General features: G+C 38.2%; 4 protein-coding genes and 1 long non-coding RNA gene across 12 annotated transcripts; 3 read left to right on the plus strand and 2 right to left on the minus strand.

Moving 5' to 3' along the window:
- Window positions 1–13,914: 13,914 nt before the first annotated feature.
- On the plus strand, window positions 13,915–15,751 carry LOC133731742 (lysM domain receptor-like kinase 3). The gene has a single exon (XM_062159153.1). It carries the CDS (start codon window positions 14,078–14,080, stop codon window positions 15,476–15,478), a length of 1,401 nt encoding a protein of 466 aa, XP_062015137.1. The 5' UTR covers window positions 13,915–14,077; the 3' UTR covers window positions 15,479–15,751.
- A 579-nt stretch (window positions 15,752–16,330) lies between these two features.
- On the minus strand, window positions 16,331–20,731 carry LOC133732085 (uncharacterized). Its single transcript, XM_062159549.1, has 10 exons — window positions 20,347–20,731; window positions 20,199–20,249; window positions 19,620–19,745; window positions 18,758–19,174; window positions 18,020–18,465; window positions 17,829–17,928; window positions 17,581–17,640; window positions 17,253–17,345; window positions 17,057–17,173; window positions 16,331–16,945 (listed from the first exon to the last, which is right to left on the minus strand). Exons 1-10 carry the CDS (start codon window positions 20,446–20,448, stop codon window positions 16,637–16,639), a joined length of 1,821 nt encoding a protein of 606 aa, XP_062015533.1. The 5' UTR covers window positions 20,449–20,731; the 3' UTR covers window positions 16,331–16,636.
- A 5,391-nt stretch (window positions 20,732–26,122) lies between these two features.
- LOC133733744 (ABC transporter G family member 28) lies at window positions 26,123–37,842 on the minus strand. Of its 2 annotated transcripts, none has more exons than XM_062161382.1 (14): window positions 37,304–37,842; window positions 37,132–37,208; window positions 36,214–36,489; window positions 35,281–35,331; window positions 35,008–35,170; window positions 34,700–34,734; window positions 32,272–32,345; window positions 31,141–32,060; window positions 29,424–29,720; window positions 28,338–28,796; window positions 27,767–27,915; window positions 26,847–27,136; window positions 26,608–26,741; window positions 26,123–26,513 (listed from the first exon to the last, which is right to left on the minus strand). In XM_062161382.1, exons 1-14 carry the CDS (start codon window positions 37,618–37,620, stop codon window positions 26,360–26,362), a joined length of 3,396 nt encoding a protein of 1,131 aa, XP_062017366.1. In that variant the 5' UTR covers window positions 37,621–37,842; the 3' UTR covers window positions 26,123–26,359. The 2 variants fall into 2 exon arrangements, with proteins under 2 accessions (XP_062017366.1, XP_062017367.1); XM_062161383.1 differs by having other exon boundaries at window positions 35,008–35,154; window positions 35,268–35,331.
- A 9,247-nt stretch (window positions 37,843–47,089) lies between these two features.
- Window positions 47,090–49,252, plus strand: LOC133733077 (uncharacterized). Of its 6 annotated transcripts, none has more exons than XR_009857479.1 (5): window positions 47,090–47,404; window positions 47,475–47,627; window positions 47,736–47,799; window positions 47,885–47,998; window positions 48,682–49,252. It is a non-coding gene; the product is annotated as an uncharacterized LOC133733077 (long non-coding RNA). The 6 variants fall into 6 exon arrangements; XR_009857480.1 differs by having other exon boundaries at window positions 47,090–47,387; XR_009857478.1 differs by having other exon boundaries at window positions 47,092–47,395.
- Window positions 49,253–52,012: 2,760 nt separating this feature from the next.
- LOC133733742 (OVARIAN TUMOR DOMAIN-containing deubiquitinating enzyme 12-like) lies at window positions 52,013–59,595 on the plus strand. Of its 2 annotated transcripts, XM_062161381.1 has the most exons (12): window positions 52,014–52,215; window positions 52,534–52,922; window positions 53,027–53,190; window positions 53,717–53,790; window positions 54,335–54,389; window positions 54,776–54,850; window positions 54,979–55,052; window positions 55,138–55,186; window positions 55,927–56,011; window positions 57,837–57,893; window positions 59,053–59,145; window positions 59,226–59,595. In XM_062161381.1, exons 2-11 carry the CDS (start codon window positions 52,592–52,594, stop codon window positions 59,136–59,138), a joined length of 1,050 nt encoding a protein of 349 aa, XP_062017365.1. In that variant the 5' UTR covers window positions 52,014–52,215; window positions 52,534–52,591; the 3' UTR covers window positions 59,139–59,145; window positions 59,226–59,595. The 2 variants fall into 2 exon arrangements, 1 of the variants encoding a protein (XP_062017365.1); XR_009857864.1 differs by lacking the exons at window positions 55,927–56,011; window positions 59,226–59,595 and having other exon boundaries at window positions 52,013–52,215; window positions 59,053–59,118.
- Window positions 59,596–71,455: the final 11,860 nt, after the last annotated feature.

The following is a 71,455-nucleotide window of genomic DNA, read 5'->3' on the forward strand; positions in this document are numbered from 1 at the left end:
TCTTCATAATTTCATTTCCTTTTCAGGAAAGCATTTCTTCTCTCTCGGCTGCACCTTCAGTATCGAAGATATCGGTCTAACCCGACCCGGACCCGGCCGCCCCGACCCGACTTTTCCGGCGAACTCCGGCGGTGAAACTCTCCAGATTAGATCGCGTCCTTGTTCTGGTCGCCCCTCTGGCATCCTCTAGCGGCGATTCTCGATGGTGGCGGCGCTAGAAGGCGGCAAAGTTTGAGGAAATCGGACCCGATCGGTTCTCCAATCTCCGAAGTCGGCGAAGCTTCAAACCAGGCTTGGGAAGCTCGCAGCAGCCTCCTGGATCGATCTGTGGTGGTTGTTTGGATCAATTCACGTGAAACTTGGTTCAACTCGGATTGAACAGTAATCCATGGCTTGCGAGGTAGTTTTCGACCCTTTACGCTTCAATTTTGACTTCGTGCTAGTTATGAAAATGGATAAGCATGCTAAGATGAACATCTTTGATGTTGGAAGTTTTGTGAAATATTGAGTTTTGGCCGGCGGCGGTGCGCCACCGCCTGTGGCGGCGTTCCGGCCATGTAAAGGCCTGTCACTGGTATTATATATCTTCTACTTGTCGATACGAGCGTTTCGGTATATAATAGGCAATTTTTGGAGTTCGTATGAATTTGTTAGGATTTTTACGGTTTCATACCGGTTGATTTATTCGATCCGTGAGGATTTGAGCGTTCGATCGACTTGTGGTTTTGACATATCGATCGTAGAAGTATTCCGGAGACATTAGGTGGTCTCGAATGTGGTTTCGCCTCAATTGGCGTCACTTTGGGAATTTTGGTTCGATTTAGGGTTTCGAACGTTATTCCTTGTGTTCCATTGACTGAATCAAGGCTGTAATTTCCTTAGGTGCTTGACAGAGTGCGTTCTGTGAGTAGTCTAGTGGTGTGAAGAGCAGCTGGAATTTCGAGGTGAGTAATCTCACAAGGTTCATTTACGAATGGAATTACCTTTATCATTTTGAGAGTTATTGATTTAACTGCAAACTATAGTTGGTATTAGTAGGCATTCCTGAGCGGATGAATATATATATATTTATATATATATATATATATATATATATATATATATATATATATACGTGAAATATATATGTTTTGGTGGGTTTGTGGATTTTTAAAAACAATATGCATGAATGATGCTTTTTATTGTTTTGGGTTGTGGCTTTTCATAAAACAAATGGTTGTGGAATTGTTGATTCGATTTGTTTTGAAAGGCATTGAGATTTGTGTATGAAAAGAATATGCATGAATGATGCTTTTTATTGTTTTGTGTTGTGGTTTTTTGGAAAACAAATTATTATGGAAATGTTGATTTCGATTGTTTTGAAAAGCGTTGAGGTGTAACATTTTGGGTCCAGTGCGACTCCTTTAATGTTTTATTCCAAGGGACTGAAAAGTTAGAGGAATGAAGGTCTATGACCTTGGACAGAATATCAGGTAATCACGTCTTTGGCCAAACGAGTGGTTACTTTCAATTAGAGCTCTAGTCTGTCTGCCACAATTGTGATTCATAGGGTAACGGGAATTGGTTATATCTAACTCATGAGATTACGTGTTTTTAGGGAACAAGGTGTGAGTTGCTTCCTTATTAACGGTTTTCAATGGGACAAGGTGCAAGTTGTTTTCCTTATTAACGATTTGATAGAATTCAAGGAATGAATTGTTTTCTATGTTATATTTGATAGAAATCAAGGTGTGAGCTACTTTCTATGGTACAATTGATAGAAATCAAGGTGTGAGTTGCTTTCTATGGTACGTTTGATAGAATTCAAGGTGTAAGTTGTTTTCTATGTTATATTTGATAGAAATCAAGGTGTGAGTTGCTTTCTATGGTACGTTTGATAGAATCCAAGGTGTGAGTTGTTTTCTATGTTATATTTGATAGAAACCAAGGAGTGTGTTGTTTTCTATGTTTCGTTTTAAAAGAAACCAAGGCATAGGTTGCTTTCTTTTATTTCGATTTGGAAGGAAATTAAGGGTGAGTTATTCTCCTTTATTTCGTGTTTTAAGAGATCAAAGCGTGAGTTGTTTTCCTTATTTCTGGTGTGAGTTGCGTTGACTGTTTTGAGTTACTCATACGGGCTTGCAAAAGCTTACCGAGTTTGTTGTGTGACAACCCGGTGCACCATTCAAACAGTGTAGGGGTTAATCCTGCAGGGTAGGATAATCGGTGCTGAAGCTGAGGTAGTGCCTTTGCAGCTTTACGGTAGGAAGCCATTTTTGTGACTTTACCGTTGATAAGGACTTCCGTTGTGTAGTAAACTCTGAGGAGCATTTACGTTTTATTTTGTTGTTGACAATTTAATTCGTAAACTTATGTAATATATGACTCTGTGAGTGGGTCAATATTGACATAATGGGTTCAAGGCATCAATATGTATGTGGTTTAAGGGGAAAAAGTTTCCAGGTACTTGGTATTGATGGTTGAACGATCACACGTGTATAATTATGGGATTATATATCGATTTTTATTTGTGTTAAAAATCAGGGGCGTTACAGTTTGGTATCAGAGCGTAAGGTGCATATTTGGTGACAATCAGTACTTCTTGAGTGATGGCCTGTCTGCACCGAATCCCCATCGTATACTCTTCGGTATTGATGTAGTCATTGGCTATGCAATGACCATTGGAATGTGAGTCTTCAGGGTAGTGTTGGCTCAGTGAACAAAGTGTAGGAGCTTAAAGTAGCTTCTAGGAGTTATAATCTTTTGAGGAGTGGGGGCCTTTTAGATTTAACGTACTCTTATTTACATAGGGGATAGAATTGTATCTTCTGATGTAGTGTTGTGGTTGATTTAGTCATAACATTGACTTATACTTGTGGTTGGGAGTTGTTCAAGTATTAATCATAGGTAGTTATGCTCCTTAGGTGATGGATTCACAGGGAGGCCAAGCTAAGGGTCGAGGTAGACCCAGAGGCAGAGGTAGAGCCTGAGGTAGGGGCAGGATTCCTCCTCCTGTTGAGGAGATGTTTGAGAATGATGTCGAGGCCTCGAATGTTGAGCTGCATGTTCCACCTGTTGTGGAGGTTGTGGATGTTGTAGATCCCACTCGTTTGTCTAAGTTGGCAAAGGAGATTTTGAGGCTGGGAGGAGTCCCATTTTAGGGAGGTACGGATCACATGTTGGCAGATCAATGGATCGAGAACATGAGGACCTACTTCGAGATGCTCGTTTGCGACGACATTGAGAAGAGAAAGATTGCGGCCTTTATGCTCCAAGGCGATGCACGGGAATGGTGGAGCGGCACACAGAGAGTTATGGATGTGTCCACCATGACCTGGGATGGTTTTGTGGAATTGTTCAGGAAGAAGTACTTTCCGCCTTCAGTGAGGGAGCAGTTGGAAAGGGAATTCATCTCGTTAGTCCAAGGGACTAAGAGTGTGAGGGATTATGAGGCTGAGTTCTCAAGGTTGTATCGGTTTGTAAGACAAATGGATGCTGAGAGTTTAGCTATAAAGTTTCAGTGGGGACTGAATGCTTCGATCTGGCACGAGGTCGCTATTTCGGAATTGAAGACGATGGAGCTCATTTTCGCTAAGGCTATGGCCATTGAGCAGGAGAACCAGACTTTCCAGGAGCAGGAGTCGGCTTAGAGGGACTCCCGAAGGAAGGGAAAGGCAACTGCTGAGAGCAGTGAAAGGACATATGATCTGGGTGGGTTCTGGAAGAGGAGCTGGACTCATCAGCAGGCACCAGCTAGGGAAGCGGCTGCACCTGCTAGGGCTGCACCTGTTGGGCAGGGAGCACCTTTAAGATGTTACAATTGCAAGGAGATTGGTCATACTGCTAGGGTTTGCACAAAACCGAAGAACTTGGCATGCTTCACATGTGGCCAGACAGGGCATTTCTCAAGGGATTGTACGCAGCAGCAGGGTAGGGGACAAGGGAATCAACGGGGGCAACAGCCTTTGGGGCATGTCTGAGTGGATGCTAATTTCAGCAAGGGGTAAGGAATGGAGGTGTCTTATCAGCCTTAAGATTTTTCTTACTAAGGCGAAGTGTGATAGTGGAGAACCTAATTCCTTTGTGTGTTGTGACAGGCTTTGCCTGATGTTTATAGTTAGACTTTTGCGTGTGGCTTCCTTTTGTAAAATACTGTTTTATGTGGTATGTTGCATGATGCATTTTTCATTGTTGTAACAGAGGAGTCTTTTACAACTTTGTTTGTATGTGCAATACCATGTGACAATTGATGAGTAGTTCGGTCGAGGCTGAATCTCATCTTATTGTGTTCGGAGATAGTTGGAATGCTTGTTGTGATTTTGCAAATAGTTGACTGTGGCAAGACCTTGAGTTTATCGATTGGTTTGAAATGAAATGTCATTTTAAATTTTGCATAAGAGTGTTGCAATAGTTGGTATATCGATCAGATACTGTGAGGACAGGACTCTGGACTCTTTGGTAGTTGGGCATAGTGCTGTAGTTTTGCAGAATTGTTGTTGCATTGGTACGTGATTGAAACAGGTGAGATGTTTATATATCGATTTTTATTTGTGTTAAAAATCATGGACGTGACACCAGCATCCAAGCAACGCAGCTTCTCAGCCCACCAAATCAGCAGGCCCAGCAGAAGCCCAAAAAAACATCGCTACGCACTCCTGCATCAACACGTGCGTGCGCTAGGATCGTTTTGTTTTCTCGAAACCAAGTATGTTCTCTTTTATTTATTTAATTTCATACTCCGGTAAATTTAATTATTTACAGTTAGAACTTTTGAACATGTACGGTTAGATAATATTGATCCTTTTAGCATACCTTGATATTTTATCTATGTTTTATTATTCGTAGAAATTTGAGCATGCTATATTATTGCTGTTATTATGTGTAGCATATATTTTGTTATATGTTATTTGTGAAATTTTGAGCATGTCTTGTAATTTATATTACTACCTTCTATAATTGTTTTTAATGTGGAATTCTAAACCATGTTTTTTTAATAATTGTTTTATTCAACATGTTATATATAAATTGAGTTTTGCCTTGATAATGAAAATTCATGCACAATATAAATACATAATAATGAAAATTCATGCACAATATAAATACATAATTACCATGATAAAATATTTTTCACATAGCATCGAAAAAATGTGACCATTACGAATCTTGGTCTTGAAATCTAATTCATATCATTGGAAAATAATTCACGTGGATGTCTTTATGACTGCGTAATTTATATATCTTCTCTCTTGTTTATGTAGATGGATGATCCAACTCGACCTGAATTTGACATTTTGGACTCAGAAGGACTTGAGTACCATCGTTGGGTTTCTGATGTGGAAACCGCCTTTGTGGCAAAAAACTATACTGCCACCATCCAAACTCTCACTGACCCCAAAGACGATGGATCGTCTAACAGGGTGAAAGCAAGTGCCTTAATGTTTCCAAGGCGACATATTGATCCTAGCCTACGTTGGGAGTACCTTCAGTTGAAGAAACCCAAAGAACTGTGGGATGCCCTTAAGGGACGTTTTGGGAAAATTCATGACACTTTGCTCCCAGAACTGACCGCTCAGTGGAATGAAATCCGCTTGCTTGACTACAAAAGGGTCAATGACTTCAACAAGGACATGTTGCGCCTAAAGGCAGGTCTCAATTTCTGTGGAAAGGAACTCACAGAAGATGATATGATCCAGAAGACTCTTTGTACTTTTCCTACTTCAACACTTATACTAGCGAACCAGTATAGGCTGGAGTATGACAAGAAAAGAATCACAACCTTCAATGAGCTGATCAACCTACTGCAAGTGGCTGAGAGGCATAATGAGGTTCTTTTGTACAACAATGTCAAGCCCGTTGGGACAAAGAAAATTCCCAAGGTTAATTATGACAAAGTGCAAGGTGGAAAGAACCCCAATGCAAAGGGGGTTGGACGTGTTGATCCCTACCCACATGGAAACAATGCACCACGTGGAAAGGGACATGGGCATCGTGGTATGGGCCGTGGAGGCCCTCCCAACGTATGGCGCAGAGATGGTGGTGCTGGCCCTAGTGGTCATGGAAACAAGGTGCAAAAGGCATTTAAGAACCCTTCAGTCAAAAAGGAAAAAGTTGGCAATGAACCATGCTATAGGTGTGGAGTTATTGGGCATTGGTACAAGAACTACCAAGCAAGCAACAGAGTAGCAGCCACTTACAAGAGGTATAGGGAGTCTAAAGAACAAGAGGCTCACTATATGGAAGAAGGAGGCCGTGACCCATACGTCAACCTCACAATTGCAGACTTCAATGACAATAAGGAACTTGCTCAGTCAATGGATGCTCCAGATTATGACTGATCTGCTTTATTTATTTACTTTATTTTCCAAAGACAGTTGTGAATGCATAATGCCTCTTTTTTTTTTTTAATTAGACCATTGCTTGGTCATAAAGTTTATTTAAATAATGGTTTGATGAATTAGATTTCTGAACAAGACCTTGATTTGATTATCGTTGGCTTATTAATAAATTTCAGATTTTATTATGAAGCATTGAATTTATTCGATTTTATTTACTACACACATATACATGGTTCGAAATAGCACTATAAAGATGTACATCAATACATCTAAAAAAAATCAAGAAAAATTATTAGAATGAAAAGATTATCCTTCTACTTAAATCAAAATACTCTAAAAAATATGAGATATATTTTTTAAATTATTTAATAATACCTTCCATTTACTTGTAGGAATGAATCGAGGAGAACTTGAGTGCTTAGTTGATAGTGGGACTACCCACACCATATTAAGGAATAGGCAAATATTCATTGAATTAATAGCCTATAATTCCTCTATGACTATGATGATTGGATCATCACAAGTAATAAAAGGGCGAGGAATTGCCAAATTTTTGCTGCCTAACGGCACAATATTTAAAGTCACAGACGCTCTATATGCACCAAGAGCTAATCGAACCTTGTTAAGTTTCAAAGATATTCGTGCCAACGGTTATCATATAGAAATCCACTGTGAGAATGGAACCAAATACCTTTATATTACCTCTAATGAATGTGGAAGGAAACGCATTTTAGAGAAACTAATGAGTCAATCTAGTGGACTATACCTCACTACTATTAGGATCATTGAATCATATGCTGTCACCAACAATGAAATGTGGGACACTGACTCATACAGGCTTTGGCATGACTGCCTAGGGCACCCTGGTCGTGACATGATGATCCGTATTTTAAAGAACTCAAATGGACATCCCTTCTTTAAAGTGAAAAATATAATGGGACAAAAATCAGCCACATTGTGAGGTGTCGGTCCTAGTACTGCTCAAATGCAACCATTGCCTTCTGAAGTACCAGAAGCACTACCTCCCTCCCATTATGCCTCATTGACTATTTCAAAAAGCACATCACTCGTTTTGCAAAGCCTGCTCTTTAGCAAAAACAGAATCGAGACCTTCCTATGTTAAAGATACAAAACAAAACATTTCATTCTTACAAAAGATGCAAGGAGATATCTGTGGACCTATCCATCTAGAATGCGGACCATTCAAGTACTTTATGGTTTTGGTGGATGCTTCGACATGCTGGTCACATGTCGCATTATTGTCCACAAGAAATGCTGCATTTGCAAAACTTCTAGCACATTATACGTTTAAGAGCTCACCACCCTGATCACCCTATCAAGTCTATAAGGTTTGATAACGCTGGAGAGTTTGCATCAAACGCATTTGATGATTATTACATGTCTATTGGGATCGATGTAGAGCATCATGTACCCCATGTGCATACACAAAATGGTCTCGCAGAAGCAACCATTAAAAGGCTACAGATGGTGGCTAGGGCACTGGTTCTGCGCACCAACCTGCCTATATCTGCCTGGGGTTATGCAATATTGCATGTAGCTTTACTTATTCGTTTCAGACCCACTGCTAGCCAACCATTTTCTGCGTACCAGTTGGTAATTGGATATGAGCTTGATATTTCACACTTACGCATATTTGGTTGCACAGTATATGTGCCTATTGCGCCTCCACAGCGCACCAAAATTTGTCCTCAGAGACGATTAAGTATTTATGTTGGATATGAATCTCCAACAATTATCCTCTATTTGGAACCCTTGACAGGCGATCTCTTTACTGCTAGATTTGCGGATTGTCACTTTGATGAGACAGTCTTCCCATCATTAGGGGGAGATAGGAAAAAGGATTTTCCAAGGGAACGACAGGAATTGTCGTGGTTTGTCCCCACTCTGTCTCATTTTGATCCCTGCACTTCACAATATGAAAGTGAAGTGAAAAGAATAATTGATCTTTAGAACGTAGTAGATTCGATGCCTGATGCATTTACTAATATCGCAAAAGTGACGAGATCACATATACCAATTGCAAATGTGTCTGCAAGGTTAGAAGTCCCCAACAAGGGGCACGGCGCCGCAAATAAAGGCGCTGCAATCACACTTAGTGGAGGTTTGGTTGAGGCTGTGGCTCCCCAAAGGAAGAGAGGGAGGCCACTCGGTTTGACTGACACTCACCCAAGGAAGAAGAGGGCGAGTAAGGCATAAACCGATCCATTAATCATCAATATAGAGAATCCCTCTCATGAGATTGTCTCTGATTATAGTTATGTCCATGAATCAATACTGGAGGACGCTCCGATGTTTGAAATGATTCCAGAGAACAAAGAAATCTCAATGGATTATGAGAGTGTGTATGAGTTGATGGAAAGATCTTCCATACACATTGATGATGTATTTGCAAACACTGTTGCTCAAGAAATCATATAGCACAATGATATCGAACCACGCTCTGTTGCAGAATGTTAACAAAGAGCAGATTAGTCTAAATGGAAAGAAGCAATCCAGGCAGAAGTAGATTCTCTGGCAAAGAGACATGTATTTGGTCCGTAGTGTTAACCCTACCAAGTGTAAAGCCTATAGTACATAAATGGGTATTTGTCAGAAAGTGTAATGAGAAGAATGAAGTTCTGAGGTACAAGGCTCACCTTGTGGCGCAAGGTTTCTCACAACGCCCTGGAATTGACTATGAGGAGACATACTCTCTGTTAATGTTGATGACCGAGGGGGTCTAATTAACATAAAAGAAAGAGAGAGTAAGAGAGAGAAGACAAGATGTATAGTGGTACATTTCCCGCCTTAGCGGGAAACTACGTCCACTTCAATATTGCACTATATGTGTTTGGGCCTTACGGCCCAACATGATTACAGGATGTTGTAATGGGATGTTGAGTAAGTGGGAAAGAGTCTCCTTATATAGAGGAGGGAAGCTCCTTCCTTTACATGTTTTCCAATATGGGATGCCAAAACCACTATTCTAGTGTAGAAAGGCCTATTATGGAGGCAACTTGGCAAGGCCGGGAAGGTGGCTTCCCGGCTAGGTATTGACCGCTTCCGACTACCGTGGCGTAGCTTGAACATCGGGCTACGGGATGCATGTCGCGGTTAGGTCCCACCACGGCTTGTGGGCCCCCCTAAGAGGGTGTTGCTTATGCTTAGTGACATAGAAAATAGCCTTGCTAGTAGAGGTATCTACAAGTCCCCGAAGTCCCCAAGTAAGAGGAGTTTCTTGGTTGGGGAGTTATAATCATGAAGTCATCAAGCATAAGCAACCGAGCGGCACAGAGCCCCTACAAGTCCCCGAACTCTGTAAGTAAGAAGGGACTCGTTAACCTACACAACAAATACAAAAACACGCATATGGAGAATGCTTGTTGTATTGAGCAACGTATGTGAGTTGCATTGATATGCATTGGCATATATGAATGTACGAGGTGCATGATACATATTGATGTATACATGTGAATGGCGCCCTACACGATCGATTATGGCGTATAAATTAGAGAACGCATATGGTTGTGTGAACATATCACGAATAAGCATATGAATTGCATACGATGCGCGTGGTGCTTGCAAGAGAACGAAAGAGGTCGAGTTGACGAGGTTACATTCGGTGTAAGTTGCATGAGTGCCATGAAGGCAAGCGTTTGTAATTCGTGAACGATGAATACGCGAAGGCTTTTGTTTGTTTGGTTGTCGCTCGTATTAATGGAACGTGAAAAGAATTCGATTTGTTGCAAGCGACAAATGGTAGAAGAATTCAATGTTCCGTTAATGTGTATTATGTCAAGGGGATGTGAGTGTAAAGCTTGGGAATGCCGGAAGGCAAGAGCGTGAAAGCTCGGGGGTGCCGGAAAGGCGTGAGCGAGAAGCTCGGGTGTGCCGGGAAGGCGTGAGCGGAATGCTTGGGGGTGCCGGGAAGGCGTGAGCGGAAAGCTCGGGGGTGCCGGGAAGGCATGAGCGGGAAGCTCGGGGGTGCCGGGAAGGTGTGAGCGGGAAGCTCGAGGGTTGCCGGGAAGGCATGAGCGGGAAGCTCGGGAGTTGTCGGGAAGGCATGAGCGGAAAACTCTAGAGTTGCCGGGAAGGCATGAGCGGGAAGCTCGGGGTTGCCGCGAAGGCGTGAGCATCTGGGGTTTTTTTAGGGAGTTTTTGCCAATCTCTAAGTTGCAATTCATCTTTTTATGCTGAACTTTATGCGGTTATTGTGGCTATTGAAGTTGCTTTCACTAGAGGTTGGCTTGCTCTGTGGTTGGAAAGCGATTCTATTAGTGTGATAGCGTCTATTTCCTCCAAGTCTTTCTCTCCTCCATGGGACTTGAGAGTGAGATGTCAAAACTGCTTGAAGAAAATTCAACACATGCAATTTTGTAGCACTCATATTTTCAGAGAAGGGAATGCAGCAGTGGACAAAATGACAAATTTAGGTGTTTCAAGTGACTCGTTTACTTGGTATGCTAGCCCTCTTGCTGAGCTTCACAGGCACTTGCAAGCTGATTTTTTGGGACTCCCAAATTATCGTTTTTCATTTGATAAATGGTTGCTTATTTAATGCCTGCAAGTGGCATGATGAAGGAAGTTATTATGGTTGCCGAGATGATCCTGTTGGTTTGTTATTATTGCTCACGCCTTGTCAGAGGCTTATATTTCTAGGAAGTTGTGCGCAAAGTTAGCTACATGATCAACTGCATGAAGTTGCAAGGGAAAATTTGGCATATTTTGGGTGCTAGCCTTTTAATTTCATGGCTCTCTTTCTTTTAGAATTGTACATGAGGGGGAAGTTCCCCTTCTCTCCTCTTTCGTTGACTTTTTTCTTCTTTATTTGGACTTTGTATTTTTTCTCTTTATTATTAATAAATTGAATAGGGGGACGAGCGGTGGGTTCCTAGAGTGGGACAGACCCTTCGCCTTCGGGTTTGAGGGTGGGACAAGTTCCCTCCCTACATCGTCTGCCTCTAAGGAGCTAATATCGCCTAATCCCTTATTCTTTAAAAAAAAAAAAAAATCACGATCAAAGGGAACTTAAAGACCAAAATTAAGGAGTCATGCAACAATTTTGGGTCAAAATAGTATTGTCCAACGATAATGAAAATAAAATGGAGCGGCGAACTGTCAAGATACAAATCCAGCAGGTTTGGCTGGGTTGGCTAACTGGGTTAGTGATCGAGTCCATATCCAAAGACCAAAGCTTTGGACAATTTGTTGACAAGTGATAGCCGACAGACTTGAGCTAGTTTTGGATGGGAAAGATATATACATTATGGGTCTCTTTCGGTGCTGCCAAAGTACCAAGGGAACTATTTGCCTCTTTCAACAACCTCTTCTTAAACAAAACCCCAACGACCTTAGTGGAGCTATTGAAAAACCTCTTTCAGAAAAATCGCTAGAAAGTCAGCGAATATGTTGTTTTCAATATCATCTTCTCATGATCTACAGCCACAAAATGGGTTGACTTCCGTCACCGACGAAATCTCAACTCGATTGTGTTAGGCGTAGCTGTATGCATGCCCACTGAGACTTTCTCTGCTTCTTTTCAAAGCAGCAAATCTTGTGTGGTTGAAACACAAGGCTGGGGACTTGGGTATATTAGATATGACACCTTCTAATACAATTGTGATGTCATTATGTAGTTGACTAATCTGAAACAAGGTGCAACAAGCATGCTATGACGCATTTCCGTTGAAATATAAACACAGGTCAGCTTGAACACACAGGTTACAAACCTTGCCCCCGACAAAGATGTTGTATTTCTGGATTTAAAAATAAATATAAATATTTTTTTTATAGGAGTGAAGTCTACACGTACTCCTTATTTTACAATTCATACTTCATGTTTTATTTTTTTGTAACTTAAATTTTATCTTTTTATAAGAATTTTGACCAAAGAATAAAAGCAAGGCCGGCCTTGCTGCTGGGCAGCATTGGCGACTGCACAGGGCACAACAAAGAGAAGGGCACCAGATTTTTAAAATAAGATTTAATATATATATATATATATATATATATATATAAATAAGTAAGGAACGTTAAAAAAAAAAATTACAGATTTCTAGACGCAATTATTCCAACATCTTTTCTTCTTTCTTTTTCCAATTGTACGCACGACGCCATTATTCCAGCGTCTCTTACTCTCTCCCAAACCTTGAAATCAAGCAAATTTTTTTTAAATTGGTTTCAATGGTTGTTCAATCATTCAATTTCTTCTCATCATTTATCATCACCACTCTTTCTCCTCTCTATGCTTATGTTCTTCTACGGTGTTCATACGAATTATTCAGGTTTCCATCAATGTAGGCTGAGGTACAAATCAAAATACGTATTAGGTGTTTTTCAGTTTTGATTTTGGGTTACTTGATTTCTGGGTTCTATTGATTGCTAATTTGTTTTCAATTTTCAATATTAGGTGCAATTGGAAGTTGGAGTTCCAAGTCGATCTCGAGCAGAAAAGGAAAAACAAGGAGCAAAGTTGATTCCACGTTTTATTGTTCTATGCTCAAGTATTTACATTTAAAGTTTAGTAGACTAATGTTTGGCTTCTCTTTAGAGATCTCAATTATTGAAGACTTCTTTTTTTCATTTCATTTTATTGATGTATATATATATTTTTCGCCCAGGGCCTTGAAAAACTTAAGACCGGCCTTGAATAAAAGATGGAGTGTGGATTACAAATTATAAAGCATGAATTTGATTATCCTTTGTCGAACTGAACTTAAGACATCCACAAAAAAAAAAAAAAAAAAAAAAAACAGATATGCACAAGAATACAACGATTATGCAAGAGAATTTCAGGTTGTCAGAAAGAATCTGCCAGTTGGTTTAGATGTGATTGCTCCTGCCTTTACATACCCAGAAGGCCAGCTTCACCGACACCAAAGCCAAGAATAACAAAGTTTTGATTATGGGACCACAGCCAACGACCCAGGGTTAAAGTGTTCCATTGTTTTGTAAAACTAAATCGGAAGCAAAAATAATTAAGAGTGTAAATGAAATTTAGTCTTACGAAATAAATATTGAAATGGTGAACCAAAACAGAAGCAAAGAAAACAACAAGCTTCATGTGTCATTGTCTTCCATTAATGATATTTAAAAATGACCAGATCCTTAAACGTATATGGACTTGGTGTTATTGAATAGTCTTCTCTCTGTGCCTTTGAACCCAAAACATTCAAAACACGTGTCTATTGTTTGTGTATATTTCATGTTGATGAATATAATGATGCACCGAATTTTCCGTTACATTCTAACAGAAATCAATACAAACGTAATTGTCCGTCTTAATTTTCACCACGCAAAGAAATACTGAAACTTTAGTCAAGCTCATCTATCACTTAATGAGAAAAACAGACATTGTATAACGTTATGAGATTATTTTACGCAAAACGTACGCACCCTCATTTATTATCCTAGTTACATATTGAAAAGTCAAACAACATAGGTGACCCAACTCTCTCCCTTTCACCCCACCAGCAATGTCGATGATGCAAAACAATGAGCAGTCAAATAAAATTCACTACCCAAATTGGAAATACAGGTAAAAAGGAAGAAAGAAAGATTCTTTTGCTTTACCATGTCAGAGGCGACGGGGAAGCCGTGAAGCCCTAGAAGTCCAAAAAAAACAAAACACTTGATCACCACTTCAGTGCAACTCCGATTCCCATTGCAGCTTACTAAAATACGCCGCCGCCGCCGCCGCCGCCGCCGGCCTAAGTCAGAGACCCGCCGCAGCAGCAACAAGAAAACATCTTTGAAAACATTAAATGCCTCTTCAGCAATCTCCCCACAATAAAAACCACCCAAGCCATATATTGTCGGTGCCACCAGCCACCCATATGTGCAAAACCAAAATGGCCGTCGACGCCGCCCAGCCCACCTCCTCCCCTCGACCCACAACCCAATTGTCCGAATCCGCCCGGACCCAGACCCGAACCCGAACCCAAACCCGACCCACCTTCCCCACCACCTCCTCCTCCTCCTCCGAGCCCTCCACCTCCAGCTCAAACACAAGCTACAAGCTCTCCTCCACCACCTCCACCTCCAGCCAAACCTCCCTCACCGGCTTCCGCCTCTCCCTCCCCGAAAACCCTAACCTCTACGACCTCTCCGAAATCCACGCCGCCACCAACAACTTCCTCGCCAAGCGCTTCAGCTCCACCTCCTCCACCCCCTCCTGGCGCTGCACCCTCCGCGGCAGAGACGCCGTCGTTTTCCAGCGCAAGTTCCGCCGCAGGCTCGAAACCCAAGAACTCAAGAACCGGCTCTCCATGCTCTGCCGCAGCCACCACACCTCCATCGTCAAGCTCCTCGGCGCCTCCGTCTCCGGCGACAACATCTTCTTGGTCTACGAATTCGTAAGCAACTGCGCCAGCCTCGCCGCGTGTCTGAGAAACAAGATCAACCCCAATTTCACCGTGCTGTCGACGTGGGCGTCAAGAATGCAGGTCGCCGCCGACCTCGCTCAGGGCCTCGATTACGTTCACAACAATACAGGCCTCAATGTCACCATAGTCCACAACCGCATCAAGAGCAGCAGCTTTTTGGTGACGGAGCCTAATTGCAATGGCAGGATATGCCATTTCGGGACTGCCCAGTTGTGCGGCGAGACCGATTTCCATACCCAGATGGATTCCAAGCCCAAATCCGCAGTTTCGGGTGAGATCATTGAGGTGGGTGAAGAAATGGGTCGGAGCCCGAAGTCGAAACTGGGACGATCCGACAGCGGAAAAGCCCAATTCGAAGGAGAGAGAGGGTACATGTCGCCGGAGTTTCAGACCACCGGCGTCGCCACCCAAAAGTCCGACGTGTACGCATTCGGGGTCGTAATTCTGGAGCTGTTGTCGAGCCAGGAGCCGTTCAAGTACAAGTTCGATAAAACCCGCGGTGATTTTATCAGAACCTCCGTCGTCGACTCCGCTCAAGCCGCCGTCGACAGCGGCGGTTTGAGGACGTGGGTGGATAGCAGGCTGAAGGACTCGTTTCCCGTCGATGTGGCCGAGAAGCTGACACGTCTGGCGCTGGAGTGCGTACACGTGGAGCCAGATAAGCGACCCAGCATGGGACGCGTGGCGGGGAAGATCTCCAAGTTTTACTTGGATTCCCGGACTTGGGCGGAGAATTTGAGAATGCCCACCGGAATTTCGATCTCGCTGGGTCCGAGATGATCGAAGGGGAATTTTAATTTAAATTTTTTTTTTTTTTGTATTTTTGTAATTATTTGATTATTAAGGTTCCAAAAAAATGAGAGTGACATAACTCATTATTGAACATAAACAATGATACTCTGATTTGACAATGACAGCAGTTGGGAATTATGGATATTGTTTATAGGGATCAAGGCTGCTACTAATAAAAAATAGTGATGAGAATCGGAAGGACGAAGATTTTGTTTTCAGACAAATGTATATAATTATGTAGATGAGTCATTTTGTTTTGTATGGTGAAGGTGCACATGACTATGAGGGAGCTTTGCAAAATCTACTCCTACCATTATTAGATTCAAATAATCACATGGTTGATAAATTTTTTTGCATATTACAACTCGACTTATAAAAAAGAACAAGCATTGTATGGTGAAAAGGATCTGGGCAGCTAAGGTTTCAAGTAAAATAAAAGTTTATATTTGGAAGGTTCCATCCTACCCGCTGTAACGCAGCTTAGAGAACGCAGGGCTAATTTGGAGGGGGGCTGCTACTTTTGTAACGATGCAGAGGAATCCATAATTCATATCAGTATGGATTGTGGGTTCGTAAGGGATTTGTTCGAATTGTTCCCTTCTTTGCTGGCCGCAGTAGCAGCTCCCCCGAGTTCATTGCTTGATTGGTTGTGTCATTGTAAGTCTTGTATCTCAGAGGAGGATTTTGATTTGTTGTTTGATGCTCATTTGGGGAGTTTGGAAAGACAGAAATCAACGAGTTTTGGTCTAGTACAGAGCCGCCCCAAGGGTCTCAACCTGAAGCAGGCCTCATTTTTCTTAAAAGTCCATTATACAAAAGTGGAAAAATAGAAATGACATGAGAAAGAGGAAAATGTCAAACATCAATTAAAATTACTCTTAACAAGGATTTTTTTGTGTATGAGTATGACAATCAAACCAAAGATCTATAGGGTAAATAATAAAACCTCTTAGTAAAATTAGAGATTCTCATCTTGCAGGTTACAATTGTCATGAACAACTTGACATTTTCTACTCCAACAAGGTTCCCTTGGTTTTTTGTCTAATCCAATAAACAACTTGTATTATCATATATAATCCAATTCCTCTTTATTCATATGCACACTTTCATCCTTTATGGTTAAGACCACATCAAGAATAGACTTCATCACATGGCCAATAGATAATGAAACTCAAAATCATATGGCATTTTCTCAACGGTTGTAGAAATCTTCCCGCCATTATGGCCCCTGAAGCAATCCACCATTGATTTTCTCAAAGACCCAGACGTAGGTAACTGGTGGCACGCCCACTGAACTAGTGAGTCCACATCTACAGCAAAATCAAGCATGTTTCCGAGCAACAGTTCCGGGAATCCAATTTTCTTTGTGCTGGTCACTACAATTGATGCTTGCAAGTACTCCAACTTTGATTTCTCCAACTCTGCTACAACACTATCAGCTGTGTATATCTTCACCTGAATATTAGATGAGGAACATTTCATCAAAAAAAAGAAAAGAAAAAAAGGAGCATTGAAACATGGCATGCTATGTAACAGAACATCTATAATGCTATATCGGTTACTTACTGCTGGAGAAGAACGAGTTCCACAACACAGAGCAAATGTGACATTAGGATCCATGGACTCAAGACCATAGAGTTGGCGAACAGTGGCCTCATCATCATTCTCACCCTTCTGGAAAGCCTATAAAAAAAATGGCATAATAGGAAATCAGACTGCTGATCCTTATATATGAGTCATAAGACCAGTCATATGTACTTACCTCTTTCATCGAAATTGAAGGTGCTGGTTTCCTCAGTATATGATGCTCAATAGATTGAGCATTTAAAATCTTACCTCCTATGTTCAGTGTTGCCTGAATCAAACCATTAATAATTTGTTAGAAGGATAGAAGTTCTCATACTCCTACTTATTCCCTTCTTGGTAGTAAGCGCACAGATTATGGCACTTAAATAATATCAGCAAGTTAAAGAAACATTTTCAGTATATAAATTATATTGGACCCAATATGTAAAATCTTTTCCAAGCAAAGGCTTGTGTCATGTATAGGAACTTGATTGGATCGGATTTCAGTAAACGTTTGGACTTACCTTGTTCAGTAATGTAAGTAATTTGTCTGCGGAAGGATGCGCACCAAATTCGAGAAAGCCCTGAAGAAATGGTTAAGTATATACACTATTAGAGCTTCAGCAGTATTCATGGATTAATAAACTGCATTACCATCCTGATGCATGTGTGCCAAACTTTGTTTGAGAGTGACAACCACTCCAAAATTTGGTTAGGCACACTTTAGGCTAGCCAAAATCTCTAAATGAAAGTTAAAAAGAAGTATATATACATTCATGATACAAGCATTGTACATGTTGATCCAGAATGCTAACTTCTGCTGGTATGCCAAGGACCCCAAATTCACAACCAGGAGATTGTTCAGCAATACCCTGCACAGAAAGAAGTCAGGACGATCAAAACAAAATATGATCGAATTGCGAAATAGACCACACGCTCTATTCAAGATATAATTTCACATACCTCAACTTTTTTAGTAAAGGAATAGAGTTCGATGCTGAAATAGATCTTGGGTCCATAGAATTTGAGGTAAAAACAACCAAGTTCTTGTAAGGGCCAATATCCCTAGGAATAGAGTCTTCCACATTGAAGATACCATAAGGGTCTTGTTGCCTTGATTCCTTCTGTAACAGAAGGCTTGACTTGGAGGTTAGGCTGGTATCATCCCTGAAGCTCCTTGAGGTTACAACAGAAGAGTGCAAAGACCTGGAAATGGGGCCTGATTTCTCCAATTCCATTGTTCTGGTTGTTCTAAGCAGCCTAACATAAATGAGGTTGAGACACTTCAAAATTTCCTCTGAGAGCTTGTTTGGTTGCCAAATCTGGTTGTTCTCTTCTAATTGTGTTGGAATTGGTACAGGTTTTGGTGGGAGATGATCTGAAGAAATGCCTGGTTTAACTTCTCTCAGCTGAGAAAGAAACAGGAGGGAAAAACACCATTAATTGGTCATATTCACCAGATCCAAATTAGTAAGTTTCATTATCTATATGGTGTTATGCACTACATATAAATTAGTAATCTGAAGAATCAATCTGGCTAATCAAAGACTTGAGAACTAAGGCATTGCAATTATTAAATCCTACTCACTATGATATAGTTATTTTGTTCATTGTTTCATCTTTAACAAATAATTGAAACTGTTGCGAAATTTTTCCAAATGATAAAACTCAACTGCATCAACTAAAGTACTTGGGTCAAACCTTTGGTGCTGATGGATGTCTCAGAGTTCGCAAGGGTGAGGGTGTTCTTAACAATCCGCCTTTCCTTGGAACCTTAGACTGAAGTCTAACCTCCTCATAGAAGTAATTTTCTTTCTGATCAGAAAAACTTCTCAAGTTTTCCATTTTCTCATTTAAATTGAGTTCATTATTAAGTTCATAATCACCCTTTATAGCTTTACTTATGAAATGCAATGCCTTGGTTTCATATCCTTTTCTCTCATGATGAACACCTCTGTTCATATGGCTTAGGTTTTCATCATGTTGCCATTGTCGAGCCTTTGATTCCTTAGTAGCTTGTTCTTCCTGTTGCAGTCCTAGTTTAAGTTGTCTGATTTGGTCTTCAAGTCGAGAAATTTCTCCTTCAACGATAGCCAACTCTGCTAAAAGTTCCTTCGTCTGCATAAAAGATGAAACACATAAATGTAAACTCCTTCATAACTATAGTCTCTAATAACTGAGAAACATACTTAATAAGGTCCTCAATAAGTTCTTTAACTAAATAATTCAAGATTTATATGGTTGAATACATATATTGTATATGTATCATCTTGGTGTGGGAGAGAAATAGCTATCATTTGTCCAAAAGCTACTTTGTACATCCCAAAAGTTGAATTTTTAACCCCATTTCAGTTAAGGACTAATGCATATGAAGTAATTTTATCTGTCAATCTAATTACAGAGTCTTACTCTTACATGGTATGTTTCTCGCTTGTCACAAGACTCTAGATATGTGGAATCATATAGTAACTCGAATTAAAGGGCATGATTTCATCGTACAGTACTCTAAATAAATGTACATGTATTATGGATGCCTTCATATTACCAAATTTAAGAAGAATACCTTCTGGGGAAGGAATCTTGGAATTCGAATAGCAGAAGCAGACTCGGAAGTTTTCCGACTGTAGGCATAGTCCAAAACCTCATGTACTTTCTCTTCTTGATTTAACAATCTTTGAAGCAAAGAGACCTACGAAATAGAAACCAGCTTGTCAATGCAACTCTCACTCTCATTTACAGGCCGAGTATATTAATTTGTTCATATTTCCATTTCAGTTTTCTTTTCTGGATGCTCTACTATCCTAGCCCCATTAACCAAAAAAAAAATTGTACTATAAAACAAGAAATCAATGAGAACATGAAGCAGCACTGAGATTGCCTAGTTTTAGGAACAAACTAGAGTGATTTTTTTATTTTTTATTTTATTTTACTTTCTTATCAAAGAGTCTTGAGGGTTCATTTTAGAAGGCCTAAAACAGAGGTGATGTTGCCCAGATAGCTAGCTCAGTACTGTATATTACCTATCAACTTAAGCCAATTTCTTAGCCTTACACAAAATGCTCCCTTTTCTGGATTTTAGTTTTCCCTAGTAAGAGAAAAGTTGTGGTTTTTTATACTAATCAGTTTTGGGAAACTGTCATACCTCTCTTTCAAGCTCCTCTTGGTTTCTCTGCCCACCGACCTTCTTCTTTCTCTGCATTACAAATCAAAGAAACTCATATAAGTGCATAACAAATCGATGAGATGGACTATATAACATCAAGGTATCTATTAGTTTTCAAACAACTCACAATCTCAGATGGTGTGCGAACAGACAAGCTTCTTGGGCTAGACATTATCAAAACCTCACTGCAGCTTAGCGCGCTCGAGCCCTCTCGACCGCCTCGAAGCATAAAACCAAGATGGGTGGTGGTACAATTTTTAATAACGAGGCTTTGAACTCATTCAAACGAGTCTTGGTGGGAGAAGGACCTAATTAGCTTGGTGGAAAAGGAAAGGCGGCAACTACTGCTCTGCTTCTAGCTAGTGCTGGTGACTGTTTATGTCGTTGACGTTTGATTTTTGTTAATAATATTTTGATGACATGTTTGGATTGTATTGGAAACCATGTTTTGGGGACGAAGAAGATGGGAGGGATCTTTCAGGATGATGAGGACGTTGGCTTTGGTGAGACATCATAGTGCCGTAGCTTGCAATTCTGGCTTCGAGGGTAATAGTTTGGCGGTTATACCTTACAAACAAGACTCCTAACGCTTGTAGTTTAGTTTGGTAAGCACAATCATGTATCAATCATTTGATTAATCTCATCCCTATCTTAAGGTGAAACTTTATTTTCTACAAGCGTACTATATAAGATTTGAATTTCCCATCATAGGATGGAACCCAAGAGGTATGGTAAATGTCGATTTTATCCTATCTTATATTATACGAGTTAAATTTGACCAAAATTGATGGTGGACTAGCAATATAACATGTCAAATATGTGATAGGAGAAAACTATTTTGAGATCGCACACACACAAAAGGAGAAGATAAAGTTTAACAGAAATATTAACATCTCATAAAGCTACAGTATTTTATTAAAAATGATTTTCTTTCGTTATTCTCTTTATGGGATTACAGATATTGTTTGAGCCCAAAAGTAATTTTGGCAAGATCCTTTAGTGGATTTAGCACAACGGGCCGATACCTGCGGCTCAAAAATAAGCCTACTCGGGTTTGGGTTACAGCTTCACCCATTCCGTGATCCATAAGGAAAACGAAACCTTATTGGAGTCGGGTAGCGGAGATTGAATAGGAAACTTCAATCAATAATCCTTTTATGGCAAGGAGCAGTCGAAACCCTAGGTATATATACCAGGTTTCAAGGACGAATACAGGATCTCTCTCAAATCAATCAATCCCAGCGATTACAAAGCCTCCCCGGAGCAAACCTTCAACCTCGTTGAAACCCGGTGACCGCGCGCTAGTCCTAGTCTCTTCAAGAGCCGACTGTCAGCATCACCAGATTAACCCAACGACCGTACTTTCAGTCCTAGTCTCCCCAGGAGCCGACTGCTAGCACAACTGCCACCGTTACTACCAGCGAAGCGAGGGTAACGCCCTCGCAACCCAGCGAAGCTAAAGTCACGCTTTAGCACAACCCGTGTTTTCTCCAAACTTCCCAGTGATTGCTCTACTTAGTCTACAATACTAAGTATCGATTCGGTGACGCAAAGAGATCACACTCAAAGTCCTTATCCGTAAGGCAAGAAGTCCTTTCTCGGAAGGCATAGAAAAGAACCTTGTGGCGAGGTTGGTGTTCTCCTCGTCCACAACGCTTGAAGAAGAAGTCAGGTCAAGGGACTCCCCCGACGACTGCACCCCACGGTGCTGGCACGCCCGCGCAATCACAGCAGCAAAAGAGATAGTTTGCAGGCCAACTGGTTTCCGCGTCAAACAGATATACACATATGATCGAGTTACTAAATGTTCATCCATATGTATTTTGAAAGATTTCATTTCCGAAATGACTATATATGAATGAAATCAATCTCTCTCAAGAATGTACATTACAATTATATCAATTTCTTAGGTCGAAAAGGGTAAAAGTACCGAGTGAATAACTAAAGGACATGAACTCAAACATATAATAGAGGACAAATTTTTGCCATTAATTTCAATTAAAAAGTGAAATGACTAGCCCAAGTATCATTTGGTCTAATGGCTTAAGTTTTCTCTTCATAAATGGGAGGTCGAGAGTTAGACTCACAAAAGACGAGTTATTGTAATTCTCAAAAAACTAAAAATAAAAAATAAAAAATGTTAAGAAATTGAAATGCTAAGAATATGACTGTGGGACTGTGGCAGTATCTAAATATTCTTTTCCACATCCTTTTAATTTAAAGAGAAATTTTAAATACACACCCCTAACTACTTAATACACATCCCTAATATTTTATATTTCAAATTAGATTTTATAAGTAAATTAAATGACCAAAATAAACATCTATGTATTAGAAGAAGAAAAAAATTGAATCGCGCATTTCTATATCTCTTTTTCTAAATATACGTCTTTCTTCTCCGCACTTCATCACCTGAATTTCGACTATGGACATGAATTTGAAGACCTCGTTCAACAATCTTCAGTTGAGATATGTATTCTTCATCTTGTATTGAATACAATTCAACGTGATCTCAAGAGTTATCTCATTGAGATCCACCGTTGTTTTGGAGGTGGGTAGCCAGTAAGTTGTGAGAGTGAGTAGAGTAAGAAAGCAAAGCATTTGGTTTTTTTTTTTTTTTCTTATCAGTTTTTAGTTTTCATCTTGCATAAACATACTGAACATGTAGTGCATGAAAGTGTAAATTTTGCAGACAATATTGAAAGTTTAAATTTTGAAGAACTTGCAAATGTTCGAAATCTTATATTTTTAAATAATCAGCTTATATTAGTATTTTCTTCTATGTTTGATACTCATATGCAAACATTCTAATTAAATCCCAGGATTCTCATATGCAAACATTCTAATTATATTGAGATTTAATATGAGTATTTCCAGCAAAAAATAGAAGAAAATATGTAAAAGAAAATTATGAAATCTCAATATACTAATATATAATACTCATTTTAAATAATAATCTTAATATAATCAAATAATAGGATATTTCATGGTTTTAGAGATTAAGGGTATTTTAGGTCATTTGGGTTGTGTATTTAGTCTAATATTAGAATGAAAAATTAAATATGTGGTGTATTGAGTATGGGGTGTGTATTAAGAAATAGGGGTGTGTATTTAAAACTCCTCTAATTTAAATCTAGTGGTATAGAAACTTAATTGCTTCATTATTTTTCACTATTAACACCATTATGACAGAATGGATACTTCCCTCCAAATGTGCTTTTGTGATGAAAATTGTTAACTTCAAAACGTTGTTATATTCAATAAAGGGAAAATATTCATTTATCCTAATTTAACCTACACTAACCTCACTTACCTAAACATCTTATAAGATTGCTCACTTACCTAGCAAATTACATCTGTTTTGCCCTAATACCTAATCAAGTATTTTTTTTTATTGATTTTTGTTTATTTTTGAGACAATTTTGCCCTCCTTCCCTCAATTTGTCATTTAGAGAGAGAGGTCGCCGGACGCCGAACTCCGGTCAACGGTGGCCGGAAACCTCACCGGATGTCTCCAAAGAGGTCGTCAGAGATCTCATAGGTCACAGGAGAATATTATTATCCCCCAATAAAACGCAATAAAAAGTTTATTGCCCCCTAATAAAAAATGTATTGCCCCCCAATAATAAGAAGTTTATTGCCTCCTAATAAGAAGTTTATTGCCTCCTAATAAGAAATTTATTGCCCCCCAATAAAAGTTTTATTGCTTCCTAGTAAAGGTTTTATTGCCCCCAATAAAAATTATTTTTCCACCTAAAAAAAAATGAAGAATAAGAGTTACCAAAATAAGAGTTGCAAATAGTAACCCTTCCCTTGTTTCACTAACACATTATTGTACTGTCAAGAAAATGTTTATACAATATGAACCTTTCCCTAAATCAATTAAGACTTTGATTACCTGCACATAATTAAGCATTATGCTTAAGATGAACTTTCTTTTCATTTTCACATGAGAGAAAGCTATATGAAACCGAAAGTTGACTGAATATATTATTAATTGCAATAAAAAGTAAACATTAAGATACAGGGGGAATTAGTAAGATTTTGGTCTACAAGTGTGTAGCTGTAGCACTCTCATTTGAGCATGGGGCTGTAAGAGCAACTCCAACAGCTTCCCCATATTTTGATTTTTCTCTACTTTAGGGAAAAATGAGCCTCTTTTGCTCCAATAGATTCCCTATAACTATCCCTATTTTAGAGAAAGTGAGGAAAGAGAAAATCAAATTCCCTATATTTACAGCAATCTCTAAAATTTTAAGGAAGAATATGGAGATTTTAGAGATTACTGTAAAATATGGAATCTGTTGGAGTTGGAGAAGAAAAAGATACTAAAGCTTTGACTTTTGCTTCCCTATTATACAGAAATTATAGGGAAGCTGTTGGAGTTGCTCTAACAAGTGTCAATTCCTAACCTGTTCCATTTGCTTGAGGTTAAGCCGTAGGTTTTTTTTTTATGAGTATAAAAATCCCAGAAAGTTTCCAGATCCCCACGTTTCTGCAGCATGAACATGAAAAAATAACCAAAAACAAAAGAATTGATGAGTAGTAATGAAGCTAATGGCAAGGACCTTTTTTGCTAGGTCCAGACCTAAACATCAAGCTCCTCATCGAAGGCCGATAAGTATTATTATCCATATCTCGTCGATGCATCAGACCAGATCGTGAACCATCTTCAGACGCCGACATCAATGACCCAAATTCTTCAGACGCCGCCGACGTTCGACCCAAACTCCATTCCAGCAAGAGATCGGACTTGAACCAAAACCAAGTCGAACTAGACCCGGTGACTTCCAATCGTCAACCACCTCAACTTCTTCCATATTGACGAGCCGGAATAGAACCTGACAAGGCCGCCGTCGACTCCGAATCGACCCGCTCCCAAATCGGATTCCGAGGCTCCGACGATGACTTCTAGCAGCGATGTCGTCTCTGCCGTCGATGAAAGAGAGAGAGAGAGAGAGAGAGAGAGAGAGAGTGTTAATGGCCTGTTCTGTAATTTTTGAATTCTCGGAGTTCATAAGTGTCATTTTACCTTTAAATTGGGTAGGTTGGCACACAAATGGTTTCTGTTTGGGTTAAATTTGAGTATTTAATCAAGACCCCAAAGCTAGGCCTTTATTAATGGTTTTGGCTATACTAATGATTGTAAATGAATAACATGTACTGCATCATCATACCACAAAAAGATGTACCGAAATATTTCTCAAAAATATGTAACAAAAAAAAAATCTCAAAAATAAGAAAATAAAATAATGTGCCGAAATTACTAGAGGGTACTTCCTCTTCCATAAAATGGCTATTTTTGTTTACCTTCTCCAAATTGCAGAATAATAAGGTCGAACTGCCGCCCTTCTCTTATTTGCCTTGGGAGGGACTTTATTTTTTGCATGAAGAGGGCACGAGTTTTTATTCTTTATTTTGAAAGGTATAATAAGCAACTTATAATTTGAAGCATGTGACACCAAAACTCTTCCTTATTTTATTGTCTTGCTAAAAAGTATTTTGGGCAATCCACATTTTGGTGAAGCACTATGGCACCAAATGAGTGCTTGGCTTTATGGTATAGAAAGATAGACAGATAAATAGATAGATATAGGAAAACTGTTGGAGCAAAAAATATACACATTTTCTCCCTAAATTATAGAAAAAACTACAAAAGCAATTCTCTTTTAAGCATAAAAATAATAAAATAAAATAAAAATAAATAAAAAGGTGGGCACACTTCATAATATCTAATCCACTAGATTTGGAAGGCTAAAATCTGAATGCAAACTGTGCGCTAGGTTTCTGAATTTTAACCAACTTCAATCTGAGAAATATTGAATGTCTTTTTGTCTCATAAAAGAAAGATCGTACAACAGGTGCATGACAACAAAGCATTAGTAAGAACCAAGAAGAGGTAATAAATAAAAGCCAGTGTTATCTAGGCCTACAGATTCGATTATTCGAAGAGCTACCTAAAGGAAATACCATATGTACCACCTACAGATTTGTCACTTCAAAGAGTTCCCTCAGTATGCACAGTTGTTTATCTTTTCATTATCTTTAGAGGCTACAAGAGTAACTAGTGAGCCAAGTATCTTGGTAGATCATTTTCATCTATGTACAGAAAGAATGGTAAAAAGGATCACAGACTGATTCTACTTCTTTTTGAAGACCAAAATAATGTATGCAATGACTCTTGTTAATACACCCAGAGCAATGAGCATGCCTAAATTAGGGTACCAATTCTTGAGGTCATAGTGACTCTTCTGAAGTGTAGCACATCTTGTTATTATCCACACCCCAGAGTACCTGAAAATACAGGAAAGCAAGAACCATTATAATATCCATATGGCGAAAAATGGCAGGCAGTGATTGCATATAAATAAGGATGGGGATCACAAACTTTTGAGCATTTGCTACGAGAAAAGATTCCAAAGCCCACTTAGTATAGCAGAAGTTAGATATTTTTTCCACAATATGGCTTTCAATAGTATTGTTTCCTACTAGAGTCAAAACGACTGGGAGAAGCACGGACCACTGCATATCAGAAAAGTGGCTTAAAATTGGAAGGAAGCACCATACACACAAAAACGTATTACATTTCTGAAGCAAATAATTTCTCTCTGTGGAAAATCATCTTACCAGTTGAGCTGGACCGGGAGCCAGGTATATGGACAAGGCATAAGCTATGCCAGTTACGCAGTAAACCAAACATAACAAAACGACATAATTATCTGTGACAGATGATCTTGGATTGTTGAAGAAATAGAACATGGAGAGGTAAACGAGAGGCTTGATGACCGTATTAAAATGGTCAACTGTATCTTTTGAAAGAAAGTAAGCCAAGCTACTCATGCCAGCAGAGCTCTCTCTCCAGTAGTGCAACTTATCCAGTCCAAACGTTCTCAAAGCTGCAATCTTGCCAAGGAGAGCTGAAATTGAAACAAAGTGGGATATGTGAGAAACAAACATATCCTGGAAAAGCTATCATTCGAGGACAACAACATACTCTAGTGTTTTCATACAAACACACTGATGTTCAACATATAAATAAGGATGCAACAGCCTGGTCCAATATGGGGATGCTGGTGGATCACAACCAATCAGCAGCCTTTCTTTTCAATATTTTCATCTCTAACTGTTTATCAGTAAATGGTATAGTAGGTCTTAGAAACTGTCCTAGTATGTTTAGCGACCTTTAAGGGTTTAGAATTCGGGATTTAGGCATCAGCCCTATCTCCTAGACGCTAAGCTCAAATGGGAGCAATTCAAATCTATTTCAAATAAAAATTTGTATTCATGCATGAAACTTTTGGTACTTAACTGCCCAAGTGTTTGTAGTTCTCAACCTCTTGCCTTTTTTTAATTTTAACCGGTTCCCACATCCCTTAGCAATTCACTGGCAGTAATTTATTATTATTATTTTTTTTTTTTTTTTTTTTTTTCATGTGCCTCTTTGAAGGCTAAAAATAATGAAACATCCAAGACCATAAAGTGATTTTACCACAGCTTAATTCCAAAGGAAGTATTGCATGATTAAAAAATAAGAATATTTTACTTACAAACTGCTATGACGGTGTACATATAACCATGATAACCGAAGGTCTCCTCGCTTACTTTAGCAAGAACTCCTAAGCATGATCCAGCAAGCAATAAAATAAGAAAATCTATTGCTTGTGTCCTCGATTCTCGTAATCGCTGCTTACCAACCCTGAAAAATCCAGTCATATAATGAATCAAGCTGAATCATTAAACGCAACTGAGGAATTGCATTGCAGACTTTCTGAAACATCACAATAGAGTGACAGTGAACAATGCATTATAGATTTATAGGGATGCTTAATTGTTAATAGCCAAATCTATAATGTACCAATATCTACTTGTTCCAGTACCCATGTTTTTGTACTGGAAACAGTAAAATGAAGTGCTGTCAAAAAACAATGACATGTGTGTGAACAAGCACAGCAAAAAATTTCGGAACCAAATTCTACGTTCTACAGCTAAAAGTCCCAAAGTTATAATGACTCTTGCATAAAAATATAGAACATATGATACGACACTTATTATATCTCTATATCTCTAGAAAATTAGGAAGTTTTCTTGCAACGAGAATATAAATTATGGGATATCCACCTGCCAAGGAAGTATCTATATTGCAGGAACATGCCAGGGGTACTCCGCTCCGATAAGTCACTCGACTTTAAGAGATTATGCTGTATATTGTCCTTTTTCACCTCAACATTACACTTGACATCCTGCCAAAAACCCTCTGATCCAGAATCATGAGCTGAACTGTCACTTGTTGATGCAGCCATTCCCTCAGAAGTCTGAAGCATATCCATAGGAACTGGGTACCCATTATGAAGCATCCACCTAACGGGTAGTTGTTTATAGTCCACCCCTGAGCTTGTGCTTGGTTTTACTAAGCCTTCCAAAATGTCAATGAAATAGTCTGGAGGATTGACACGATCAGGAACAATAATCCCAAGGCTCTTGAAGTACTCTTCAACTTTCTTCACTGATCCATGATACACTGTAAGCCCACCTTTAGCGAGAAGTATCAAATCATCAAACATCCTGAACAAGGTGTAGCTGGAACACCAAAAATATTGAAATTAGGAAAGAAATTACTTCATAAACTAAAACGAGGGGAAAAAATGACAACTTGATTGGAGTAAAATTCCTATATTTCTTTGTCTATCCCCAGTACTCAAGTACTCCAAAGTTCCACAAAGTTCAACAGAAAAATCAGTATCCCAATTCCAAGGACATTTCTTTCATGCATTCACATCATTGTAGAAAGATTTCATGTAAATGTTTTGGATTTGCACTCTCCTTTCTTAAGAATTCAATCTCATTTTAAACCACAAGAGTACAAAGAAAGAAGTAGAGTTAAAGTAAAAAGGAAAGCATACAAATAACTGTGGCCCCCAAGGCTTTTACCAGTCATCTTTTCTCACATTCAACTTTCATTAAAATGATATCCAAATCAAATTGTATTCAAGTTAAACCACAATGTAGGGACACCTTGAATCATTTGCATTAAGAGAATGGTCTCTGCTTTAAGATAGAAAGTGGACTATTAGAATACTGACGGATATAAGGAAGGCATAAGCAACATATTTCAGACCATGTGAAAAGGACCTTATCCCAACAAACGGACAAAACAACAGTTACCTTAAAATGTGCATTTTTAGCATTTAATAAAAGATAAATTACCTGGGCTGGTGGACAACCATGCAAATGTTAACTCCTTCAAGAGCCTCACGTCTAAGAGCTCTAAGTAGCAGATTAGAAGATGAACTATCCAAACCAGATGTGGGTTCATCTAAAATTAGAAGTGATGGTTCCATGACCATTTCCAGCCCAACATTTACTCTTTTTCTTTGACCTCCAGAGATTCCTCGCTTCTCTACCGTTCCAACCAGGGAATCCCGCACTGCCTGCAAGCCCAAGGATTCAATAACTCTTTCAACAACCAGGACCTTTTCTGGTTGAGGCAGATTGGAAGAGAGTCTACAATAACGAAAATCCAGAATGAGGCAGATGGTAGAAGAACTAATGTCAGTACCGGTAAGTGGTTGTGAACAATGAGGTAAGAAAAGAGATAAAGAAAAAAATAAATAATAAACAAACTAAACCAAAAAAAAAAAACAGCAAAGAGGATCACTGTCATAACTTATCAGTGTCTTACTTATATAAGGAATTGACTATGTTTTGTTCAGAAAAGGAAAAGAAAAAAAAAAGGAAGAGGCTATGTAGAATTATACTAAAAACAAGAAACACACGTTTTTTCTAAATCTTTTGGTTTATGATTCATCCAAATGAACAATGATGTTCTGTACATATGTGATCACATTTTTTATTTCCACTAATATTGAATGACATAAACTAAGATGCAGGTTGGGATAATTATATGAGATAATGCAGACTTCAAATATCTCAATAATTCCAGGAAACATAGATTTGCCAGAGATAAAGGAAAGGAAAGAGCGAATTTCAGGTGAGAAAGAACTTTTAGTGGGTGACCCCTAATTACAGAAGACATAGCATGCAGCACAGGAAAAAGAAAAAGAAAAAAAAAGAGAAGAAGAAGAAAAGTAACAATATAGAATAAAATTTGTTAAAGCACCGGAAGCTTAAATAGTAGCAAAATATATGTATTCACAAGTTCACTAAAGATTAAGAATTATATTATAGGTAAAGTTCTTTTCTTAGTCCTAGGAAACAAAAGTGTTCGACTTTCTGAAATTCATTGCTAGCAAATCAAGGGTTTTTTTTCCTTGAGTTTCATTATTGCTCAAGGAAAATGAACCTTAAAATAGGAAATAGGAATCCATTCCTGGATGCAAAGATTGTTGGTTTCTGATATTGAAGTTGTGAACTATATTTCAATCTTGGAGAGGGGACTCAAACTTGTTACTCATCCAACATTATGGATAAGAAATGTCACTAGACGGATAGCTAGTTGGTTGAAGTAGTGCATGTTAGGGCTCCTTAAAGTAATTAACTAATGAAACAGAAACCAATTTTTGCCCACACATTACATGCTAACTGGAAATAGGTTGTCACAAGATTGTTCTGGAAGCAGCACAGAGAAGTAAAGTTTAGAAAAACCATTGAAGTCCAAAAGCCTAAGCAGCAAGGGAAAACATGAAGCAATCTAACATGTGCAGCCCCATCTTGCATATGAAGAGGTAGATACATGCAAAGGTAGACAACATAAAGGTATAGCTCTTGCTGCACCTTGAAAAATAACAAATAAATGGGAAATATGCACTGGTGATTTTAAATCCAAGACCTTTTGTAATCAGCGCTCTGATACCATGTTGACAACCATTGGACCCCAAAACTTGATAGAACAGACTAACAACATATATAAAGCTGACAAGAATGCCGAAGGAGTATCCTGAAGGATGGTACTAAATGTGCATACCTGCATCTTGCGCTGAACCAGAGATTTTCTTCCACTGTCAAATTGCCATGCACAATATCATCTTGTGGAACAAAGCCTATGATTTTCTTATATGAGTTGATAGATTCCATCTTTCCATTTACAAGAACCATACCACTCATGGTGCACCCTCTCACTTTTCCTAACAAAGCATTAAGAAAAGTTGTTTTTCCTGCTCCAGATGGACCCATGACAGCTGAAACCCGGCCTGGTGATATTTTCCCAGTCACACATCTCATAAGATGTATATTTTTCCCTTTCAATGTGAGGGTTAGATCTTTAAAAGCAACCTCAATTGGAGGCCTCTTTTGGATTTCAATTCCACCAGCCATTTCTATAACCCCAGAGAAGGTTAAGTTTGCTGTCTGCTCCTGTAAAGCCTTTTCCTTCTCAATTTGACCATATGCATACTTGAAAATCTGGCTTTGGGTATGCAACTGCTTACCTTTTGGTGCGTGCTTTTTAATATTTTTATCACCTATCTCTAGATTAAAGCCTTCATTACTATCTGGGTCATTCTCAATAGCATGTAACATTTGTGTGAGGTTGCTTTTATCCTTTTTCTTTCCTTTAGACGTTGCTGCTTCAGATGCACCTATCGCAGTCAGTGGCATAGGTGGCAAGGCACCATCTGTTCCAGGTTTAGCTTGTCCTGTTCCTTTCAGCTGGTCCGAATGCCTGGTAGATTTTCTGCGAGAAAATGTACGAGAAAACTGTGTTGAGAGTCCAACAGCATGCTTCTTAGCAATGTCTTTTGCAGATTTCCATTTTTCACGTGCTTGTGCTGTTTCTCTTACACTTTGAACAGCCTTTTCCCTGGATTTTGCTTGTCTTTTCTCTCGGGTGGCAAGCACTTGATCAGTACAGTTATATATAATAATAAGTATAACTATTATTGCAGCCTGCATTGACAAGTGAAGGTCATCAGTTATGATGGTTGCATATGCAATTAGTTCAAAAAGGGACAACATGAATACAGAAGAATTTAGTTTATCTTTTTCATAACACTTGGAAAATACAAGAGATTCACTGTTAAGCTTTTGAAATATAGTTATGCTGTGAAAATTATGTTCATCACCACTTCACTATAAAGAGGCAAGTGAGACCACTCACAAAAAGCATGATACCATATGCAGTAATATTTTGATTTTCTGATTTCGCCTTACAACTTGCCATTTTGAAACATCCTGCAAGTTCAACAATAATGGTTATTACCATAGAGTAACTAAAATTATAAGCAGACTAATATATAGTTAGACTCTAGAGGATATACTACAGATAACTATAACATCTTCCAACATCTAACACGATACTGACCTACAAAACCATCTTTCGTCACATGGGAAACTTTTGTTAACATTTGCAATAGCACTTGAAAACTGGCATTACGTTTATTTTGAAAAATATATAGATTTTATTAATCAACAGATTGATACAGTAAAAAATAAAAATAAAAATAAAAAAGTGGACAAGAGTTCGACAAAAGAGAACAGCATCAGAACACAAAATTACATCAACAGCAACTTTGCTAGGATTCACACTGCTCACCATAAGAAACAAGATACCTAGACAATGCTACCTTCCAACCTATCATAATCCAACAAATACCATCTTTTAAACCCGCCAAAAGCAGACAGAACCTTACTCTCTCCCAAAAGCTCCTCCACACTGCACTTATGCAGTCTTCCAAAATCTTTCGATTTCTTTTCATCCAGAGCATCCAGATGACATCCAAGAGTCCAAGACACTACAACGCCATAGAACTTTGGCCTCCAGCCCTACAGGCAGTTGTAAAATTTGCCCAATTCCACAGGAAACTGAGTTTGAAATTTCAATATTAACCAAACAATACAAAGACTATTGCGACTCACAACCCAAGTCCCAAGTACACCCAAGCTTAACTTTTTCCACACGAACCCTTGCACTCAAATTCCCTATGTTCTCTTTTGGTGACTTCTCAACCCTTGGTTCTTGAACTCTTTAGTACATCCACTGTCCCTTAGTGTTCGCCCTTTTGACTCACAAATACACTCTTATATAGGGAGGACCTCTTGTCAACCATAACTGACTTTTACTACTTTAATAACCCTAAAACATTAAGTCTCAATAAAATGTTAACTACCAGGGGCAAGAATGTCAAAAAAATAGCAATAAAAAAAAATGAAAAATGAAGAGCGAAACCATTGCCTGCTCTCAATACCAGCTCCCACTACAATCGTTTCTGTGTATGTGTGTGCAGCCTTCTCCACTAAGGTTAACCTTACTTTAATAAAGAAAGGTTATATATATATATATATATATATATATATATATATATATATATATATATATATATATATATATATATCATTCAGCTGGAAACATTCCTTACTGAACAAGGAATTTCAAGCTTGAAATTTTCCTATAACTCCTCTTTTCAAACTGGACCTTAACCACAGCACAAATTTGAGACACTTTATTTTGTTGGAATTAAGAACCTTTTATAAAACTAAAACTTAAGAATTACATCAAACACAAGAATTACATCAAACAGAGCAATATCATCCAATCTCAGTACTACAAACACCTAGCTAGGAGATGTCTTCCAATCCAACAAAATGGAGCAAAGACTTGCATCCTTAAAAGCAACTGAAACAGATTCGAAGAAAGAAAACCAAAAAGCAATATGTGGAGGCTGTTAAAACTTTTCTGAGGGTTTCAGGAATTTAGTAGCAAGGGTAACCCTCTCTCCAATGGAAATCTCCAAACCACTTCCCCAGAAGAGAATCATTCCTTGCTACTAGATTCCTGAATCTCAACCCTCCTTTCCCTCTATCTTTGGACACCACATAACACCTAACTAGGCATAAGGCATGCAATTGGTAGCTGATTTTTAGGCCTGTAAAGTAACTTTGCTTTTCTTGTACTCTATGTACTGTACTAGTCACAGCCAATATTTCATAAAACAGCCTAGACTCTGCATTTCCACAGAACTTTGGCCCTTTACCTAAAAACCAAAATCACTAAGCCTCGCCTCGCGGTGCATATGAAAGATTCCCCATTCCCCTCCCCCCCCCCCCCCCGGGGGCGGGAATCTTAGGAAGCCAGAATCTAATATTATTGTCACTAGTGTAAGACCGGCATAGGAATTGATAATTCCAGTTGCATCGAGACTTTCTCAGACACAACTCCACAAGATGATTAGGTTGAAGACAGTATCAGTGAAGGGTGGGGGTCATATGAAATGGATGCCAACAATACCCTAAACCCTAGCAAGCAATTGTGTCTTCTTTCGCATATCTGATATAACACTTTTACCTTGTTGGCAGTTGTTGCCTTCCTTATGGAGAAACTGTGTAGTTATCTATTCAAGATTTCCATGTCTACAATTTGGACTAAATTTCAGATTGCCAGTCTCAAAATTAGATGTCCCTAATTGAGTTTTTCACACACTTAAAACAGAAAATAGAAAAGTTGAGATCGCGGCCAAATATTAAAAACATGAGTGCTATGAAAATTGAAAGTCTTCTGATGAAAAACATACGTGTAAAGAGAAACTTACCTTCCTGAGATGTGGAGCCCAGCCTGCAATAATGTCTGCAATGATATACAGAAACTTTAGCATCAATATAAATAAAGTTAGCAACAGATGGCTTCTCTATTTTGGTTAACAAACTTCACACACCTATAAATTCTACAAATAAAGGGTCTAGATGCCATTATGCATTTATTAAACAACAGCGGAAAATAAGAGACCCAGGTTTTGACAATGCAAAAGCACACTGAATAAAGAAAGACAAAAAAAAACACACACACACAACTTGCAAATTTAAGGACAAAGTGCTAAAAGTTTGGGATAATTATCAATACCCACTACTGCAAGGATTTTTTTGGATGCTAGACGGACAGTATGATCCACCCGAACAGAATACCTCTTTACTACTCAAGACATCAGCCCACCTATCTGCTCCTCCACAAGTGTGGTTTGACTTCCCTGGAGGTAGGTGATAACGGTATCTGTAGAATATTTCTGCTGATAAATATTAATGTATGCTAAGCATAAGAAGAATGCCAGATGAAAAAGAATTTAAAAGGAAAAACCAAAAGCTCCAAAAAGGATATGAACTCACGGCACGCATATACCAGTAGTGCTATTGAGCTTTCCAAGTGGGCAGTAAGCACCTTTTGGGCAAGCTTCACAGAAAAGTTAACAAACAAAATGGAGTCAGGAACACCCAACCATGTCAAGGATAACTATTGGCTTCTGTATTATATATGTTTCTACAGTATGAAAGAAATGAACACATAAAAATGAGCACTACAACATATATGAAGAAAAAAATAAACAATATAAAAGCATCAACATATAAAAATTCATTTTATTACAGAATTATTGCCACTTCACTATGGGCATCAGTTTCCTCATAATTCAGACATAGTTCTTTACTTGCTATTCTTAGTAATTGGAATATCGCTGTGGTCTAGTTATGTTGATTTTACTGGTGTTTTTCTTTATGCTATCTTGATTGCTGTGGTATAGTTATGTTGATTTTACTGGGGTTTTTCTTTATGAATCTTGATTTGTAGTCCAGATCTTTTAGCTAGCATTCTCACTGGACATCTTGTCCCTTGCGCTGTACTTGTTTTTTCAATATATTTGTTATCAATAATAATTACAGAACAATTTCCATTTCTAAAAGAAAGGATTAAACAACACTTTGGTGGAAAATTATCCAACGAACAACTGGGGTCTCTGAAATGTGCTATCCTTAATTACTAAATAATTACACCTTTGATGATTAGCCAACGTCAGGTGCTATCTGAATAGAGATATCTGCACACTTTTTTAATTCTGGAAGTGCGAGGGACGGCATATATATTGATGGTTAAAACTTTATATGAAGGACCATGAATATGAATATTTAGTTTAACCATAGTCCTAATATTAATATTGATAAAAGTCAAAGGAAGTTCAGAGATATTACATAAGCAACAAGAAGTCAAGAACCATGTTAACTAGTTTGAAACAGAAATGTTAAGAAAGGTAATTATTTTCAGCAGGTTTCAAGGACTTACGGATCATGCAAGTAAGACCATGAGGGCAGAAAAAACCCTCACAACAAGGTGCACAGTCTTCAGTTCTGGCAGGCACATATGTTTTATTTTTCACGTCAACTTCCTCTGCAGTTCCACAAGCCCACCCAGGTTCACATCCAGGATTCCATGTAGACAGGTTACAGTTCTTATTCGGTTTCAATTTACTGCTTTTCTTAACTTGTACTAAACTTTCACCATACATCGATAATTCTTTAAAAGTGCACAACCGCTGCGTGATCTTTCCCAAACCTCCCCCTTAAAACAACATCAGAAACTTGATTTAGATGAAACTAGCTGAACTGGTGATTGAATTATTACGAGTGGGATATACAAAAAGACAGAGAATGAGAATGTTCAGATTGGGGGGTTTGAACTGCTAGGACCTCTAATTCAAACCTTTGTTCCTACAAAAGTTATGCCAAAGTACTGTTTCCAACAATCTAAATTTAAAGAAAGAAAGAATACGACTCTAAATGGTCTTCATGTCAATTAAAAAGGCAAATAACAAAAACTCCGATAACTGTTTTCAACAATGTTTCTTACATCAAACTTATCCTACAAAACTTGCGTGAAGAATTTAGTGAAGCAAACATTCTAATTGCCAGCAGCAGAGAACCAATGGAAGACAAAATGATAAATATGCATTGATTCCAAGAAAGAAAGGAACCTAGTTTCCAACTACTCATAAAAATGCCGAATTGCTAATGTCTCCTAATCACTGTAAACTAGGTGACACATATTCTGTTCTCAGTTTCAACCACAAAAAAAAAAAAAAAAAAAAATTGTATTTTCTGCTTTCTATCAATCTTCTTAGAAAACTAGATTCATATCTTCTACACACTTTTACAACCTAACCAGTTTCCCCCAAAAGCAAGAATGAAGTGAGGTGGTGGTAACCTTTCATTTTTTTGGCGCAGTTGGTAATGAATGTTGCATCGTCTGAGAAATTGAAAGCCCCATTCCAATCCTCGTCTCTGAATCAAAACGAAATCGCACATTTCATTCCATCAAATCAAATCCACTCTACAAAAATCACAAAGATAGAGAGAGAGAGAGAAGCACAACTCACACGTCAATGACGCAGTAGCTGAACGAATCCTTGAGTTCATCTTTGAGAATGGGGGTGACATTGGAGAAACGACTCAAGATGAGTTCGGTGGTGAAGCCCTTATACCCCGCAGAGACTCCGTCTCCTCCTCCACCGACATCGACATCGACATCGCCATCGCCTCCGCCACCTCCGCCGCCATCGCCATCTCCACCGCCATCGCCGCCGCCGCCGGCGTCCTGGCTGAAAACATGCGGCGCCGGCTGCCAAACAAGGCTGAGAGCGAGCACATGGAGAAGAACCCTAAGGGAGAGAAAGAGATGCTCTCTGCTGAACATATCGAGCGCCTGAAACAACAATGGAGAGCAAATGATTCGATTGGTTTGGAGGGAATTGAATGGGTGCGTTTGGGTTTAGGGATTGGGGGGAGCGAGAGGCCATGAGAAAAAGAGAGAGATTGGGGTTTGCTTGTGTTGCGGAGCAAGAAATGGCGGGGAGAAAGATTTGGCGAAGGAAAAGGGGGAGATAGAGAGAGAGGAGGAGGAGGAGGAGGAGGAAGTTGGTTGGACTTGGGACTTGGGACTTGGGACTTGGGACTCAGAAAACGCGCCATTTTGCTATATGATCTAGGTGAATGCTACTATTCAAAAACAGACCAACTTATATATGATTGTTTTTGTGCTTTTTTTTTTTTTTTTTGGGTGGTTCTATTCAGAGTATGAATTTCAAACTTCCAGATTTGCTATATGGACCTCCACTAATTTTTTGTAAAAATTTAATTCTTAATTTACCCCCATAGAAAACAAAATAACAAAAAAATATATAGAAAAACCACAACCAATTCTGTCTCCATCTTCTTCTCCCTCACTGTTTCTCTCACCTGGGTTTCTTATTAGCTATCAAATTATTGGTATGTGTATTGTTATATATTCATACTCAAGACCCAATTGTTAGAATTTAATTATTGATTAGTAATTTGATATATATATATATATATATATATATATATATGTGTGTGTGTGTGTGTGTGACTGATAACTCTTCCTCTGCGTTTGCACCGTTCTTGAAAGTTTCAGCCCTAAGAACCAAGCTTCTTATTGAGGTCTGTGATCTAATCCAAGTTTTTCTCTTTATCTCTGCCACCATTCAAATTCGAGGAATTCCCTTCATTTAGACAATTAGTCATTAATCCATTACAATTGAGTTTCAAAAAAAAAATCATGCTCCCATTGAACTTCATACCCAAAGCATGAATTAAATATCTAAACTTGGATTCTTGAAATATAGTACTATATGTCCGTCCTCCAAACGATTAAACAATAGGCTATAAGGATGTAGCTAAGGTAGTAGATGTAATCGCAGGATATAGCCAGAATCTAAAGAAGTGACTGGTGTGGAGGTTGACAAGAATAAAATAAAATAAAAAGGGACAAAACTGGAAGATTAACGGAGAAATATTGAAGAGGAGGTTCAAATAGTAAATGGGGAGGTTTATTTAGAAAAAAAATATATATATATATATTAAAACACTTACGATTACAATTGTTATGGATGACATCTCTTACAAGTTCGGAAACTGTTAAAGATCAATTATAGTTATCACTATTCTTTAAGCCATGAAAAGCAAGCGAGTGTGCAACTACATTTGCTTCTCTTGGTACATGAACAACTTGAAACTCAAGATGATACTTCAATAACTTCTTGATCCCCTACTGTAACGCATTAATTTCTGCATGGAGGGGCGACCTAAGATTTGTTTGTGTTTTATTGAAAGGCCAAACGTCAAAGTAATTGTCAAAAAAAAAAAAAAAAAAAGGTCCAAAGCAAAAGGAATTAGTTTTTCAACAAATTACAAAATTCGAATAAAAAAACAAAAATTACAAAATAACATTAATTGAAGAATTAGCCAAGTCTTCTTGATAATGAAGCCTACTTTTTAAATGAAAAATGTACAACGTGTGCATCTCTCCGGTGCCTTTTATAGCTTTGACAAACTCTAGCCGCCCTTGAGTGATAGCCTCTTGTCTCTAATCTCTACATTTCATTCGACGTTCTTCTTGCGTTATTTTTTTCTCGACGTGGTCTCTTCCTCTCTTTGGTGATTTCATCTAAGTCTTCTTGATTGACGTTGGAGGATTCTTAATTTGTTTTGTGCTAGCTAACCTTTTGATTCATATTTTTCACTGTGTCTGCTTGCGTCCGCGCCATCAGAGGTTCTCCAACCCTGCAAGCACCCGAGTATGATTGCATATAACATAAATGTGCTTGTTAAGCATCGACATGTTTTACCATATTTTATTTGCATTTCTATACCAACTATCCATTCATAAGTTTACAAATTTATCTATTAACATCAATTTTTTTTTACTTTCAAAAGTTAGGATTTAGAAGACAAACTCTAGGAAAATATGAATTATGAGGTGTTGATGGTAACTTTTTATGCTTTCAACCTATGATTGTCCGTATTGTATCCTTAAACTAATATATGGCTCTCTTTCTTACTCTTTTTTTTTTTTTTGAATAAAGAGCCGGTGCGGTTGCCCTCAAGCCTTGATTAATAAAACTGTCGAATACAAGGGGGGCTCTCTTTCTTACTCTTATGGAGTCAAGGTAATGCCATTTTTTTCTAAATTATATCAATTATTTCTTTATGATAACTAAATGAGTATTTATTGAAAACGTAGAGAACTTATAGATATCCCAAATGTTATGCATTCAACCTCAATAGTGGGAATGTTAAATTTATGAACGTAGCTAGCATAGAATTAATACCTCAATCACTAAGAAAATGAGTTATGACCACATGTTTGTGAATTCAATATCTATTTCTTCCGCATGTAACCTCCATGTTTATATAAATACTGAGTTAGTTTTTTTTTTTGTTAAAGAAACTAAGTACTTCGTTTCATTGAAAAAAGATTACAAATAATTGAAGATAGGAAACATATCATTTACAAAGCGGAATTCCAGCTGTCAGCTTGATGTAATATGATAGTCAGATTGGGCACTCTAATCAAGTGCAATAGCTCTGTTGCAGAGTGCAAATTGAGCTACATCATGTGTAGTAGCATTACAACAACGAGAAACATAGTGACAAATAAAGAAAGAGAAGGCACCCAAACTCGTTTTAATCCCCTTCAAGTCTTCAACAGGTGTCCATCAGATTAGACTCGAAACTCTCCTCTTCATCTTGAATTGCATTGATAACCATAGTTAGTAAAAAACGAGACGTGTATAATTCAGTAAAAAAAAACGTACGTGTATTATTCGATTTACTTGATTTAACGACACGGTAAAATATTCGGTCTAAAGAATGCAATATGTCAAATTTATTAGTTTGAATTATACGTGTATTTTTTTTTAACCAGGAAGATAGATTTTTCATTGATAAACCATTTTTATTTCGCACTAGATGTCGATTGCGGGTTCAAGCTTGGTTCTCGAGATGCTCAAAAACATCTTCTCCAATACCCCCTCGGTTGCAACGATGACGTTTGTTGCCGATGCTAAAGAAATGAATCCCAAGCCTAGTGAAATGTGAGAGTGTTTAGGGTTTAGGGTGTTGGAAGGTTGGGGTTTTAAACAACTCTCTGGAACCTTGCCGATGGTTCCAGATGGGAAAAGATGCCCTTTGAGGACGCCGGTCATTAGCTTTGAATTATACTGGTATAGTTCGGCAAGTAGTAAAAAAAACAGGTCCAAAAACATGGATATATAAAAAAACTATTTTTGTAAGAAGATAACTAATAATCTACATTCAACTCTTGCTTTTAGTTGACTTTATTTTGCAGATTTGTTCATCAAAGTGGAAAAAGAAAACAACTAAACCAAACTAAAATATATAAATAAATAGATCTACTGTTCGATAACATCGAGATCGAAAGGAAAAATCAGATATAGAAATTTTCTAACACCTTCCGTTCCAATGCTAGTTTCAACCCGGTGGAAATTAAGAAACTCTCCGCATGTCTTGGAGTTGAGATGCCGAAAAGGGAAATGATTCTAGTCACCACAAATTCACCTTTGTTGTTACGAATGTTGAATTAGTTCATAACATGTACATATATATATGGTGAAACATTAGTTAAGATAAAAGTTGCTTACTTATATTTCTGATATACTTGGTAAAAGCTAATCGATTACATTGTTTAAACGTTTGTTGTACTTGTCTAACTTAACAATTTTTCATTATATGCATATTTTGATAACATCTTCTCATTTATGATCGACATAATCTAGTGTGTACTTTGTAACATGATTTATCCAATCAAATAAAGAATCAATAAGATTCCAAATATTTTGGAGTTCGGTCTCAACATGATTATACTTGGTTTGATCATTATTTTCTAATATATCTAAAATACGGACAAATATAACGAAATTCTAGTTGTATTTATGATTTCAAAAAAGATACATGGTTCGCTAATATGCTTTGAAAATCTCTGAAATACGTGGTTTGCTAATATGCTTTGATTATACTACCTTTATGAATAATTCCACACAAGTAGAGAAATAAGAAATACGAGGACAGGGAGAAAGTTACAGGGCTTGACGAATTTATGTCTTTAGTTGAGTCTACTAGTAAGGGAGAAGGATCAAGAAGTCGGGCTGTAGATAATTCACCCATTGTACATGGTTTGAGAACACACTTGGTCATTAATCCATTATTAATTTCTTATGAAGGCATCCTCTATGATGACTGAAAACAAACTAAGGGGTCAGTTTCCGTCTGAATTATGAAGCCGGGTCGAAATGCTAGCAGGATCCGAGATATTCACAGTCGCTTTGTCAAGAAAACGGTTCGGTCATTTGATGGCCATTACAAAATGGGAAGACAAACTGGGCAAGTGAGAAGTATTTGAATATTTGTGAATTCTGTTGAAGTAGATCTAAATCTCAACAGTCCATTGGATCTGGAATTGAAATTGGTACTTTTAACATTCTTGAAGAGTATATTGGGAGATGATAACTCCAATCGGGAGTTACAACACTTCTATAAAATGATTCGAAACTCTACTACGGATAATTTTTGGCTATTGGAGTATCATCCGATACTAATGAGTATCATGAAGCCATATCGTCTTCCTACTGATTGTCATTTAGGACTTTAAAAGTTTGAAAATTGGGAAAAACATTATTATGTGAATGAGGTTTTTAGGGATTCTTGAAAAGCATATTGGGAGGTGATAACTCTAACCAGAAGTTACAACACTCCTATAAAATGATTCGAAACTCTATTATAGATAATTTTTGGTTACTGGAGTATCATCCGATACTAATGAGTATCATGGAACGATATCATCTTTTTAGGCATTCTTGAAGAGCATATTGGGGGATGATAACTCCAACCGGGAGTTACAATACTTTTATAAAATGATTTGAAACTCTACTACAGATAATTTTTGGCTACTAGAGTATCATCCGATACTAATGAGTATCACAGAGCGATATTATCTTCCTACTGATTGTCAGTAAGGGCTTCAAAAGTTTTAAAATTAGGAAAAACATTATTATGTGAATGAGGTTTTTAGGCATGAAGCAAAATGTGAGATTGAATACAATATCTACTACTCCTGTCACGATGGTTTCATTAATGTTTACAAAAATAACAATAACAAAGATTTAAAGAAAGGTTTTATTGATAATTGTGTGGGACTTTCAAGGTTTGTAAGAGCTCTGGTGATTTATGGTGCTGATTCTGGGAGACATTTGCCATGCGAGGATGTAAAGCGAGAATTAAGCAAGAGATTTCCTCTAATGCTGATCGATTTATTTAGATTCTTACTCGAGAAATTTTTTAAACAAGATAGAGGAAATTTTTTTATATACATATATTCATCTGTCTCTTATTTTCTTTTGTTTGATTCCTTTTGATTTTTGTCTTATAGCTCTTCTCTCTCTTTTCCAACCTTTTCTTCTATGACTTAATCAGACCAAGTTCTTTTTTTCTACTCATTGTTTTATACTCTGCTATGTGCAGCTGTTATGCTTGAAGAGCTTGCTCTTGCTTCTGTGCAGGAGCCATATATGTAGGAGTGGATTGAGCAACTGGAAAGTAGTGACCCTTTTATGTAGGAGCCATATATGTAGCAGCTGCATATGTGCATATTTTTGGACAAGTATATATTGTATCAGCTTTTGCTGTTTTTCATTATTAGTTAGAATGCAGCAGCCATCAAGCTGCTTCCTTTTTTGGTTTCATTGTATAGATACTTGAATGTATGGATGATTGACAAATGCTAGCTCTTTTGGTACATTAGACGCTTGAATTAGAGTACTTCATTACATAATATATATTGAGCATTATATTTGTGCAAATATTTCAGGTAGAATATCGATAATGGACGAACAATAGTGAATTACATTACGTTGTATGAATACGCATATGTCGTCTCATTAATACTCACACAACAGAACCAACCGATATCAGTTGTCCAATGTTAAATCACACAATGGTCCCTATAAAATTTTGTTGTCTCATTAATACTCACACAACAGAACAAATAGGTATCAGTTGTCCAATGCGAAATCACAGAACGATCCCTATAACATTTTGTTGTCTCATTATTATCACACAACAGAACAAATATGTATCAGTTGTATGACTTGTGAAGAATTCAACACTAAGCCTCATACATACAACAGTTGTTTGGTTGTTAACCAATATTTCTATAACTATCACACCACAGTTACTTTATGATATCTGCAGTGGTAAGGAACAATCAACACCAGTTCACATACTTTTCTGTTGTATGATATGTTAACCAACAACAGTATGATATTACGTCCGTTGTCTGAGTGTCACTTTTCTGTTGTGTGAGAAGTTAACCAACAACAAGGTGATACTTACTTCTGTTGTCTGACCACCACCGAAGCAACAATTGAATGCGCTGCATCCAATTTCTGGCATTGGCATGCGCAGAATCTGTACAACGGTTATAACTAAAGCGTTGACTCTATGATCAACACACAACGGTGTTTCACCGTTGTTGGAGCATGCTTATCACACAACATCGAGATAGACTACAGACATAGCCTAAATCACACAACAGATTTCCACCGTTGTCTAATGCACTTTTTGTAGTAGTGTCTTTAAGATGATTTCCCTCAACCTTATCGAACCTTTTGGCAATTTGTTAGGCGAAATATTAGTCTTCATACCCAAAAGTCGGAGATTCCAACAATTGGTGACATCACCCTAAAAATAAATTATTATAAAACTACGATGTTGCTACCAATTAACCATTAGAATCTCTGACTTTTGGGTATGAGGATCAACATTTCACCTAACAAATTGTCAAAAGGTTCGAAAGGGTTGAGGGAAAACACCTGGATGAACTTTTTAATACATTCTACTCCTATAAGCTTCTTTGTTTTCTAGCACATGCTCCTGAAAAATAAAGTAATGTCAAGTCATTGCATTGATTCTCATATGTATTTATCTCATTTTTAGAGATATTGGGCAATGTAAGAAAATCTCGAATATTAGTGATTAGTTTCTTACAAATCTTGACCACAACCTCATCAATACTAAGCTTATCTAGAGGAAAACCTCTATAAAAGTCTCTATTGCAACTCTCATTATATCCATTTTATCGAAAGTTAATTTGGTTAACCCTTTAGACGTGATATACTTTCTAAGGATGGTAAGATGAGAATGAGGTGGTTCTAACTAATTCGACATTCCGTTCGGAGTGAATTTTTCTCAAGGGGCCTAAGGAGGACTCATCCCTAGATCTATCTTTTTAACGGGGAGGGGAGGAAGTGGACACTCTTGCTTGTTCCAGTCTTACCTCTTGGCTAGATGAGCGATGATGAATATGATACCTGAAAACATGAGTGTAAGGCGTAATGTGAGCCCTTATACTCACAGGTCAGAGATTTATGAGGTTAGTGGTCACATCCTTGTTCTCTTGTCTTTCGTTGTCTCACTTCACGCATTTGTAAGAATAAGATGGTTTCACAAATTCAACGTAAAGACAAGTGGCTCAAGGCTTACTTTCCATTAGATGATAAAGCGGTCCATAGGAGTGAAGCTCAAAATTAGGGCTGTCAATGGGTCGTGTCGGGTCAAGGTATTTGTCGTGTTACAAGATACAAACTCAAACCTAACCCATTTAATAATCGTGTCAAAAATTTAAACCCAAACCCAACCTATTTATTAAATGGGTTACCCGTTTCCAACCCGCTTAACCCATTTAACAAATAGGTCGTGTCGTGTTAGACAAAATGACCCATTTAAGGGTTAATAATGCGACCCATTTAACTAAAAAAAATGCATAAATTGATTAAATTCACTAAAAACTCCACAAGACGAAGAATATAAATAATTTTATATATTCATAAATAATTAAATCTAATAATTATAAAGCAAAATATTTCAAATTATCTAATCCTATGATCAAATACTCCCAACGTCCAAAATTTCAAGAAGAAGTATAGCATAATCGGGTTATACGGGTTCACTTCGTAATGGCGGGTTGACCCGTGGCCGACCCATTTATTAAATGGGTCATGGCGGGTTGACCCACGGTAGACCCGCTTTTTAATCGTGCGGGTTCAACCCGCTTTTTAATCGTGCGGATTCAACCCGCTTTATTTCGTGCGGGTTTTGAGTCGTGTTATCGGGTCGTGTCGGAATTGACAGCCCTACTCAAAATCCAATGGTCAACATGGTAATGTAATCGAATAGTGGGTCTTCCAAACCGTTGATTAGAAAGTGTTCATGAAGTTTTTATTTTCGTGGTCCTCATTAGAAGCTCTCCCTTAAATATTTAGTTGAGTAAAATATTTGTTTTCTTTTAGGTATTATTGAAGATTTGAGTTAAACTATTCATTTTGGTATATAATATTAATTATTAACTGATATTAATAATTATTACGTTTGGATCTAAATTCAACAATAATTGAGTACGATTATGTACTGAGTCAACTAACCACCTGAGTGAGATTATAATTACTTACGTAATTTTTTTTATATATGTTTTATAATTTTTCAACATCTTACTTGAAGAAATTTAAGATTGAACCAACCTGAGATCAAAATTGGACAAAATCAATCAAGCTGAGTCAAACTTGAACTTGAAACAAATAATTCAAGCTTTAGTCAAGCTCGAGCTCATGAATAAATAACATATGAGCTGAGCTTGATCATCTTGGTATTCGCCTCAGCTCAGCTTGTTTACACCTTTAAATTTAACAACATTTATCTTTTTGTTGTTTTCATTTTTTTTTCCAGATAAATTAATATCACTAGTCAAAAAAACAGTTCCAGCGGCTTGCCTTTCCACCAATATAGGGTAGGCTCCCTACAATTAGATTAACTCGGAAAGAACAAAAACGGTCACGGTGGTCCCTTGTTCTTTGGGAGATTGTTGTTTGCACTGATGGATTTCGATGGGCTGTGTGACACTGGTCAGGTACTGATCCTTAGCATCCCCATCTAGGTGGAAATTTTTGGTCTACCACTAGCTCTAATGACGGAGGAAGCCAGAGCCATGTCAAAAACCACACTAAGCCAAATAGTGTTGTTGACAAGCCGAGGATTTGCTGCGATAACAATGTGCGTGTTTGGATCACCCATTCCATTTTGGATCCGATGAGACAGGCTTATCTACATTTATCTCTGACTTCACCTCTAGGGAGTCGAAGACTATGATATTCACTATAGGAAAAGTGATCTTTCACGACACGCTATTTATGGCGTGTATTAAATGCATGCCGTAAATGATGATCATTCACGACGTACAATAAAAACACGCTATAAATAGTACTCCTTTGTGACTTTTTTTACGGCGTGCAGTAGATGCACGCTTTTAATGATATAATTTTTTCATTGTTTAAGATGGACCTTCCCTGCGCGCTGTAATTATGCAGAAGCGCGGCAAGCACCGAAATATTTGGTTATAAGTTAAACTTCCCTCTCGAATGAAAAAGAAGAGTTAAACATTAGGATTGAAAGAGTGATCAGTCCTAAATCTCAGCTCTCTCTCTCTCTAACTGTCCTCTCGATCCGCCGAAAGCCCAAGCGATATTCAGAAGTCCGACGCCGACTCAAGGACCGATGATGCTTCTGGTCGATGACGGTGACGAGGAGCGTAGCGATGTGAGCTCGTCGGTGTCGTAAGCCCTCTTTCCGTTCATCTCCAAACCCTAAGTCCAACCAATTAAACCAATTGTTCTGGATTTGTAGGTATAAGCATCGGAAAGGCAGGGTATCACCAAGGCTGCGACAGGCCTGTTCTCTATGTCGGCCAGAAGAGATCGGAAATCAGGGATTGAAGAAGAACCTCCTCAATGAAAGTGAAGGATTCGGAAACCCCGAAGAGCGGTCACGAGGTTGAAGGTGCGTGAACTTCACTCTGTTTTTCTTTGTGCTTTTCGAATTTGAGCTTTTCTGGAATCGTTTTGATTGCATTGGATTGAAATTGATTGCGATTCTGTTTGAATTAAGTACATTACACTATTTGATTTGAGCGGCGCTACGGGTACGCCTTTGAAGTTCACTCTCGGAAAAGGTGAGGGAATGTTTGGCCTTTCACTTGTATTCTAATAAATTAATTAAGTTGTGAGCTGATTGAATGTGATTTGTGGTTGCTGCAGGTGAACTGTTGAATTGAGCTTCTGAGTGGAGTTGATGCTACCCTACCACAGCTTCGTTTTTGATGACTTCCACGCTTTCCATCACTCGCCACAGTTATGGTTGGCTTCCAGAAGGTGATTTCATTTGCTCAATGTGTGTGCTTTAGATTTATGTTGGAATGAGCGATTGTTCTGGTGGTGATGAATGTTATTGTTCCAGAGCAATAGTGGTGCCTTCTGGATTCTTTAATTTGTCTTGCTTGTCTGGTAAAGTCCACATAGTTAGTCTGGATTTGTTTGGATATGCCACTTTTCCAGTTAACAATTCATATTTTGAATTGATTTTGCGTTCTATTTGGCAAAACTGAAAGTAGTACAAAAAAGAAAGAAGATACAGATCACGACTCAAATAAGCTTGAGATTATTGGCAATACATGAAACCTTTTAGAAATGGTATGGAACTTTAGTATGAGAAATCTATTGCAATGAAGGACTTGAAGAGTAGAAAGCCATCTGTATTATCTCTGTTGCAATTTAAATATCATCAGAAGATGCAACTCTGAACTTAATTTTTTTAATTTAAAAAGTTTCTCATTTTTTCAATTGCAATGAATGCATTTTGTTATCAACGCTGAACCATATTAAGCTTTCAGTTATCAAGTGGTTAACCTAAGACCTTGTCAAGCTTTCGTTTTGTAAAGCTTTCAATTGTACCATCAAATTATGAAATGTTTATTTGTTAACAATTATAATTTTTATTTAATTTTGATGAAGAGTTTCTTTTACATTTGGTATGTTGCACTTCTATTTTGTTTCAGTAAATGTCTGGACATGATATGGCTAATGGCTGCAATATTGGGGTGACCCTGGAACAACTGGACATGATATGGCTAATGGCTGCACTGTTGGTGTGACCCTGGAACAATTGCAATATTACTTTGTCTAAACTTAGTTTATCTGTTAATAATTCGGGGGGTTTTCGTGCAGGACAGTAAGCGTAGATGAGTAGTCTAGTTTTGCTTGGAAGAGAATGAGAGCTTGCATTTTCAATTTATGAGGTATTTGATATGACTGCTTTTGATATCTCCTTTTGTTTTGGCACTGATCCAGCATCTTCATCACATTAGTTACTTGATATATATAGTTTCATAATTGCAGGGGTTAATTGAGGAGTGGCTCCAATGTTGACAGCAATATGTTTGGCTCCATCATTTCTGGCAACAGATTGAGTTCATATGTTTGTTTTAGTGTATAGGTTGAAAGCTGGAATGCAGTTTTCTATAGATTAGGATCAATAGGTATTGTTATTATATATGAATTCTTACACTTCAATAGTTTTGTAATTGAAGTGGATTATTAACATTCAATTAAGTGTTTCTTTCTTTGTTCTACTCTTAGTCTGTTATACATGTTTTCCTGGACAGAAATGAATTGATATTTGTTATTTTTTTTTTTTTGAAATCAGAATGACATTTACGGCGTGCAATGCGTGTTGTCAATTTAGCTTATTTACGACGTACAAAATGCACGCCGTAAATTTTTGCACGTCGTAAATTATAAGTATCATTTACGACGCGGTCTTTAAGGGCCTATTTTTGCACGCTGTGAAATGTCATTTAGGGCATGTTTTGCGCGCCGTAAATGACCTTTTTTCCCGTAGTGATTTAAGTATGAAAGGGTAGTAAGGTTTTATTGAACCTGTGGTCGCCTTGAAAACCCTAAGTAAGGCTGCTTCGATTAGTCTGATGTCTTGGTCGCATCAACTCGAGATTCTTTAAACCCTTACTCTAACCCTAACCCTAGTAGGGTGGTGGCTGGTCTTCAGGTGATTCCTTCGTTGTTAGGGGCTACTAGAGCACAGGGTCAAGCATCTGTGCTGGGTATAGTGTGGCTTTCAAATATGTTTGCTTAGGCTCAAATTCCAAATCCGTTTGCCTTGAAGCCTTGCTCATTGCTGTTCTCCATTCCGAAGGTGTCCTACACAGGAATTGGCTGCTCAGATTGGAAGATTTTGGACTGAGACACTAAAAGCTCCTACTAAGGTTGCTACTCTGTCGACTAAGACGACTCCAAGTATTTTTGGGGTGAAGCATAGTGTGTTCATGACTTTTCACGTATGGTAAGATGACCAAGCAGATTGGGGACCCTACTCCTTTAGTGGCCCTTTATTTTGAACCTCAGCTTGATCTACCTAAAAGAAAGGTCATGTTGGTGCTCCACCGAAAAAAAACGCCGAGTTGGCTAAACTTGTTGGAGTTCAAAATAGGCTTGAGTTTGAAGATGTGAAGTCTTGGAAAGTGAAGGTTACAGCTGCTGGAGATAAAAATCCTAAGAAAAAGAGGACTCCTAAATCGAAGGAGGCTAGAGCTAAGCGAGCTTTGCACATGGATGAGGAAATCACTGTCTTGGTAGATAATACGGGGGATACTTCTTCATGTATGCTGGTCCTAGTTCTTTTAGGAATAAATTAGGGTTTTTATTTGACTTTGTCAATATTAATCTTAGTATTGTCAAATTACGTGTTACTTGGAGTTTATTCTAAATAGTGACATTCTCATAGTCTATCTAGCTTATGGTGTGTTTGGATGAAAGAAAAAAGGAAGGTATTAAAATAAAAATGAGGGTAGTCTAGGTAATGGCTCAATATTGACGTAGCCCTCACAAGAGGAGTTGTTGTGGTAATATTGGTTACATCTTCATTTTAATAGATTGACACCCACTCCTTTTCAATAGAAAAATCTCCATTATAATGTAAAATATATTGCAAAGAGAGACTAACCGAACAAATCTGGCTTTTGAATTTCAATAATCCATTATCTTACTAAAGAACTTTCGCTTTGAAATTCCAAAGTACACAAGAACTTTGGCATTGCTGGTTGTTAGCTTAGACCATCTCAAATGGAGATGTCAAATCCACGTGGAGGTCTCTACTGGTAACAAAAAACATACCAAACAACTCCAACCCATATATCTTATTCTACGTGTAAATGACTTATGGACTTGGGCTGTCAAATTGGACAGAGGCAAAGAAACTGTCATTTTATTTTTTATTGTTTCTCTCTCCCTCTCTCCCTCTCTCCCTTTCCTTCTCTCTCCTTTCTTCTCTTCTCTATCGTTCTTCCTACCCAGACCAAACCCTTCAGATTCCTACTCAGATTTCCTTACCACGAATAGCTCATTCTCACCATGAATAGACCAAAACCTCTATGTCCCCAACCTCACCACGAGTAGCTGCTCACCATGGATGAGTTCGATTTCGACTAGAATTCTAATAAAATCATAAGAGAATAACAGACTAAAACTCTCTCTCTTCCATCTTACCCAGACCAAATTAACTCATGAAAAACCTTCATGATATATGTTTGTCTTAGTGGTGGCGAGATTTGAAGATGGTGAGTGGTATGTTACAGGTAGGATTTGCTGGGATGACATTTTGATGAGCTTTTGTTTGGCACCAAAGATTTGAGTTTTTTTTTTTGTGTGATTATGGGAATTGGGTCCGTGAATAAGAATTTAATGGGATTTGAGTTTATGAGAAGTGTGGCAAATCTGGAAATTGGGGTTCGAAACATGTAGAAGAAGAAGGAATTGGTGTTTTGTCAAAACCAGTGTATTACCATAGAGAGATGAAGTGAAGTTGTGCAGCAAGAAAAACAGAGAAGAAGAAGTGAGAGATATTGGGGGAAAAAAATGGTTTATTTTTGTTATAAAATATTCTAAAAAAAATAATATAATAATATTTAAATTTAACCTATCAATTGGAGTAGAAATTTATCAAAATAACAATCGACACATCGGCCTTTCAAATTTGAAATTGACACAAGCATTTCGACTATTCCATTAGAGAGATTCTCTTAGTTTGTAAAAGAAAGTGAAAAAAGTAAAATGCATTATCAGTGTCTCCCCTACGACTGCCGCGTTGTACTGGCGTATAACAATAGGCAGGTAGTCTGGTACAAATAATGGCCTTGAAACACTGAACCCAACCTCGTGACTTCCGTCACTTACCACTTTGGCCGTTTGCTGCTTCTCTCTCTCTCTCCTCATATTCCTTTTCACTCATTCTCCAAAAAAAAAAAAAAAAAAAAAAAAAAAAAAATTCCTTTTCACTGTTCCCTAGCTACCTCACTGTTCCCTTCTCTCTCTCTCTCTCTCTCTCAGTCTCTCTCTCTGCTTTCTGTGGCGTCTCGATCCCGCCCAGCTATTACCTGTACAACCCACTAATACATATTATTCTTTTTCATAAGTAAAACCCAGTTGTTATTTCTCCGTTTTAGTTTAAATAATAAACTCTCTGCTAATTGTTTCACCTCAAAGCTCGAATCTTTCTTTGATCTGCGCCTCAGCTCAAGGTGAAACATCTCCCTCTTATCTGCATTGGTTCTTTGGGTCTTTCTTTAGATTCATGAATTTTGACCATTTGTTGGGATCAGATTAGTTCCTCTGTTTGACTTGTGTGGTTAACCCATCTCTTTTTTCTTTTTGGGCAAAAGCATGTATGTAGATGTTTATTTTTTGCTCCAAGAAATTATACATCTTTTTTTTATTTTGAACTTCGAAGTCAACATAAGCAAGTGAATGATGGAGACTAGTTGTTTTGTCTTATGTTTTTTGATTTGTTAATGAAACCAGTTTCTTCCCACGTTGCTGATTGGTTCTAGTAGTTGCAGGTTCAAACTAATGTACTCTTAACCCACCACAACAACATTGAGGGTAGCAATTTTGGCAATGCTTACATACGAGCAAGACCCGGATGTTGTTCGCTGGGGACTCCAGCTCTTTGAAGGTGATCCGTATTTGAATTGTGGGTATTGTGACTCAGTTAACCAAGATGGCACTAATTATTATGCGGGGCATTATTTTAAGGAAGATGTGGTGTATGATGCGGATTGTATAAATGTGGAATATGATGAACTTATTGCTCATGCTCTTCAAGAAGAGCTGTCACTACTTGATATAGAGGACGAGCCGGGATCTGCGCCTGAGCACGTAGAGCATTTGCAAGCATCTGTCTTCCCACAAGATTGGTCACAGCAATCTATTGGAAATTATGGCTCTGGTAAATGTTATGTTGAAGAGTTATATGTTCTGGTGTTTCTGGATTTGGCAGGCTGTGGGTGGTTTGTCTTGGGTTCTTATGTATAATTCATTTGCAATTTGTAGGACAGGAGAGTGTTCAGGCAGAGGCAGATGAAGTTGGGCCTTCTACTTCGTGTTCTAGCCCAGATGAAAAGTCGTACTATGGAGATGAGTTGTCATATTCCCTAGAGCTGGCTAATGAATATACATTTGATGGAGAGAGGTTGAACCAGATGGTTCCTGTCCCTGTAAGTACAGTATTATTGGTGATGGTCAAGACTTGAGATATCATCTCAAAGCGTTTTTATTTTTCTCTCCCTTGATTAGGTTTGGTGGACCTTTTATGCTTTTCAGTTATATGTAATGTTCTGATGCTAGTTGCCTGGGCCTCATGTCACTTGAAGAACCTTTTTGATTTCTTGTTACGAAATTTATGCATGTAGACTATGGTTGAGGACTTCAGATACTGCTGCAGTGTATCAGATAATTTTTGTTGCATTTTGTCAATTGCTAAAATATGCCCCATGACACATGTTGCTAATGCTTAGTTTTTCTTCCCCTCTTCCTTTTTCCCATGGAAATGTTGAAGGGTGAATCCCTCTCTGATAAATGTGATAGTGCATTTTCCTTGTAAGGCTACATATGAAACAGGCAAGTAGACATAGTAGGTGGTGGTTGACAGGTCAAGGGTCTTATATGTTACATTTCGGCTTCTTGAAATGATATACCCAAACTGTAGTTCATACCTTTATGTTCGTTGCTGGTTTTGTGCAGCATGTTCCTAAAATTAATGGTGATATACCCTCGCTAGATCAAGCAATTTTAGATCACCAAAGGCTTCTGGACAGGTGTTGTTTTGTTGCTCTTTGTAGAATGCTTGGTAGAGTATTTCCCTCAGTCTCACTCTGTTTGTTAATAAGCAGATCTCTCTACTAATTTAATGTTGCAAAATATAAAAATTCTATTTCTAAGTTTGTTGGCAACCTTTAGATTTAAAATCTTACTGGAGGAATGGATTTATGAAACTCATAATGCAAAATGAAGTCACAATCATACATTTGCTGGGGACCTAAATCCAAATCCTGTTAGATTTTTGATATACCCATTTATATAAACATAGGACATCTTAAAGCAAATTTTACTTGTCTGCTGTTTAATATTTGTCCTCATATATGATGTCAGTCATGTCACATATCAATAGCATCACTGTATTTGCTTCTGCTCTTACCACTTGAAAGTTGTGTTAAGGTACTCAGGGGAAGCGTTTTTTTAAAAAACACCTATTACTTGTCCAGATAGAACATAGAATACAATAGTAATGTAGTAGATGGATGATGGATCCGAATGATGTCTAAATTTGAATTTGATACCTGAAATGGTTTGCTTCTGTAGGTTGCAGTTATATGGGTTGGTTGAAAATAAGGTCCAAGGAGATGGAAACTGTCAGGTTAACTTCTTTCGCTTATGAGTTTCAAATAACACAAGTATGAAACTCTTTCTATGGCCTAATTAGGATTAGTTGTAAATAATGTTACACAATGCGCACAGCTGTTCTTTGCTGTTATAGTCATATGACTCAGACATGGCATTGGTGCAATTTCTGAACCTAAAGAACCAGTTACTTTAAAATTTAAGCATATTTGTTTTACCAAACATGCACACCATCAAACAAACAAATATGGAAGTATGTAGTTGAGCAAAGAACACTGCTTAGAGGAGGTACTATTTTTTATATGGTTCATCCACTGACTACCCTGTATGTGTAGAAGCTGTTTACATGTTATGTCGCTTAATGTAATTTATGCAACTTGACTGACTAACATTGTAATCCAGTTCCGCGCTTTAGCTGACCAATTTTATCAATCTCCTGAACACCACGAATTTGTGAGACAACAAATTGTAAATCAGGTTGGCCATTTTTTTCTTTCTTTTGTTTGGCATGGCTGGCTTTTAACTAGGACTTTGGTTTTTACTGGTATTACTATTTGTGGATTTATGATTTGTTGTCTCATTTGTGCAATATCTTGAATGCTTAGCTCAAGTCATACCCAGAGATATATGAAGGATATGTTCCCATGGCTTATGATGACTATTTGGAGAAGATGTCCAGGTATTCATCCAATTTTTTTAAATCATTTCATCATCTGCTATTTTGGTGAATTTGATGTTGCTTTAATAATCATGTTTAACATTAGGAGCGGTGAGTGGGGCGATCATGTTACTTTACAGGCTGCTGCAGATTTGGTATGCTTTAGCAACTTTACTTTTGTTTCACATACTTAAAGTAGATTAGTGTTCAGTTTTTTGTTTCATGGTAAACCTAAATTTCTGTCGTTATGTAACTTCAACTTCACAATTATCTTTTCCACTTGAGTTTTACTACTGGTTTTGACTATAGTAGCCAAGAAAATGATTTTCTCCCAACGTTGTGTACCACTTTAATCGGTGAAATTGTGACTAGCCCGTGAGGTCAGTTAGGCCTCATATGCATTTTTATTGATTTAATTCTTATTGTATTTATATATGAAAGTGAGTTTGGTGCTACATATTCAGCACAAGGGCCAAAAAAAAAAAAAAAAAAACCGTTGTTAGGATCGTTTTGTAAGTTTTGTGAAGTTTGTCTCATAGGCTGCAGAATTCAAAACATTTTGTTCGAACTTAATAAGTATTATGGAACTGAACACATGCAGATAAGTATTGGCAGTTTAGGCATTTCAATTCTCAACTTTCTGAGTTTCAACTTGAAAATTTTTGGGGTTAAATTGTGTTCCAGTATATGAGCAAACCTGCATGTGAGAATATAACCTGCTATTGGACTTGATCTGATGCCAATTACGTGATGATATTGCAACTAGGGCATATGAAGGGTATCTTTTCTTTGTTCAACTGTCAAAGATGCTCACACCTCTCATATGTGCTCACATCATTTAGTTTGCTCCGTATATGCAATGTGCTTCATAACAGATGTTAATGATTTATTGCAGTATGGAGTTAAAATTTTTGTCATAACATCTTTCAAGGACACCTGCTACATTGAGATTCTTCCTAATGCTGAAAGATCGAAACGAGGTACTTTTATTCTGTGCTCAATCTGCTGGACTTTGTCTTTAAGGTCCACAGAAATAAAGCCTGCTGATGTTAGTAGCAGAACAAAGCTGAAAAGAAGTACTTACAAGTTGACAGGAATAAAACTAACTTTGCAGTATATAAGGCTGGTTGTACCACTCTGATATCATTTTCTTTCCCTGACGAATATGAGGGGCACTGCACTGCCTGAAAAGTTTCATGTTTCAATGTAGCTTTGGTTTTAGATTATGAACTAAACCAAAGAATTTTTAGTCTAAATTTATCAGCTTTTTGTGAATAGTTAAAAAACTAAAGCATTTCCATTTCCATTTCTTCCTATTCTTTTTCAACAACCAACCCAATTCAATCTAAACCCAAAATCTGTGTAGTCTGGTAAAAGACTGAGTGGATCAGGCCAGCTGAGCAACTACTACTGACCAAAATACATCTCAACTCTCTAATCAGATATGAATACCAACTCTGACAGAACTTCTAGCAATCAAAACCACCAACTGATTTAAGAACAAAATTTTAGATTTCCGTTTTTTTTCTATAGATCTATTAGAGTTTTTTTCCCACCACTTTGTGTTTAATTAAACTACTCTTTTCTTTTTCCTATAGAGGTTTTATTATTATTTTTTTAATTTGTTTTGAGCACCTGATATTGCTTGATGCTTGAACCTGTCTCTCAGAAAGTCTGAGCTGTAGAGTAGTCCATCACATACCTTAGTGGGTTCATTAAGAGGGCTCATTACAATTGTTTAGTGATAGTATGTGGTAAATTGAGTGACTTTTCATTCACTTGTAATAAATCTAAGAAGTTCTTCCGATAACATGTGTTTTCCTTGGGATTACTTTTTGTTAGAAATATGTTTTGAGTTGAGTGACTATCCACGTGTAATAAATCTAAAGAGTTCTCTGATAATATGTGTTTTTCTTGGGAAATCGCACATGACTGGTCCACAGGTGACCTCCGGGGCCAAACAATGTTTTTTGAAGAAGCATCCGTGAATTATGATTAGAAAGTCTTACTGATTTTGTTAAATTACATTGATCATAATGGGACTTGTGTAGTCTGTTACCTGCAATGGCTACCGCGTAATTATTTGTATGGAGTCACTTCCATATATAGTAGGTCACAGATGATTATCCCCCTTGTCCCACATTCTTTTTGTTCTGCTTGTTCCTAGATGAATCACGTGGCACTTTGTCATTTCTTTTTCATTAAAAAAAAAAAAAAAACTCACATTGTCGTGATGAATTATCAGAAACTTGTTTCCTCTGTATGATGAATGCAAAAGAAATGGAAAGTTGACCTATTTGTTGTATTTCAATAAATAAAATTTAGGAAACAGAGGGTGACTTTTCCATTCATGGTATAATTGATTGTACCATATCCAAACTCGTTATTCTTAATTCGATGCTGAGGTACATGTTTCCTCAAAATGGTGAAGAGTAGATGTGTCAGCATAGTAATGATGGTTTGAAGCCATGTGCATCATATTGTTCTTGAGAATATTACTTTAGTTCCATCTTTGATCGTCTAGATAATGGTATTGTAAGCACTTAAAGCACAGTAGCTGAGCAAATAAGTTGAAACTGGCATTCAATTAGCACTTCAAGCACAGTAGCTGAGCATATAAGTTAAAACTGGCATTTAATTGAAACATTTTATGAATTGAATATTGAGTTAAATGAATTGAATTATTGGGTTGACTTGTTGATAATGGAAAGTAGCAGATCCCTTTTCTTGCTCAACTCTGTTATTCCCCACCATATGCAATAAATATTTGGACTGAAATTTAATATTCCGTTCTATATTGTGCAGTAATTTGTTTGAGCTTTTGGGCAGAGGTGCACTACAACCCAATTTATTCTGAAGGAGGTACATGTTCATGCTTTTTTACTTTTTGAATATTTTGCATTGTATATTCTTTCCAGAAAATGATTTTTTTTTTTTTTTGGTGGAATGTGATTTTGTATTAGCTTTCAAATCAAATTGTTAATATTATTCATTAGGATCTTTCAGTTTATATTCATTAAGAAGGGAAGGGCAAGTTGGAAGTTAAAGATTCACTCGTTGTTTTAGTGCGCTAACCTAGTTCAGGAATCCCCAAAACACAATACAGCAATAAGAATTTCTGAAGAGCACTGCTATTACATTCCGTAAAAGTATCCTCCTTAACCATCATTTAAGAAAGAAGATTAATAACAATCACAACCTTCTAGATTAACTAAGAAATATAGAACTAGGGACAGCCATTAAAGGCAGCTCCTCCTGATGAGTCTGTGTCCGTGAATAGTTGGGTTGAGTAATATAGTATTTCTTAACCTTCGGGAGGTGAAAATAGCTCCACTCTTGTTAAGAGTCCTTAAGTTAAGATAATTGTGTGGACCAATGAGGTTTTAGTAGAAAATTGTTGGGCACCATGGTTTACTTCCCTGTTGTCTGGGGTTTGAACCCCCTCAAGATACCTACATATCTGTTTGGTAGAGTTTCCCCCTTCTAAAGATTGAAAGGGGTCGGAAGGAGGACCCAGTTTTGAGCCTGGGTCCACAAGTGGGTTCAGATGTAAAAAGAAATTTAGACACTACAAAAACCTATTATCCGAGTGCACTTTTGTAGGGTCTTTAACACATTTAATAGATAAATGGAGTTCCAGCACCTCTATTCCAAAGTCATTTTTGTTTGAGAAGATTAAGCAAGAATTTGTTATTGTATTATCCAACTAGAAATCCTAAATCAGACTAATGCAAAGATTTACCTAAAATTCCATTTTAGCTCTTCCGCTTCTGCATGAATGAACCCTATCAAGTTAGAGTTCATTCATCCATAGTGCCCTTTAATATTTATCGCTATGCCCTTCTGTTACAGATTATGAGCATTTTATAGCTTGAATCCAAATAACTGAGTAATGTAGCTACTTAGTGATATTTCTAATTATTTGGGTCAATGATGGCAATATTAACATCAACCTTTTGCCTTTTCTTTTTAATTTTCTGCGTATTCGAGTATCTTGATATCATGAATGGTTCTAATCCAGATTTGCCTACATTTGAGACGAAGAAGAAGAAGAAAAGGGGGATGTCACGTAATAAGCACTTGGAGTCCCCAAATAAATACCAATGATTGAATGGTAATGATAGACATCGCTCCTATATTGTTAATCTATTACTTCCTCTCGGAAGAATATTTGAAATCCAGCTCCTTTTGCAGGGTTCTCGTTTAATGTGGATTTTGAGGACATATTACAACGGATAACTGCTGCTAATTGTCTTAATACATGTCTGTAAACGCAACGTCTCTAGTCCACTCATAAATAAGATGCTCTACTGGTTATGAGACCTTTTTACCAGTTTGTTACTGGTTGCTAACTCCATTGTAGTTCTTTGGCACCTCAAGACTATCCTATATATGTGCAGAATATTCTTGGCTTGAGCATGGAAGTTTTTATAGTTAGCATTCTGTACTTATAGAATGTGATACTTGGTGTGCTTAATTGCCTACTTTTATGCGACTGAAACTTGAATCTCATCTCAGTGAGTTATATGTAAATCTTCATTCCTTTACTAGGGCTCATTTAAGAGTTAGCTAGCGCCCTCAAGCCCCCATTGTCTAATGTGCTCTCAAGTTTGTAATCCATGTAACATCATCTGTCATTTACATAACATTCGCTTTAAAATTGACTAAACAAGCATGAGTTTTTTATTTTATTTTATTTTTTTATATTGTTTTTTAAATAATCAACTGTGGGTGTCAATCCATTTAAAATGCAAATGTTAGTAACATTACACAACAACCTACCCTCTGCGGGGCACGTCATAATTGAACCATTGCTTAGATTACCTTGAGTAATCTAAGTTGTGGGAGAGAAAAGATTTCACATTAGAAAGATGACAAATAAAATATAATTTATAAGTAGGTGGATCGCATTCAATTATATAGAGATATTTTGTGATTAAAATCCAACACTTGATGAGTGGTTAAGTTGGGACAATATCGGTGCAATGGTAGGCAAAATGGGTCACACTGGTCATTGTTTAACATGATATCGGAGCGGGTTTCTCTCCAATTGCGTTTCTAATTGTCACGGGCCCAAATTTGGGTTCCTCATATTGCCATCGGAAAATTCTGATTGGATTGTTACCAAGTGTCTGATGTGGGTGTTGGATTGTTATATTGACCAAGCTGCCGAAATGGGACTTTGTGTCCCAATTTCCAATGTGGAATTGAATTGTTAATTGATTGCACGTGCAGACCTAGAGATAAGATGCACCTAAGGAGGCTTGTTGGAGAGGAAAGATCTACATTAGAAAAATGACTAATAAAATATAACTTATAAGTAGGTGGATCACACCTAATTATACCTAGGCATTTTGCGCTTAAAATTTAACACCTAATGGGGTTCAGTTGGGACAATATCGGTACAACGGTGGGTCACAGATCACACTTGTTGTTGTTTGACATAAGTTAACATCACTATAGAATAAAGCTCCAAGAAACCAGTAACTAGTAACCTGACACTATTAGAGCTAACATCGACCAATTCAAGTTCGAGCCCAAACTTATTCAAAATCCTATAGGACCACCCTACGCAAAGGATGTAGCCTCAGGATTGTTTACAGGCTTAGCCTGAAATAAAATAGAAAAAGAGAAAACCCAAGTATAAAGCCTTAAGCCCAAACCTTAGCTATAGTCATACCATCTCCAAGCTAATTAACGCCGTCATCAAAACCACTACCGTCGCCGTTAACCATCCTAGAAGCATAACTAACAGTGCCACTAGCAAGGGCAGTGGAAGCACGACCACCGTGAAGACTAGCCATACCCCACCATAGGCAAAGCCGACGTTAACCACATCAGAATCCATGCTGTGATAGCTTCCACCACCAACCGTCTCATTAGGAGTTCAAAGTTAAAAGCCATCGTTAGCCCAAATAGTAGCAACCTCGCAGGCGAAGACCCATGTCATTGTCGCCATCATCTACCTTCAGATCAAGGGTAGATCCCTGACTCAACGGAATTCCACCACACCCAAGATGACTGCACCACTCCACCTAACAGTCGATACTCCCACAAGAGTAGATTAGTAGAGAGGTCATCAGAGAGAACCGATCATTGTTGGCTCCATTGGTTGGAGAACCGATCTTAAGATGAGTGTGGTGATTAGGCCAACAATGAGATGAGATCAACTAGCTAGGCTAGAGCAGTGAAGACAGCGACTGTCTCCATGCTTCGTGGCTCCTATGGGAGATGAAGCCATTTGGGTTTCCAAAGAGTGAGAATTAGAAGCTAGTCATAATAACTAGTATGAGACAATGAGTTAATTAGACCACCTCCAATGGAGTGGCCTTTTGCTACCTAGAGACCCCAACAACTAGTTTTGACATATTTGTTTACTCCAACCCATGTGTTAATTCTGAAGTGGCTTGTGTCAATTCTGATGTGGCAAAAGACAGATTGTATGCACTGTCAAATTTGACAGCCCAAAAAGAACTCTCTTCTCTCATCTCTGATCTCTCTCATTCCTTCTCTTATTCGTACCCAATATCTAGAGCTCTAGACCAAAGCAAAATCAAGAAGGAGAAGAAGATAGAGGTTTCAACAACACCCTCTTCCTAATTTCTTGGGTTTTCCAAGAACAGCAAGAAACAACTTTTTCCCCAATCTATCAAAGCCCTAATTATAGCCCCAAATTGTCTTCTGTTTCTCTGATTCTCTGTGATTAATGGCTTGTATGAAGGACCGGTTGCAAATCCACCGGCGGCAAAGCTTTGAGGAAGCAACTCACCACCAAAGCTGCTCGGAAGTCAGCTCCGACAACTGCCGAAGTCAAGAAGCCTCATCGAACCCGGAACCGTCGCCTCCATGAAATCCAAAAGTACTAGAATTGCATTGAGAAATATGGGTATATGAACTAGGAGCTTGTAATGGGAGTGTGTATCTTTTGGATATTCAAGTACTGGAACTTCTGGTGTTCATCTTTTGTTGTTGGCTTGTTGCCCATCAAAGAAGGAAAAAAGAAACACAAAGAAGAAGAAGAGAGCGAAGATCAGAAGAGATAAAGAAGAAAGAGAAAAAAAATAGTTTTCTTTTTGTTATAAATTTTGTTGAAAAATATAAAATAATATTTAAATATAACTAATCCATTGGACCAAAAATTTGTTGAAAATGACCATGACACGTCATCCTTCAAATTCAAATTTGACACAAGCTTTTTGACATCTCCAACTCTTAGAGTAAGTGCACCCGTAGCCAAGAAAAGGCAAAGTCGAGAAGTCAAGAATTCAACCAGTCAAGCTACTATTTACTGCCACTGGACATGGGTTTACACCCGTTGTTTTTTTTGCCCGGTCAACACTGTTCACTGTGGGTTTCACTGTTTAAATTACTGTTTATTTTATTTTTTTTACTGTTCATAGGGTTTTAAATTTTTTTTAAATATATATATATATATATATATTTACGGATAATTAATGTCATAATTATGCAATTTACTTTTTTCAAAAATATTTTTCGGTGGACAAATTATGAGCTACCGACAATTTATCTTGAAATGAGTGAAAGCACAACGGACAAATTATGAGCCACCGACAATTTATCTTGAAATGAGTGAAGGCAACGGACAAATTTCCTTGAAATGAGTGAAGGCACAACTGACAATTTTTGAACGGACCAGATCATTTGCATACTATTCAATCTAACGGTTATTGTTGATGTAATCTTATCTAAAATTTCGGATCAGATTACGTCGAACCAAGAGTGGACACTTGTCCTCGAAGTATGATCACGTTTTATGTGAAAATTGTAAATAAATTGAGCAAGAGGCAGCACACCATTCCTCATAAGCTGATATTCACAAATCTCATTCGTTTTCATATTCTCCAGATCCAACACATTTCCTCTCCTTCCCTCATGATAGCTAAATTAAAAGCTATTGATTTTCCTTATTCTCCTGCAAATATGTCAATCGTAGTATAGAGAAATAAGAGTCTCCCGCAGAGGATTAAGTTAAACTAAGTGCTTCAACAAAAGTCACAAAAACGTGACTGCAGTTCCTACTGAACAGCAGTCAAAAGACAAACTACGAATCTAACCAAAACAACCCAGAAAAATATGAAAATTTACAGAGACGTACTAGACACACAAGACGTCCAGCACACAAAATTTGGTGAATTTCGGAGTTGATTTGCTATGGAAATAAAATACAGAAAAACAGAGAACAGAAAGAAAAACGAAATTGAAGCAGATTTGAAGTTGGTTGATATCAAGATAATGAAACTAGCTAGGAAGGAAGTATATATCCACCCCCAACAATCACACACAACACACTTTGTCCAATTTCCTACCAATTAACTTACTTGAAGACGCTCAGATTGGCTCGGTACGCTTGAACACAACCTATTACCCTTTCTTACTTTGTACGCTAGGCAGGAAGTGCTCTACACCTAGACTATTCCCAAGCAATGCAACCTAAAGGTACGTTTATTAGATTAAACATGCAGAGATCATTAAGTTTGAAAAGAGTTTGAGCAATCACTAGGCATCGCAAATAACTTAGAGCCTTGCTAAACCTAGGGTTTTGTTTACTTGCTAGTGAAAACTACCAATTACTTCTCTAGATAATTTGAGGAATCCAACTATTGATCCAGGCATCAAACAATCAAAGTATTAGAACCCTAGCATGCATACTAAGTAGGCCTCCAAAGCACACAAACATAGAATTCATCAATGAGAAATCGGTAAACAAAACCTCAACTTTATTAATTGGAAAACAAATTGAATGTCAAAGCATGTTATGGATCATGTCTAGGGGCTTCAACTGCCCCCTAACTACTGGAAATTTAGTTACACATAATGGAAATCAAAAACACAAAGGAGTTCATGGCGGAAGAAGACAACAAAAATCAGAAAATTGGAAAATACGGATCAGCGATCGATCTCTGGCGTGCAGCGATCGATCGTTTCTGGCAAGGTTGTAGTTCTTCTTTTTCTCAAGCTTTTGTGCGTCTCTGCTTTTTCGTATGTGAGATCCCCCTTTTCTTGAACGTCCAAGGAGAGATTTTTTTTTCAGTTTGTAACTCTTTCCTCCTTTTCTTTTGGGACTCTAACTCCTTGATTAATGTTCTGATTAATTTAGGATTCATTGACATCCTTCTATCCAATAGGAGCAGCCAAGAGAATTAATTGCTGAATATCTTTTTCTTCATATTGCCTTAAGCTTCCTTGATTCATCAAGAGTCCACAATTCTCCATCAATTGCACATATCTCCTTCCTTTTGCTCTTATTTCTTTCCTTACTTCGGAAAACCTAATAAACATAAAAACAACTAAATTAACCAGAAAATAAGATAAACTAACAAAGTAAATATGGGAATTAACAACATTATTATCGCATAATTATGCTCCTATCACCTCATTTCAATGAAGAGATTGTTGGCTAAGTATCGAAAATCTCGAGATGAAGATCTTGAAGAGCTGTGTACGACTAATGCTCTTGTGGTAGCAGCTGTCGCTGAAGCTGAAGCTTCCTCTGGATCATGACGACGGGGTTCTCAACCTGGGCGTGCACCGAATGAGGAGCGATTTAGGGAATCAAGAGGGAAAAACATGATGGAAGATTACTTTGTGGAGCGTCCAGTTTTCAGTGAAGAGGTATTCCAGACAAGGTACAGGATGAGTCACAATGTGTTCAACCGCATCTCCAGTGACCTTTGTCGCTATGACCCGTACTTTGTCCAGAAATCAGATGCTGCAGGCAAAGTCGGACTACTTCCCCAGCAGAATCTAACATGTTCCTTAGAATGCTTGCTTATGGTGCCGGGGCAGATCAATGTGCTAAGTATTGTCGGATGGCGAAAACTACCTCCATTGCGGCTCTGAAATGATTTACAAGAGGAATTGTTTTTCTGTACTCGGTAGAATACCTCCGAGTTCCTAATCAGGCCGACCTCAGAAAACTTCTCGCCAAAGCTGAGAGAAGAGGCTTTCCTGGGATGATTGGAAGCATCGACTGCATACACTGACAATGGAAGAATTGCCCAACAGGTTGGGCTGGAAAATACAGCGATCGAAAACGTGTGCCCACTATCATCCTCGAAGCAGTCGTTTCTTATGACACATGGATATGACATGCCTTCTTTGGAATGTCTGGATCATGCAACGACCTCAACGTGCTTGCTAAGTCCCCGTTGTTTGACAAGCTGACTGCTGGTCGAGCCCCTCAAATCCAATTTTAAGTGAATAACAGGATTCACAATTTAGGCTACTATCTCGCTGATGGTATCTATCCGCAATGGGCAACTTTTGTGAAATCAATTCCAAGGCCTACACGGCCCAAGGATCTGAAGTTTTCCCAGGCTCAAGAGGGGTACAGGAAGGATGTGGAGAGATGTTTCGGCATTTTACAGACGCACTTTAGTATTGTTAGAGGAGCGGCTCGTGGCTGGAAAAGAGAAGACCTTCGATACATCATGCTGACTTGTATCATATTACACAACATGATTTTCGAGGATGAAAGACCAGATGACAGCGATGAGGATTTGGAGTCCGATGAAGAAGAGGATAACAATATAAGGCCCAGGTTGGCCCAGGTTTGGGAAGGACCGACTGGTGATGACTTCGATCCTACTGGTAGAGATGGTTATTACTTCAACGGATTCATGGATCGATACGATGCCATTAGAAGTGCAAACAGTCACTCAAACCTTCAAGAAGATCTGATAGAGCATTTCTGGAACGTTCAAGGCAACATGGAGATCTAGATCATAAATTCTTTCAAGTCCAACTGTTAGGTGTTTATACTTTGTGCTGAATTGATTGATGGATTCGCTCTCCAACCGTGTGTACCCATTTGTTGTGTTATTAAGTGAATCCTGTTCATTGAACTCTTGCTGGAAGGACTCGATGTTGTATCTGTCTTGTAATCTTTATCGAGTTCAGTTATTGTTCATCATTTTCTTTGTTCTTTGAATGTGAACGAGTATTGCCACCCATAGCTCCTCCACAGTGCACAGACCGCGGCAAAGTTGAGAGCCCAGTATGAGGTAAAATAAAAGGAGCAAGGTATGTGAACGACAAACTTGAGTATATGGGAAGGTGATTGATGTTGGAAATTGTTGAAATGTGAAATGTGGTTGGTTGTTTAATTGAGTTGTGGAAATGTTGGTTTCGGATTGAAATGATTGCAGCATGGGACTACAAGTCCGATTTTGTTGAATGAAATTGTGGTACTGAGAGTTATTTTTCATTTCAGCTTGACAATGTCGTCTGATGAGGAAGAGCTATTGGAAGTAGAGGAAGTGAATGATGATGAAGATCCAGAAGAGGTGAGTTCATTGACGGGTCCAGAAACTGGATCTACAGCTAGTGGTCCCTCGGTTAATTTTCAGGCACCTTCAGATTGGCCACCTTGGGAACAAGTGCAGTCTCCAGCAGATCCTTTTGCAGCCGACTTACTGCGGGAGGACTAGACTGTGGGTCAGTATACCTGCTTATTCACTCGCGGCCTTCAGGAGAAGAGGAAGGCTGGTCGTACGAGATCAAGACAAGCGGTCACAAGGAGTTACATTCTTGGTTTCAACTCCAAGATTCGGGAACATATGCTTCACTATTATAATGATGATGGAAAGTATACTTCACTATCAGATATAGCTGAAGCGGTTGAAAGGGTGATAGGTATCGTTGACACAATTGAACATTACAAAGCTCATCGCCTACTGATTCCCGACGCGTTTAAGGAGGAATTGCTCGCATGTGATTTAATGAAGGGTATATATTTCGAGGAGTGCAGACTTCGAAATATAGTTCCGGTTTGGACACAACTCGATTAGCGCCCTTTGACTCGCTGGAGAGAAAGGAAGTCTAACTCACTTTAATTGTGAGAGCTCGTATCGAACGATTTTCATTCTGTCTTTGTGTTACCCTGTAGGATTATGGGATTGTAACCCAAATAATTCGCACTCTTTTATCTTTGCGATGGAATGTTTGTGTGTTGTGTCTATTTGAGGCTTCGTCACTCGTCAGGAAGTCGATAAGGAACCAAAGAGCAAAGCATCCTACAAGGGAGAGCTAGCACGTCTTCGGATTCTAACCGCTTCCAATGATGCGCGTTACCGGTAAGGATCTTTTGAGGACTGCAAGTATCTCTTCCTTACTAATAGATACGTTGATTTTCTTTTCTTTCGTTTGGTTGGTGTTGTCCTACCATTTCCCTACATTATTAAAATTCTGGTTGTGGTTGCAAAGCATGCTCCGTAAACCTTGAAATTCCGTCATTTGAATTGTTACCAAGATTTAAAAGATCTTGAGTTATGAGAAAGCTTTTCAGGTTGCCAAAGTACTCTGGTTAAAATGACCAGGCAATTGTTCCAACAAGTTTCACCCAAGGGTGAGAACTTTTAACCCTCCAAAACAGTTTCAAAACGAAAATTTTAAACCCCCAGTTCTGTTGATTCTCCGTGGCAGTGACTTTGGGATCAGTTTTGAAGGGCTTTCAAAACTTCGAAATTTTTGAAATTTTAACCTAACAATGTTCAGCCTTTTAGTTAGTGATCTGGAAAATTTTACCTCCTTTCGACTGAAATTGAAGTCGTGGTGATTTTTCCAAATCTGTCTTGCAAGGAAGGAAATTTGATAACTTTTGCTGCAATTGGTTGGGCAAAATTTTCAGTTCTTGTCTCTTCTTTTTCCGAGAGTTTACATTTGGTGTTGAAAGGTTATTTGACATTCCCTAGAGTTTAATTTCCTTCCATCAGGAAGTTTCCAAAACGAAGTTTTGGTATTACTTTGGTTGCTTATTTTTAAAAGTCAAGTTCAACGTAAATTGTAGTAAGGGAGGGTATTCTCTACACTACGGGACTTCTAGCAACCAAAATTCAAGGAAGAGATGTGTGCAGAACGAAAGGTGGGAAGTTTGCCTTGTCATCGCTAGAAACGCGACTTGCGACTTCGGCGTCATGGCTTGTCATGGTCTGAACGACATGTGACCTGGGGAAGTATTTTGACACCAGGTACGTTATGAGTGTTGTTCGTGGTTGCTTAACCATCAGTTTCTCTGATTTTTACGAAGCTTTCAAGATCAACGCTGACCTATACGTAGAAGCGTGTGTGATCCTCGAATTTCGTCGAATCGTGACGGAAACCCCTGCTGAAGCTTGTTATCAAGGTGGAACGTCAGTTCAACTGAGTTAGTGTTCCAAGAAATCCATTGACACGTGGCTGTTGCAGGAAGGACAACATGATTCGATGTTGTCAAAACGGGACGTATTGTTCACGCAGTTATAGGAAGTACTTCGCCTTCGAGTTCGAAGAGTGCATGCGTTAGCTAAAGTAGTAGTCATAAAGGACTACGTAGTGAGCTCGTGGTGAGGAAAAATTGGTAATGTGTCGTTGTGTGGCAATTTGTGGAATAACTTCTAGAATGGGCTGTTAGGTTCCGTCGTGCTTTTCTCGTATAACTTGACTAGAAGGACGGATGCTCAGCCAAGTTCGCGGGTATTGTCCTTCTGAGGACAATGATATCTTCCACAGTGAATTGCGAATTTCATGTTAGCGACGACAACGTCTATTTTTTGTTCATAGTTAATGAGAGTTCCACGAGTGGAACATAATTATACCTACGGGTAGTTACGTATGTCTCTGGTTAAGTTCAAATTCCCGGATCACGGTGTGCTTGTTGTGAGCGGGGATTAGTTGGAGACGTGAATCGTCTACGAGTTGCCAGCCGTGGCAGTATTGAATAAGGGTAATAAGGGTTGGTAGTTACCCAATTTTATTTGGTATAAACAAAGATTGTCTATGGAAATGCCAGGTATGGCAGTGTTTGGAGGAGAGTGATAAACGGTTAAATTCCTCATTCTGGTTGTTATGAGAAAGGTCTTGTGGTTACAGAAAAGTGAAAACTAGCGGAGCAAAGTGTATCCTGTTGGTAATAAATGTGGAACACTTGGTAAAGAGAAATGTTAGCTCCGATGTCGATATGTATGACTAGAAATAGTCGAGTTGTACCACAAGGAATTAGGAATTGGAAATGTTATGGGTACTGGAGTCCAACATGAAAGGTGAAGTATGGTTGACCGTTTGACCAATCATGAAATTTCGAGGACGAAATTTATTTAAGGGGGGTGGAACTGTGAGCCCCGGAAAAATTTATCGAGCTTAAGTGAAATAGTTCGATAATTTACTTATCGATTTCGATAAAAGTTAAAGTATTCGAGAATATTTTCAGAAAATTTCATAAAGTGAAATCCTCAATGTGAGAGTTGGAAAATAAAGTAGACAACACGACGAGTTCGTGGGATTTTTTAGGGAATTTTTCGGATATCGGAACAAATTTTTACGAATTTCCGAAGTTGAGGAATTTTAGAAATTAAATTAAGAAATTAGGAAACAGATGGCGCAATCCTAGCCATCCACCGACTCCACCTCTTGATCCTAGCCGTTCATCCTTAATTGGGTAAGTCTATATATCCAAGTGTTGCTCTGTTGGGAGATCCAGAAGGATCGAGAGAGAGGAAGAGAACCAGAGTTCTCTCTGACCCGAAACGCAACCCTGAGACCTGCAAAGAGGATCCGACTGGGGCTACTCCGTCCGGCCACCTCACAGCGGCGGACCACCGGCATTATCTTCGCATCGACGTCGCCGTCATGCCTGTGGCCTCGGATCGTGCATGCACCGGCTGTAGACGGAGGACCGACGACTGGAAGCCCCGAACTCTCTCCGCCAACCTCTGCAAATTTCGGCGTCTCCGACCACCTTCTGGGCCGTTTGTGGTATAAAACCTCCTCTCCTCATCATAATCTTCACAAACTTTCAATTTAGCTTAAGTTTGATGATTCTTCATTTCTGGGTTTCGGCCTCCACCGCAGTTCCACGACGCCGGCAGCTTTCCGGCTCTTCTTGGCTTCGTCCGGGCTTTGTTAATTACAAATTGTTGGGTTGAATTGCGTCGAAGCCATCAGCTCCTCACTAGTCGAGTTTTGGCAGTGAGTTTGGCTCGGTTGCAGTTGATTACCGAAGGTATAATTCCAAACTTTGAATTGGAAGATTGCTCTGGTGATGAATTCGAAATTGTGGACTGAAGAGCTTTTGAATTATTTCTGCTTGGGTTTAATTGAGTTGGGAGATTATGTTGTGTTGGCAATGTGATGTACTTTGCATGTACAGAGTGTGCGTTCATGTTTTGGTTGAATTGGTTGTGTTGTGATTTGAGAAATTGGTCGGGTTGTGTTGAGTGGGTTGTTTGCCTTGAGTTGAATGACTTGTGATCATCAAGTTTGATGTTTTGATCGTACTATTATGCTGTTGGTCGTTCGGTGTTTTTGATGACTTTTGTTCAGGACTAGTTTTGGTATTAGTGTTGAATTGAAATTATGTGGTGGAAGTGGCCTAAAGTAATATATGGGTATCCAGAGTAAATTAGGTACACCCATATTGGGTCGAAAATATGTTGGAAAAATATTGGGTGTCCATAGTAAATTCTGTCGAATTACTATGCGATAAAAACTATTAAGTGTGGATCGTTCGTTGGAAAAATCGTTATTGGTTTATTTGCGTATTTTACGGTTTGATAATAAATAAGGAAAATAAATTATATATATACATTGGGTGGCCTTAGTAAATTTGGTGCACTCAATATATATATGGTCACTACCGTAATTTCAAGTGAATGTTCGATAATTTAAGCTAATTATCGAACCAATAACGATTGGTCAAACAATGGTCAAAGTTTGTCAATCCTGGTCAAACCAGGAAAAGTTGGTTTGGACGATATATTAATCGTCGAGATTTCATATAATTGTTCAAAAGATATTAACTATCGAAATGTCGGAATTTAGGACTCCAGTTACCCGAGGAACAGAAGGTTCGCAACTCTCGGAGTACGTGAGAGAAAGCATCGGAATCCAGGTAGGGATTCAGGACTCTCCTCGGTTAGTGATTTTCTTATATTGTTATTAAATGATGCATGTTAGTTGGTATGGTTTGGTTATGTTCAAATGCAATGCATACTAACCAAACCATGTGAGAAATGTGATGGCTTGAGAGCGAAGGGTGGCTCTGACTTCCTTGGGTTCGATCCCCAAAACCTCCGGAGGGTTAGTTACACCGGTCGGACGGTGAGCAATCGCAATGACGACCCGATCCGTGTGTGTAGCTAGGTAGCGGACGCTCTCGCTACGCTTACCTGGTGATAAATTAAATTGAGGTAAGGTCGTGTAGTGGGTCTATGGGACCGGCCATCAGGTAAAACTTGGATTTGGCGCCGTAGTTGTTTAAGCATCATGCATCAGTTTTCAAGTTGAAAAACATTTAAGTTTGTCGTTTCTTTTAAACACTTGGTTTAAGCATGTTTTCATACTGAGGCCTCAATAATTTATTTATCGATTTTCAAATCTAGTCGAGATAGAGTTCCTGTTGAGCAGCGAGGACGAAAGCTCACCCCTAC

Source organism: Rosa rugosa, chromosome 2 (assembly GCF_958449725.1).
Source record: "Rosa rugosa chromosome 2, drRosRugo1.1, whole genome shotgun sequence".
Lineage (NCBI taxonomy): Eukaryota > Viridiplantae > Streptophyta > Magnoliopsida > Rosales > Rosaceae > Rosa > Rosa rugosa.

Excerpts from the sequence above, each read along its gene's own strand:
- LOC133731742 (XM_062159153.1), top strand. The coding sequence starts at position 14,078 with ATGCCTCTTCAGCAATCTCCCCACAATAAAAACCACCCAAGCCATATA.
- LOC133732085 (XM_062159549.1), bottom strand. The coding sequence starts at position 20,448 with ATGCTTCGAGGCGGTCGAGAGGGCTCGAGCGCGCTAAGCTGCAGTGAG. Across the intron at positions 18,466-18,757 it reads GACATCCATCAGCACCAAAG|CTGAGAGAAGTTAAACCAGG; the intron begins GTTTGACCCAAG and ends TTTCTTTCTCAG. Across the intron at positions 17,929-18,019 it reads CCTTTACTAAAAAAGTTGAG|GGTATTGCTGAACAATCTCC; the intron begins GTATGTGAAATT and ends CTTTCTGTGCAG.
- LOC133733744 (XM_062161382.1), bottom strand. The coding sequence starts at position 37,620 with ATGTTCAGCAGAGAGCATCTCTTTCTCTCCCTTAGGGTTCTTCTCCAT. Across the intron at positions 34,735-35,007 it reads AAAAATCCTTGCAGTAGTGG|ACATTATTGCAGGCTGGGCT; the intron begins GTATTGATAATT and ends ATATCATTGCAG. Across the intron at positions 29,721-31,140 it reads TGGTTCAGCGCAAGATGCAG|ACTCTCTTCCAATCTGCCTC; the intron begins GTATGCACATTT and ends TCGTTATTGTAG.
- LOC133733742 (XM_062161381.1), top strand. The coding sequence starts at position 52,592 with ATGCTTACATACGAGCAAGACCCGGATGTTGTTCGCTGGGGACTCCAG. Across the intron at positions 53,191-53,716 it reads ACCAGATGGTTCCTGTCCCT|CATGTTCCTAAAATTAATGG; the intron begins GTAAGTACAGTA and ends GGTTTTGTGCAG. Across the intron at positions 54,390-54,775 it reads AAGGAGATGGAAACTGTCAG|TTCCGCGCTTTAGCTGACCA; the intron begins GTTAACTTCTTT and ends ATTGTAATCCAG.